The sequence below is a fragment of the Equus przewalskii genome, chromosome 14 (genome assembly GCF_037783145.1).
Source record: "Equus przewalskii isolate Varuska chromosome 14, EquPr2, whole genome shotgun sequence".
Lineage (NCBI taxonomy): Eukaryota > Metazoa > Chordata > Mammalia > Perissodactyla > Equidae > Equus > Equus przewalskii.
The window spans coordinates 77,418,043-77,490,131 of record NC_091844.1 but is presented as its reverse complement, the minus strand read 5'-3'; the positions used below and the strand labels follow the sequence as shown (position 1 = coordinate 77,490,131).

At 45.0% G+C, this 72,089-nt stretch overlaps 1 long non-coding RNA gene across 1 annotated transcript; it reads right to left on the bottom strand.

Annotated features, from left to right (window-relative positions):
• Positions 1-30,860: 30,860 nt before the first annotated feature.
• On the bottom strand, positions 30,861-39,062 carry LOC103555839 (uncharacterized). Its single transcript, XR_546057.2, has 3 exons — positions 38,881-39,062; positions 32,071-32,146; positions 30,861-31,399 (listed from the first exon to the last, which is right to left on the bottom strand). It is a non-coding gene; the product is annotated as an uncharacterized lncRNA (long non-coding RNA).
• Between the last annotated feature and the right edge of the window lie 33,027 nt (positions 39,063-72,089).

The window sequence follows — 72,089 nt, the reverse complement described above, 5'->3', positions numbered from 1 at the left end:
TTAACTTAATTATCTCTGTAAAGGCCTTATCTCTACGTAGGATTACCTTCTGAGGAACTGAAGGTCAAGACCTCAACATGTGAATCTGGGAGAATTTAATTCAGCTTGTAGCACTGTTCTAGCTACTCTTGTTGACTAACAAATTGCCACAACACTCAGCAGCTTAAAAGAACAACAATTTAATTAAGCTCATTGATTCTGAGGGTCAGGCTTAAACAGCAGACATGTATTTCTCACAATTCTAGAGGCTGGGAAGTCCAAGAGCAAGATGTGGACAGATTTGGTGCTGGTGAGAGCTGCTTCCTGGCTTATAGACAGCTGTCTCCTTGCTATATGCTCACATAGGCTTCCTTCGCAGTGTGCTCAGAGAGAGAGAGCGCTCTGGAGTCTCTTCCTCTTCTTATGAGGGCACTAATCCCATCACCAAGGCTCCACTCTCGTGACCTCATCTAAATCAGTTATCTCCCAAAGACTTCATCTCCAAATACCATCACCTTGGAGACTGAAGCTTCAGCATATGAATTTGGGGGACGGGGAATGCAAACATTCGGTCCGTAGCAATAATGAACAGTAAATAAATAAAAATGTATTTTTAGATATTGTTAAATGTTACAAAAGAAGTAAAACAGGGTAATATGAGAGTATTATAGAGAATACTTTTTACATTGAGTGATGAAGACCTGCTTATCTGAGGAGGGAATATTTGACTTGAGACCTAAAAGAGAGGTGAAAAGAGCCAAGTGAAAAGAAGTGGGGAGGGCTTTGCAGACAGAAGGACAGCAACTAAGATCACTTTGGGAGTGCTCCAGGAAGAGACAGAAGTTAGTGTGACTGAAGGATGGTGAGTATCATAGAAAGTGGTACAAAATTAGATTAAAGAGAAAAACAGAGAGAAATCCTGAGGTAAGAAATTTAGAGTTTTACTAATTCAGTTGGGAGCCATTGGAATTTTTTAAAGAACGAGGTGACATATTTGGTTTACATTTTAGAAAAACCACTCCACTTGCTCTGAAGAGCAAGAGTGGAAAGTGGGAGAACAATTGCAGGACTTTGAAATTTTCTGAGCAAGTCATCGCCATGGCTTGGGCCAGGGTGGAAGTAGTGTAAATGGAGAAGAGTGAAGATATTCAAAAAGTATTTCAAGGGTGGAACCATTAGGATTTGCTAATAGTTCAGACATGGGGACCAAGGGGAAGAGTGGAATCCAGGCGTGTGCATAGGTTTCGGCTTTGAGCCACTGGGTAGATTGTGGTGCCGTTCACTCAGATGGAAGGAGTGGTGTTTGGGAGGACAAGGATGGAATGACAGGGTGTTTTGAGGGAAGATGAGAATAACAGGACTTATGACTTACTTATTTGTTATATTGCAAGTGTTTATTAGACATTTAAGTGAAGATGTTGAATAATCAGTTGGATAAGTGAGTTCAGAGGTCAGGGCTGGTGATGTAAATCTGTGAGTCAACATTCAGATATTGGATACACAAAACCATGAGACTAAAAGAGATTAAACAGAAGGAAGATGTGGCTGGAGGAGAAAATATGGCCCAGAGAACGCACAGGCATTCTAAGGTTTAAAGGTTATAAAGAGCAGGGAGAAGAACTGGGAAAGGATACTGGGGAGGAGACGCCAAGGAAATAGGAGGAAAGTGGAAGTGTGTGGTGACACAGGAAGAGGATATTTTCAGAAGGAAGTTACATTAGCTGTGGAAGTTCTTTCTTGAAACTAGAATTAAATCTGGCTCCATGTTCTGCACATTGATTTTAGCTCTTAAGTTGGGAAAACATAGAAAAAAGGTCAAAAGGAAATTTTTAAAAGATGTTTCTTTGTGGAAATAGAATACATTTTGTAGTTACCCTGATCCTGTTTGAATCCTGGGTTCACCACTGATGAGCTGTGTGACTGTGGACAAGTGACTTGCCCTCTGTGAGCTTCATTTTCCTCATCTCTGGAATGGAGAGAGTGACATTTACCTTACAGAGTTGTGATGAAGCTTGGTAACAATGCACATCACACACCTAGCCTATAACATATGCTCAATAAATTGAAGTAATTATTAGGTTCGTCCCCTTTCCCCTATGATAGCTCTAGAAAGAGTTGATGATTACCCCTATATTCCCTTTGAACCTGAGATTTTCTAAGCTATCATTTCTCTCTCATCCTTGTGTTTTCTCTTTTCTTTGCATTCCTCTTCCTACACATGGCCAGTTTTCCAGATCTCAGAGAATTGTAGAGCAAACAAGAGAGATCACCGTGTAGCCAACACCTTTCTATGAACACAATGACTTTGGCTATTTTGTGAAGCAGGGAGCTACTTTGAGGAAGTAAAGTGCAGTGGTTCAGAACTCAGTTTCTCGAGGAATGTTATATGGAGTTAATTCCATTTCCGTCACTTAGAAGCTATGTGAACTTGGACAAGTTACTCAAATTTTCTGCATGTCACTTTCCTCATTTGTAAGATAAGAGTGGTAGTACCTATCTCATCGGGTTGTTATAAGGATTACACGAATTAAAATGGGTAAAGTACTTAGAAGAGTGCCATGTGCTCAATATTGAGTAAGCATTCAATAAATATGAGCTACTATGTATATTCAGGATTTCAAGCAGATGGCAAGATGGCCTTCCTTCCAGGATCGGTACCAAAGATTTGTGCCTAAACAAGGGAGTATGGGTTGACTTATTAGGTCCTGTCTGGCTCTGACATTTTTGGATTTGATGCCTAGTGGGACTCAGTGACTTTGGGGGAGAGCTATCTCCAGAGGTGGAGGGAAAGTGGAAGCATCGTCCTTGACTCACAGGAACCTAAGACACATTCAGGAAGAGCTAAGAATTTGGGTTAAAAAGTCAAAACCACTTAAATTTTGAATAGTGCCTTTTCTTGTCAAACGTCAAAACTTCAACTGCCATCTACTTACTAGAGTGACTGAGTGTTTCTGAGCCTCAGTTTCCCCATTTAAACAGAAATAATACTTGCTTTGCAGAGTTATGAGAATTAAGTAAAATAATGTACATAAAAGACTCAGCCAGGTGAGAATCATGCTCTCCTTCCCTACCTATCCCACTGGACTGCAAACTCTATCTCTGTTCTCATTTCCTTTCCAATTCCAAAAATATCAGTGCAGATGGCTCTTTCAGAACCTGGGGAAAGCATACCTGTATATTTGCAGTAGTCGGTCTTGTTATTGGCTGATATTTATATTAAAAAAATTGTACTGAAACCAGACTTATGATGAATTAATAAAAAAGAGTAGCTTCTGTAAGTTCTAAAAATACTACTCAGAAATAATGTTCTTTCCAGACCCCTAATGCTGAGTAAGGTAAAGCTAACCTCTCAGTTTTATAGGCTACTGATAATTCCCTTTGTGCCAATGGGAAAATTAGCTAGTGCCAAGATATTTTTAACTGGTCTGAACAAACACATCTTCATTTGCATCCAGCAAGATGTAACCTTAGCAACAGTGTGTATTTTTGGACTTCTTTTCATTTAATGCAAATGAGGCACCACCGATAGACCCGGAATCTGACGACAGAATTCAACGTGACCAATTCATGTGTCTGAGGCCATGTCTCTTGCCAGCCCAGCAAGATTCTGATTTCCTGTCATCAGCATGAATCGGTATGGCTCAAACTGAAATTATTTTAGAGCATTGATTTTTCTTGTTTACTTTTTAAAGTCATGTTTAACTGTCACTCCTATTATAAATGGTCTGTTTTAAAGAGGTTAGTTTCATATTTCCACAGAGAACTAAAAATGTGTTTATGCTTCTTCTCAACTATGATCTGAGAGCAGTTACCTGCCATCTCCAAGCCACAGTGTCTTCTATAAAGTAGAGGCAATCATTAATTGACAATTTTCCTCCCTTGTAAAGCTGTGAATGTTAAGTAACATACAATATTTGAAAATGATTTCCAAAGAGGTAAGAGGGACATCAATTTGAGGGCTTGTTTTTATAATTTGTGGTCCTCCATCACGTGTGCCTGGTGCCTGGAACATAAAATGGGTGATGCCGAGTTGCACCAATGTTTTCTCTATAGGAGTGGAAATGGAGATGGAGATTGGTCTCCCTAAAGACTGCCCGCCCACCCTCGGTAGTTACCACTTGGTTTGTGTTGCTGTGCTTGAGCGATTTGAAAATGGACATATGTGGAATTGTTTGTATATGTAGAAGAACAAGAAATTCTCATTTTTCACGGGAAGTAGAGCAACAAAAAACCTGAGTAACAGAGGGCTTTGCCAGTTCTATTTGAATAGCTGAAGCTCCCCCAGCACTGGTTTCTCAGTCTTTTGCCCGCCATTGCCTCGGCCAGCTCTTCTTCAACCTTCTTTATCGTGCTCTGGAATAGGTGATTACGTAGGTCATTACATTGTCAAATTGTCATGACAATCACCAGGTCATAGGGTCACACTTAGTTAAATCCATAGATAAACCATGGATTGAGATAGAGGGCTCAAGAGTAGAAATTTGAGTGTATGTAAGTATCTCCACGTGTATATGTGTGAGTACGGCCTTGGGTGGACCTATGTGTGCGTGTATTTGTATGTCTAGGTTCATGAAGCTGTGCCTATGACCTTATGGACTAGGGTTTGTGGGCATGTGTGGAAGTCTGTGAGTTCATAAGATGGGTCTGTATACATGTGTGTTAGTAAATTTATGCGTGCACAGTTTCTGTAAGTTTGTTGTTGTGTAGGAGGAAGGGAGAAGCTGAGGATTAGGCATCATTAATTCATTCACTCAAGAAATATTCGCTTAGTGGAAGAGCAAAGCAGATGTTGAATGTGCGAGGTCATTGGTTTAGTCAGTGGAGGAATCAAGCGAAACAGAGGTGAAGGAATGCTGGCTTTGCCTGTGCGCTTTGAGTAGCACTATGGCAAAATCCTCTGTCTGCGGATGCTCAGGTGGCAGCACTGGGGCTCAAGGAAGCCCCTTAACAATCTCTAAGGTCGTACACATTAAGCCGTAGAGGGTTCTGTATTTTTCTCTCTCCTTTCAGTAGGTCTTACTCTTCCATGGGAGAAGCAACCTGGTGTGTTCCTTCTAAACCAGGACAAGATGACATATCCCTGGCCAAGTGGTTCAGTTTCCGTTCCCTACAATGACTGCCCTAGGATGTCTACGGGGGCTTAGGAGACAGTCTAACTCATTTCACATTTTGTTTTTATAGTTATGGATCTCGGTTAAGAAAATTATTGTATCCCAATTGTTGTCAAAGTGGAGTTTCTCAGTGCTCTAAGGAAACCGAAAGCAAGCTCATTATTTCCACTGGCGTTAGTTAGAGAATTAGACAGAGATAATGCCTTCATATTTCTTTCTGGACAAGAGAAAGGAGAGCAGCACATCCCAGAAAGAAGACAAGCCCTGCCCATGGCCCTCAAGGGTGAAGTGAGATGGAAACCCAGGTCTCCCAGTTCATGACCTTTTAAAGTCCCCTATCCTCTGTGAAGCCTCCCTATGATGGTTAATTTTTTGTGTCAACTAGACTGGGCCATGGGGTGCCCAGATTAAACATTATTTCTAGGTGTGTCTGTGAGTGTGTTTCTGGGTGAGGTTAGCATTTGAATCATTGGGCTCAGTAAAGCAGACTGCCCTGCCCAGTGGGATGGGTAGCATCCAAGCCACCGAGGGCCTGAATACACCAGGCAGAGGAAAGAGGAATTCACCTCTTCTCTTCCTGCCTGCTGGAGCTGGGACATCAGTCTTCTCTTGCCCTTGCACTGGGATTTATACTGCTGGCTTTCCTGATTCTCAGGCCTTGGGATTCATACTGGAATTACACCATCAGCTTTCTTGGGTCTCTAGCTTACAGACTGCGGATCGTGGGGCTTCTCAGCATCTATAACACCATGGTCCAATTCGTCATAATAAATTTCCATATCTATGTCTATCCTATTGGCTCTTTTTCTCTGGAGAGCCCTGACGAACACACTCTCTGACCTCTCTTTTCCCAAATGACTCCAGGCTGATTGAACTCCTGATTTTCCCTGTGGGCTCCTGGGGTACTTCAAGCTGAAGTCCACAACACACTGCACAGCACTTTACAGCTCACGAAGCACTTGGACCAATGCTTACTCTTGTGCCGTCTTCACATACCCAATGCGAGATGGGCTATTGGAACTATTCTAAAGATGGAGAAATTGAGGCTCTGAGAGGAGGATAGTAAGTGGCAAAAGCAGATCTGAAGGCTGAAATCCAGGTCTTCCTGACTTGGGTATGGTTGATGTTTCACACACCTGCCTGCCCCACAGACTAGGAGTTATTCAGAGCAGGGTCTGCATCTTGCTACTTGGTGCATCCTCATCGCTGAGCTCAGGCCTGGTTCGGTGTCTAGGGTTGGGTTCCCTGGGAACTAGACTCTGAAGCTGAGATTAGTATGCAGGAAGGTCACTGAGGAGTCATCTCGGGATCAATACCTGTGAGGGAATGAAGGAAGTGGGACTGGGCAGGCCGAGATGTTGGACTACAGTATAGTTGCAAGAAAAGCCTCAGCTGATGCCATAGGCAGCTCTGGAGCTGGGATGGTCCTTGAGTTATTTTCAGTAGAAGAAAGGAGTCCAGGACTTTGTACGCTGTTATTGGCCAGGCATTGGATGTGGCTGCCTCCAGAAAGAGTGTGACCTTGGGCGAAGTGGTTCACTTTAAGGAAGTGCAATTCAGGGATTCAGCCTGAGGAACTCATCCCAGAGCCATCTGTTACCAACACTCTCAGCAGCTGGGGGAATGAGTGATTCAGTCCTTTAAGGGGATCCGAGTGACACACCACAGAACAATCAGGAAAGGGTTGTGAAATTGACTTTTCTCTGCAAAATACTTCCCTGTTCTCTCACTAGCGAGCTCTCCTGGTGTGGTTTTGGTTTTTCCTGCACTGGCTGCCCTAGATCTTTAACCACTCCTGCCTTATCTGCCCCTCTTCCTCCTGGGATCACCTTCTGAACATTGCCTCAGTGTGTGTATGTGCAAGCATGTGTGTTTGCATGCAGACATGCATGTGTGTGTGTGTGTGTGTGCACTTCTCAGCAATATCTACTAAGGTTCACTTCTGCATTGGCTTCCCAGGCAGAGAACTCAGTGGTTCCTGGCAGCCCTGAATGACACGGAAAGCTGGGATGGTAATGATGGAATCCCAGCCCTGGCTTTGCTCTGATTCTGTGGTCAGGGCGTGTCTGGGCCCCAATCTTGTGACCTTGGGAACCTGCCCTGACACAGAGCAGAGCCTCCACCCAGTGGGAACATGACTTCAGGTCGGGTGGCTTTGAGGCCTCCTATGCCCCTCTGAGACCTCTCACAGGGGAGGAGCCCAGTCAGGAGGGTGGGGTGGCTGCTTTCACAGTGAGGGATTCAGAGGACAGATGCCGAGGGGCTGAAGTCTGTTCCAGAACAGTGGCTCCATTCTCCACAGAGGGTCAGCGGTCACCCTGGGCGAGTTCACTAGGACTCTCTGAGCCCCTGAATTCAGACTCTGTGGAACTTGATTAACCAGGCCATGGGCATGACTGCCCCCTAATCATTCTATCATTGGACAGATTTCTCCCATGTCCAGAAGTCACGCTGAGGGCCTGGTGTGAAAGTCTCTCTCCTCCTCCAGGCATTCATCCTTGCCCACGGGCCCACACTTCACATTTTCCAATCAAGGGATCAGGCTCTACGACCCAGCTAGACTGCAAGTCTGGAGTTGGGCCACTCTCTGGGGCTGCCTTCTAGACTGATGGGCCTCGCTGTGTACTCGGGCAATTTCAGGGCCTCCAGAAAGTCTCTCTGGCTTTTGCCATGAGATGCATGCTGATTGCTGCCAGACTTTCCCTTTGGCAGATGAGAGGATCTTTCAAAGATAGCTCAGACATAGAGAACACCACCAAGGGTCGGGGGGCGGATAGTGTCCGATTGTCAATTTGGGGCCTGGGTCAGAGATGTGGCCCTTCCTCGGATGCTCTGGTGTTGGGGAGGAAAAGAGGGAGGAGAGGCATGGGAGCCAGAAATGGAGAAGGCTATGGAACAGGATAGAACCAGAAGCTGGGAATGGCATCAAAACCAGCACTACGGAGTTGCCAACTTGTCAACACCGTCTCACTTTGGCTGGCGTGTGACCTTGGGAAGACTGAACAGGGACACTATCCACATAATTTCACAGGCCTAAGTGGGCCCACGGGCTATGTGTTACCTTGTACTCAAGGCAAAATGTGAAGTGAATGTGCCCCCAGGTTCTTATGAGGAAGCTGGCTTGGAAATACAATTTGGATGCTCATTTGTAAAGTGGATCATCTCTCTTGGAGTCAAATGAAGCTTTCCAGAGCAGGTGACATCTGAGATGGGGCTTAGGAAATAGGTTAGGAGTTCCACAAACAGGCTTTTGTCCCAGCCTTGCTCTGTGCTGGGGAGTTCTCAGCGGGAGGTGACAGCACTCATAATTGTTAGAGGTTCTAGGGAATGAGCCATAGGTCATCATCCTCATCAGTGAGTAGATTAATAAGCAGGAGCTTCCACAAACAAGACTAGTCAGAGAAACAAACGTACTTTGAAAGTTACAAAGGAGAAGAGGGAGACTCTGGCAAAGATAGAGAATTCATACAAAACCAACTTGAAGATGTCATGTTCTTTGAAAATAAAAGAAGATTTTGTTTCATAGAGTTTTTCTCTTCCTTCCTTTCCTTCTTTCCTTCTTTCTTTCTTTCAGTTGCTGTCAGAAGTCTCATAGGAAGGGATGGAGGGAGGATGTGGCCCAAAGTGGTCATGATTCTTCGACAGAAGTACTTACTTGTCTTTCTCAAAGGAATGAAGAGGTGGCTGAAGTTTGCAGGAAGGGGCCCTGGGCTGGGGCCAGGGGCCTGTGTTTGCTTCCCAACTGCTTCGTGAGCTCAGCATGTGTCCTTGGGCAAGTGCTTTGCCCTCTCTGGGTCTCCTTTTGCAAAATAATAAACTGAAATGTGTCTTTCAATTCTACCCTCTATGGATCTATTTTTAACAAAAATCACACTCACTCCCACACTCTGAGCTTGCCATAATGACATTTGTAGCTACACAAACTTCCCAGAATCAGAAAGAAATAGCATTTGTGAAATGTCAGCTCCTCAGAAATGACTGGCAACCGGGGGGGTTCCAAGCCCATCCCCAAAACCTGCTCTGTGATGCAAACACAGGCCCGGCTGAGTTGGCGCCTTCCTGGCACTGCTGCCTTGCGGGGGCGTGTTCTTGCTGACTACGCCGCGTGTTCTCAGGAACAGAAATAGAATCCGTCTGTCACACAGCAAGTGCACTCCTGGGAGGATGGGGTGTGTGTGTATTTTTTAATTTAATTTTTGTCAGATAATTCTGTTGAAGAAAATAATTTCCGAAGTGGAGGGTGGGGGCCCTGAAAAGCTGTTGGCTCCCTGCAGACAAGTCCGTTAGCACAGCGTGTCGGCATTCCTAACCGGAGACGGTGCTGAGCATGCTCACCTTGCACCTTGCAGGGATGTCCTGAGGCTGTGGGTATGGGGCTCATAGACCCTTTGTGTGTCGAACTTCACTGCAATGCAAAGCATTGCCAGGTTATTAGGATGCACAAGCCACCTTCTCCACATCCTAGATTCAGGATTGCCATGAACTAAACTAAGCTGGTAGCTCTGAGCTCATGCAGTCCACAGATCAGAGACTGTGATGCTCTGAGATCACCGGCCCCCCCCCCAACCCCACCAACCGCTTGGAGCAGGGGTTTCCTCCTCGGCATCCCTGAAAAGGCACATGCAGCTGCCTTGTTTACCATCTGAAGTCTACGTAGCGGCCCATGGGCTTTCTTGTGTCCTAATCTGATCTTGCTGTTGAAACTATCAGGGACTTGAAAAGCCCTTGATAGGAGCTGGAATAAGAAGTTCAAGTCTGAACTCCTTCACATGTAAGCTGCACAAATCTGGTGAGCTTTTTAGACCTCTCTGTGTATCTGTGTCATCCGTAAATTGGAGATCATGAAAACACATGTGGGTTATTGTAAACATCACATACAACATTGGACACCAAACTGCTGTAAGCATGATCCGGGCTGAGCAAAGGCCTGTGGATGCTCTGTTCACGCACAGTGCAAGCCCCTCGCAGCTGAGAAGGAGGGATAGGAATAGTTCCCAAATGACAACTACTGGGAAGAAAGCTAGAATCCAGAGCACCGGACGTCAGAAACGTGAGCCAGCAGAGGAGGCAAAGTGATCTGTCAGTGTTTCTTGAAGGAGATCCATATCTAGGCAGCCCCGTTTCAGCCCAGAACATCCTGGGATCACTGGTTTTCTCACATATGTGAGTCCTGTCCCCCAGCCATGTGACAAGTCCCTGATGGAGGTCAGAGGTGCCTGTTTCCATGTTCTCTCCTCAGAACCGTCCTACTGAGCCCCAGCCTGGCTCCTCGCAAGAGCTCAGGATCCCTTTCAGAGCTGCTCCTCAGCTGCTCACCGCCCTGGCACCTGTGTTGCTCTTCTGAGATGCCTTGTTGAGCCAGGGCCTGGCACACAGATGGCTCCCTCTTCTGCCTTCCTCTCCCAATGACCCCTGATGGGGCTACAGACTCAGCTTGCTGCCAGCCTGCTTCACACACTTACTCAGGCCCTTCGTTCCCTTTTGATTCAATGGGAATCAACTGCAGGGAATTCAGGGATGAACAGGCTTGGTCCCCACTCACATGGATCTTGGAAAGCTCCTAGTGAAGGAACCCTACCAGGCCTGAGGAATCCTGACTGGCTCATTGCTGAGCTGAGGACGAGGAGAGCCACGCTTCAATTAGGGCCATGCCAAGAAGGAGCATCAGGAACAACGAGCCACTTCCTTTCATCCACACGATGGCCTCTGTGAGGATTTTCATACCCATTTTCCCAATGAGGAAACTAAAGCTCAGAGAAGGGTAGTAAGTGGCAGAGCCGGGCTTACAAATAAAGTCTTCTAACTCCACTTAATGCACATTCCTAATAAACCAAGATGTTTCAAATCGTGTGCTCGGTGAGAAGCCCAAGATAAATTTTGGGATGAGGATAGTGGAAAGAGTACTAAAATTGGTCTGTTCTGCCTGGATAAGAAGTTATTCAATAAATGAACATGAGTCAGTGGGGAGGTGGCATTTTCTCCTTGGAAAACATGGGTGTAATTCTGCAATTAGAGGTTCCAGTAAAAGTGGGTGGGCAGCTCCTTGGAAACATAAATCTCTTCCAATAGGCAAAGATGAGCAGCTGCAGCTACACAGGCTGGGGGCCAGGAAAGGGCAGGAACTTTGTGTTTTACGTCATGACCACTTGGAGCCCACCCCACCTTTGGCCACAAATCCTTAACTGGGATTCCTTCTTCACTTTTGCTTCTACAATCCCTCCTTCTCCCAGCCATCTCAGCAATATTTATTTTAAAAATATGAATACATAGATTTGTGTGTATATATATATATACACACACACATATATATACACATACATACACAAATATGTGTGTATAACCATGTGACTTTCCCAATAAAACACTTCCCTGGTTTCCTAGCTCCACAAGGTGGACTCTGAACTCTTAAGTGCGGCAGTGTGGCTTCTGAGTTTGTCTTAGCTTAAGTTGACCCCAAAGCAGACCCTGAGACAAGGACTTGGTTTCACCCATTGACTACTCAGAGGCAAGAGAGCAGAGGCATCTACCCATCCATGCTAGCTCCTCACTGGCTAAGGCTTGCTTCTGGGAATATTAACTTCCCAACGTGTCTGTCTGCTCCTTGCATGGCCAGCTCACTCCCGGGAGGACAGTGAGCCCTCAGATGGAGAGTGGGCCCACAAATGCTTGAGATAGAAGTTGTTGGCATGTAAAGAACTGCCCACCGAAGCTGCCGACACCCACCCAGAGAGAGCCAAAGGGATGCAGGTCAGTCAGTGGGGCATCTGTTGCAAGGACTCTGCATGAATTTCCCTCTCAAGTTGCATCTTCTGCTAGTGGAATCCCAGATTTCACAGAAGTGTTACTCAATGAGTGAAAAAACCCACGTGGGTCACACATGGTTATGGTGCATTTAAGAGTGTGTTTATTTGAAGAAGCAGGCAATTAATCTTTCTGTAGTACTGTAGTAGATTGATCAGGTTATGAATTTTGGACTCGTTTCTTTTTAATATCAAATCCCGTACCCTCAACTAATAGGCATGAGAAGGAAGCCAATGACAATGAAAAACTAACTCATAGTAATCAGAAAGCTCCCTGCGTGGTTGGCAGGAGGAAAGGCTCTGATCAGCTCACTTCCTGGACATGGACAGAAACACCTTATGAAGTCTTGGAGTCTTGTAGGATTCTGTATTACAAAGGAACGATTTAAGTGCATCCTTTAAACTTTTCTTAGTAAGGCAAAACATAGCACCTGAGCAGGTATATGGGAATTTAACTTGAGTTTTTGATTAGATAAAGTTTGAAAGCTACTCCCAAACATTCAGTCTCTCCTCAGACTCTCATCTTTTGCACATGGTGGTCCCTCTACTGAGATTATCCTTCCCATGTTTGTCTATTGCCATCTCTGTGAAATCTTCTCTGACTAGCACATCTAGACTTAAGCGTTCCCACCCTTGTCTCTTCTTCATATCTTGTAAATACTTCATTATAACCCTTGAAATCATTAACCCCTTTCTGAACTTTATTTTATTTATCTGTAATATAAAGTGTGCACAATAATGAGTTTTGAGGCCTAAAGTATTTGAATCTATTACAATCTCTAATTATTGTTTTAATAGCAAGATCACCTAATTTGCAGAATAATATGCTTTTCTCTTTTTTTATTTTTAAATCTATTTCAGATTGGTTGTCATAAAAATTCCTTCATTCAAGGCATTTGCTAAATGTTTTTTATGTGCCAAGCCTAGTGGGACACACCTAAAATTTATTATTCCCATCCTTGAGAAATTTATTTTCCTGCTAGCAAGCAGACATATAAGCTCAGGAAAAAAACTAAGAAATAATTCCAGTCACTTGGCGAATCAGTAGGAATACATGCCAGGGGGAAGATCACCATGAGTTGGAGCAACACTTCAAGGACATGACGCTGTAGCTAAGCCTTGGGGGAATAATAAGATACAGTATTTCTGATTATAGGAGGACATCCTAAATTAGTACAGTGTCGGTTACACGGAACCACAATGAGAATAAACAAGGTTTGAGATTGAAGGAGAGGAGAACCGTGACCAATCTCCCTGGAACAGCTCTTTTGTGCTGGAGTGGAGTTGGAGATATGGTTGGAAGGGTGCAGATTTGGGAGAACTTAAATGCCAGCCAATGGAATTTGACATCAGACAACATGAAACCAATAACCGTTTTTTGTCTTTTTGGTGAGAAAGATTGGCCCTGAGCTAACATCTGTTACCAATCTTCCTCTTTTTGCTTGAGAAAGATTGTCACTGAGCTAACATCTGTGCCAATATTCCTCTATTTTGTATGTGGGATGCTGCCACAGCATGGCTTGATGAGCAGTGAGTAAGTCCATGCCCAAGGTCTGAACCCGTGAACCCTGGGCCACCGAAGCAGAGCACGTGAGCTTAACCCCTATGCCATCCAGAGGGCCCCACTGGTAACTTTTTAAGAAAGAGCAGAGCCTTAAGATGTTTGTATTGAAGAAGGTCAATGTGGCAGCTGTGTGGAAGTTGGATTGGGTGAGGGTGAGAGAAGGCTGCCCACTGAGACCTTCAGGAGAACATGGCTTGAGGTGGGGAAAGGAGAAGGAGATGCTCCTATGATGGGACATTGATCTGGACAGCAAGAAAGAAGAAGGATGCAATAATGAGGACTGCAAGGTTTGGCTCTTGGCCAGGAGAATAGTGGTGGTGGTGATCGAAGGGGTTAGGAGAAATTGACTCAAAGAGGTAAGACTTGTTACAGCCATATGAATGGGGAGTGTGTGCATATAGGGGGCACAAACAGTTTTGCTGTGAGAGGAGGAAACCAGAGCAGGAAAGGAGATAGAGGCAGCCAGAGGTAGGATTGAAAGTCCTTGTCTTTGAACACAGCTTGGTTTCAGACATACTCACTACCTGAGCCATTCTTTGAAGCACACAGGGGCCCTGACTTCCCAGAGCATCAATAATGCAACGTGGAAATTGCAGGTCTGTCCCTGAATAAAGACCATGGGCTTAGGAAAGTAAGCCATTTGAGAAGCTCTTCCTTTATCACAGTAATGATAAATACGGTCTGTGTTAAGAACCTGGGATGGAATTTGATGCTTGACTTTTTGTCATGTGACCACACAGTTTTTATACTTTCATTTTGGCTGATGACACTACTTAGTTTTGTCTTTAGACAAAACCACAGCTATTCATAACATTTACAGAAACACGTTCACTGATGTTTTGCATGGGAATCCCTTAAGTTCAGTGGCTCTCACAATATTTTTGCCGTCCTAACACTCCTGAGGTGTACAGTACGCTCAGATCAATAACAGAGAGTCAATTTCCATGGCTCCAATTTCAGCAGGAGAATGGAAGGGCATACATCACTCAGTGCTTGAGTCAGGATCGGAGGGAAAGAGAGCAGAAAGCCCCGCAGGTGGTTCTGCTAGAGCCCCCAGGTGACAGGTCCTCCTTGGGGACTCACTGGCTTCTAGTTCAAGCACAACCTGGGCTCATCCATCTGTCTAAACAGAATTTTATGCCCTGCCTTCCACCATCCTAATTCTAAACCTAGTGTCAACCCTCACAAGGATTCAAGACCTTTTAAGACCCAGTTGTAGTTTTCCTTTATCTGAGAAATCACCCCTGCCTTGCACAGCTGAGGTAATCTCTTCAATGCACTATCCTTGCCCTTCATTCAGTATGAGACTGAGCGTCTGTCCTCCCCGCTAGACCGTGAGCTCCTTGAGAGTGGGTGCCATGTTTTATTCACATCTGAATCCCAGCATTGCATCTAGCATAGTGCTTGGCACAGGGTAGAACCATAGTGAAAGCTTACAGGTGGAATGAATGGATGGATGTCTCGAAAAATATACTTCTGCAACCTTCAGTCTCTCTGCTGTTTCTTACTTCCTTTCCAAAGCTCTGAGGGGGCCTTGGCCTCAGCCCCTTGCTCTGGAGTCTCCTTCTCTTCTGGTGCTGCTGCTGCCTCCTCCATCCCGGGCTTGCGTTCCTCCGGAGTGGTTAGAGAAGACAGTCTTTCCAGCTCTATGGGTTTGGATTCTGTGACATGTGAGTTGTTGCACGCTATGATAGTTTTTCAAAAGCTCACATGTGCAGAGCATTTCAAAATCCCCCAGCCATCATGTCCTTTATCTTATCCTCACGTTACTGCCATCCTGGGAGATTGACAGGGAAGGTATCATTATTCAGCTGTTATACACAAGAAAACTGAGGTACTTGAGAGTACAGTGACATGACTGAGGGTGCACAGTAGCAGGTGGAGGAGTTAGGACTGGGACCAGTTTCTCTGTCTCAAAATTGTTTTTTTTTCCACTTCATCACATTTGATGTTTTTCAATCAGTTTCTATTTTCTTTCTGCCTTTGAGGATTTGTCCAGTATTCCTCTGTTAGAGCCGAGTGGGGGACACCATGACGAATGTCTGACCCTTGCCTCTTCTGATTTTTTTGGAAGGACTCCACTTTCCCTGACTGGAAAATCCAACAGAAACTGTTATTTCTGAGATGTCCAATATCTGACCTCTCACACTTCACATTTCTCATTTCTCTTCCAGAAGTCATGCTGGCCCAGAGGACTTCGGAGCCTCCTTCGGAGGCTTGGAGCAAGACTGATCGGAAAGTGCTATTTGGTATCCATCCTCTTAAAAGAGAATACTAGAATATACATTGTTCTATTTTTTACAATTTTTTCTCTACCTTCCTGTCCCCCTCCTTCTTGTTCCGCTCCTCTTCCTCCTCCTCCATCTTGCCTGTCTCTTCCTTGAAGCATTTTAAATATCCCCTTAGATATGGCAATTAAATTTATTCACTAAGTCATCCTTCGCTTTATTATAATGAAAACTAATGCATAGTTTTCTTTCTGCAATGGTTTGCTAACATTCCCGGCTAGAATACAAGAAACCTGTATTCTAGTCATCTTATCTTAGTCGCTGGTTTTGTGACTTCAGAGAAGTCACATAAACTTTCAGTTCTCTGGTTGCTCGTGTTGCATTCTCAATTATTTAATTACATGATTGCCTCTCTTATTAGACTGTGGACAATCAGCTCCATCTTGTTCAAATTTGTATTCTCAACGTTTAGTACACTTTCCAGTAAATATAGGTTGAAGCTCTGAGATGCCAGAGAGAGGATGGGAAGTAATTAACTGCAGAAAAAGCACACCAAGTATCCCTATTCATCTATCCAATGCTTCCCTTGTTGTTTGAGAAGGAAAACAGCAACATCAAAGGGGGTAGAAGGTGTGATATGTGTGTGCGTGTCTGCACACTCAAGTGCACAGATGGCGTTTGTTCTGAATGGAGGACATAGAGTTGTTGGCAGCAAGAGAGGGGAGGGAGCCATGAGTGACAAAGACGCAGACCAAAGAGTGGATCATTTAATATCAGGATCTGGCATGACCAGAAAACATTGACTTAAAATTCTCTAGCCAAATACTCAACAGATGCCTAGTCAAATGCCCATGGTCTTAGCACCACTGTGTGGCAACAGCTGGGAGTCAAGTGTTCTTTTAACTCACTGGGTGACCTAAGGAACGTTATCGCTAATTCAGGGTGACCTTTAAATTTCCAAGTGGACAGAGGACAATGAATGTTGTTAGCTGGACTTTGGAGGATGTAAAAATGCACACAGATTGTTGAGACTATCAGGCCATTTTCTGGGGAAATAGAGTCCTATTGGGATTTGCTTGTTTTGGTATTGCTTCCTCTCAACATTGCCAAGGGAAAGGCTACAAACTGCCAGAAAATCAAAATATTAGTAAAAGGATTATTGAACTGGGGACAAGGGACACCCGGAAGATAGAAATTTCTTTCCAAGAGAAAGACTGTGAAATATATATGAAGCTAGGCAATGGAATAGAGAAACCACATGCGGTTAGTATAATTGGGACCCTGACATTATGGAGAAGGCAATGCTACTCAATAATTTAAAAGCACAAGAGATACGACAAATGAATCCTGGGAAAGCACTCGGTTCAGGAGCTTGGCAAGGGAACTAGGAAGATAGGAAAGCATTTTTACCAATGGGGAGAAGAGAATAGAGCATATTTTGTAAGAATGAGGATGCTTTGCATATCATATTTTGGGGGAATAATTTCAACATTAAACTGATTTTCAAAATAATACAAATAATTAAATTTATACGAGAAAATATTTAGTGTGAAAAGGCCCAGATTCTCAGCTATTTTTGAAGTCCTTATGTACTTTGAGGCTGCCCCCATCACAGTTTTCTTGGGATTAAGCTGCTCGCCAACTCTCAGCTGATTTCCCATTACAATGGTCAGTGTGAGACTCAGATGCACACCTCCACCCTTCTCCTGCGATTTGGGGGGCACTCCAACAACTCAGCTAACTGTGCTTCATCTTCTGAAAGTCATTCTGCTCTATTTTGGTCATTTTCCCATATGGAATAGGGAAAATAAAACAACAAAAACAAAAGCACACAATTCCTGTGAGCTTCACACATTGTGTGTATGTAAGAAGAGGGCAAATGCTTTCTCTGAGCATCCAGATAACTTTTCCACAAAACCTCAGATTTTGTTTGTTTTCCTTAAACTTCAGAAGCAGGCTGTTTCCCGCCATGATCTTGAGATGTTAGAGGTAGTGGAGGGGTCTGTTTCCTGTGTGTTTACTTATTGTGGAGCATCTGTTTCTACACACAGAGCTCCGCTCGTTGTCTGGCATTCATTTCATCCTTTTGACTGGATCTCACCAGGATTTTACTCTGAGTGGACCCTCTGCTTTAAGAGCCATTGTTTGACTCTGTTACACCTGAGGATCTGTTGCAGAATGATGCAACAATACACACTGTTCTAAAACATCGCAAGGGGTGTCTGTTTTGCACACATGATCACCTTTCTCATAACGTAAGTGAACTATAAATATCAAAGCCAGAATAGATGTGAGACCATCTATGGTCCAAAGAGGGGCGGGAGATTTGGCTAAAGGACATCCCTAATTTGGACAAAAGGGAATGTAATTCCTGGACAGAATGTCTATCAGAAAATTAAATGGGCGTTGTATTTGCATTTGCCTATAGAGTGAGGGAGCCCTCGACACTGAAATTCACTCACTCATTACTAAGCCATCAGATGAGAGCTGGCCATGGGTTGGCAAAACTGGTAAACTGGAGGAGTTTGTTTTCGTAGGCACTGACCTCCATATTCCCTGCACAGAGATCTCAGGCTCTATGTAAGGCAGTTGGTGCCCTAACACTTCAGAGATTGGCGTTCAGTCATTTTTCACTTAGAAATCCTTTTCACCATGGCATACCCTTTCCCAATCCTCCCTTCTCGTTGGACCCCTTTCTCCTTCCTCCTCTGAGGTCATCATGTAAGGTGGATGTGACATCTGACAATCACCAGTGACCACAGAGTGGAAGCTCTGCCTTTCTCTGCCTGAGAGCTCAGTGTTGAGGAGGTTGCCCTAATGTTCACACTCAACATTTTCTGATTTTAGATTTCTAGGTTTGTAAACTCTTCTTCGAACTTCTAGGAGTCCTGGGTTCCAATTGTTCCCCTGGCACTCACTCACTGTGAGTGATCCTGGGCATCTTCCTTCTCTCTTGGCCAAGGATTTCTCCATCTGAATTTTAAGCCATCTTATTTGGTGCTGTACTTGAAAGCAGAAAGCAAAGCTCAAGTGAAAGGATTTAATATTATCGTGACAATTTGCCAACCACAGGGAAAAGGTTTCAGATGTTTGTTTGTGCTGAAATGTTGACAGCCTGTGTCTATCGAAACATTCATCTCTTTTCTACCCAAGAGACCCTTCCTGTCCCCTCTGAGTTGAGGTTCATATCCTATCCTCCAGCAAGAAATTGCTGCAAGGCTATGTAGAATAAAGATTTATTTGTGCTTAGCTTAAAATGAATTTCATCCCTGTCACCCGAATGAAATATTGCATCTCGGGCCATCACCAAGAGGAAATTCCAAGTCTGCTAAATGCCTTCCTGCTCGTGACACAGGAGCATGAGCAAAGCTCCAAACAAGCTCAGGCGCCTGCCTCATTTTCCAGCCTCGTCTCCCCCAGCTCCCGCCACAGGCTCCCCATGCTTCAAACACACAATGACGTGTAGTTTTCCATTGTCCGTGTTCTTTTTATTTTTTTTTTAACATTTTTATAGGACTTCGACTTTATTTATTTAAGTATTTTTATTGAGGTAACATTGGTTTACAACATTATATAAATTTCAGGTGCACATCATTTCATTTCAGTTTCTTTGTAGACTACGTCGTGTTCATCACCCAAAGTCTAATTACCATCCATCACCGTACACATGTGCCCTGTCATCCCTTTCTCTTCCTCCCTCCCTCCTCCGGTAACGACCAATCTAGTCTCTGTATCTATGTGTTTGTTGTTGTTCTTGTTTTTATCTTCCACTTATGAGTAAAATCATATGGTACTTGACTTTCTCCATCTGACATATTTTGCTGAGCATAACACCCTTACGTTACATCCATGTTGTCACAAAAGGAAGATTTCATCTTTTTTTATGGCTGGCTATCATTCCATTTTGTGTGTATATACCACATCTTCTTTATCCATTTATCCATTGACGGGCACTTAGGTTGTTTCCAAGTCTTGGCTATTGTGAATAATGCTGCAGTGAACATAAGGGTGCAAATATCTTTTTAACTTAGTGTTTCCTGCTCTTTGGATAAATACCCAGAAGTTGAATAGCTGGATTATATGGTAGTTCTATTCTTAGTTTTCTGAGGAATATGCATAGTGTTTTCCACAGTAGCTGCACCAGTTTACATTCCCACCAGCAGTGTATGAGGCTTCCCTTTTCTCCACATACTCTTCAACACTTGTTATTTCTTGTCTTGTTAATTATAACCATTCTGACAGGCGTGAGGTGATATCTCATTGTGGCTTTGATTTGCATTTCCCTAATAATTAATGATGTTGAACATCTTGTCGTGTGCCTGTTGGCCGTCTGTGTATCTTCTTTGGAAAAATGTCTGTTCAGATCCTCTGTTCAGGTTTTTAACTGGATTGCTTGTTTTGTTGTTGTTGAGTTGTATGAGTTCTTTATATATTTTGAATGTTAACCCCTTATTGGATATATGATTTGTAAGTACCTTCTCCCAATTTTTAGGTTGTCTTTTTGTTTTGTTGATGGTTTCCTTTATTGTGCAGAAGGCACTTAGTTTGATGTAGTCCCATTTGTTTATTTTTTCTTTTCTCTTGCCCGGTGAGACATGCTATTCAAAATCATGCTGCTAAGACCAGTTTCAAAGAGTGTATTGCCTGTGTTTTCTTCTAGAAGTTTTATGGTTTCAAGTGTTACGTTCAAGTCTTTAATACATTTTGAGTTAATTACTATGTATGGTGTAAGACAATGTTCTATTTTCATTCTTTTGCACGTGGTTGTCCAATTTTCTCAACACCATTTATTGAAGAGACTTTCCTTTCTCCATTGTATGTTCTTGACTCCCTTGTCAAAAATTAGCTGTCTGTAGATGCATGAGGTTATTTCTGGGCTCTTGATTCTGTGCCATTGATCTGTGTGTCTGTTTTTCTGCCAGAAGCATGCTGTTTCAGTTACTACAGCTTTGTAGTATATTTTGAAATCAGGGAGTGTGATACCTCCAGCTTTGATGTTTTTATCAAGATTGCTTTTGTTATTCAGGGCCTTTTGTTGTTCCATACAAATTTTAGGATTCTTTGTTCCATTTCTGTGAAAAATGTCATTGGGACTTTGATAAGGATTGCATTGAATCTGTAGATTGCTTTAGGAAGTATGGACATTTTAACTATGTTAATTCTGCCAATCCAAGGGCACGGAATATCTTTCCATTTCTGTGTGATTTCAAGAGATCACCACTGCCTTGAATTTTTAAATTGTCTTTTTATTTTTATAGCATTTGACCATATTTGTAAGCACAATATGTTGCATAGTTTTGCCTATATTTGAACGCTATATGCATTGAATCAAATAATTTATATTCTTCTGACTTGCTTTTTTCACTCAACATTACATTTTTGAGATTCATCCATGTTAATGCATGAGGCTAAAGTCCATTAGTTATTTCTAGTGCTGTAGAGTATTCCATTGTATAAATCATCACAATATATGTATCCATTCTCCTGATGATATTTTTTTTGTTCCTATAAGAAATGCTCATAGACATTTTTGAGCATTTGTCTTGATGCATTTTACAAACATCTTTAAAATACAAACTTAGAAATGGCAGTGTTGCATCAAAGAATATGCACATTTCAATTCATTTGGCAATGCAAAATTGTTTTTAAAAGTGATTATACCAATTTATCCTTTCTTCAGTACTGTTTGCAGTATATAGGTTTTTTGGCTTTTTTTTTTTTTTAACTTTCTCCCCCTTTTTGGTTTGATTTCTAGCCCTCCTCCATACTTCAATTTTCTTCAACTAGTATGGAAGTTATATATAGGTATACATATTCATATAATATACATATTTAATTTAAATTCTAAACTTATTTAATATCTTTCACTTCTTCCAAATAATACCAGAATTTGATAGCATTAACTCTGATCATCCCAGTTCTGAATAGTGTGCTATTGTTGTCCTGAATTTTAGCTCTACCCTGTTTCTTTATACAAATTATACATATGACAATAGTTTAATGCAGTATATGTTTTTATATTTACCCATGTGTTTAACATTTTCTTTGTTTACTATTCCATCTTCATTGTCCAACTTTCCTTCTGGAATTATTGTACTACTTCCTGAAGAGCTGGACATAGAATTCTAGCCTGACAGTTATTTTTTGTTCCCAGAACTTTGGAGATATTGTTCAATTTTCATTATTAATATTGAAAAGTCAGATTTAATCTAATTGAGTTCTTATATAAGTATTCTGGCTTTTCTTTATACCTCCTAAGATTTTCTCTTTGTCTTGCTGTTTTGTAATTTGACTGAACAATATCTGGATATGGAATTCTTCTCATTTATCCTGCTTGGGATTTATCAGTTTTCTTGAATCTGAGAATTGTTGCTTTCAAACAGTTATGGAAAATTTTCATTCATTTTCTTTAAATATTGCTTTTATCTTGGCCTTTCTCCTTTCTCTTGAGGACTCTAGTTAGACATATGTTTTACTCTCTCACTCTACTGCTCGTATCTTTTAGCTTTTTAGCTTTCTTGTGTTTCTCTTGGTATTTGTCTCTTTGGGGAATGTTCTGGATAATTTCTTCAGATAAATCTTACAGTTCACAAATTTTACCTTCAATTCCATCTGCAGTTAGATTTGGCCACTTTTATTTTTTTAATTTTTATTTTAAATTTTTTTTTTTTTGAGGAAGATTAGCCCTGAGCTAACTGCTGCCAATCCTCCTCTTTTTGCTGAGAAAGACTGGCCTTGAGCTAACATCCATGCCGATCTTCCTCTAATTTATATGTGCGACACCTACCACAGCGTGGCTTGCCAAGTTGTGCCATGTCCGCACCCGGGATCCGAACCAGCAAACCCCTGGCCGCTGAAGCAGAACGTGTGAACTTAACCGCTGCGCCACTGGGCCAGCCTCATTGGCCAGTTTTATTTTAACACAGGCACATTTTTATTTTCTTTTAGCTCTAGATGTTGTATTTGTTCCTTTTTTCCATTTTGCATCTGTCTGATCAATTTTGATAATATATTATTTTTTATCATTCCTTTAATTACTCTTTTTAACATTATTAAAGATATTTGTTTTATATTCTGTTCCTTATAATGAAATACAGTCTGTGCTGCTCTGATCCTGTATTATTTATGCCAACTCTAACGGTGGTGTTCCTCCTTGTCTGTTTAGTGAACTTTTATTGAGAAAGGATGTTCTTTGGATCTATACCTGCGGGAATTTTCTGAGGTCTTGAAAGATTTGCTTCTTCAGATCAGTAACAATTTTGGACGACTAAAGGATAAAGCCTAGGGGACTTTTTTATTTCTACAGAGATAAATTTAATTTTGATCACAAACCCACAAGAGGGCAGGTTCAAGTTTAGGTAGTATAAGAGATGTCTTTCTTTAATTTTGCTCTTTCCTTTTCTCTCTCTCTCTCTTTCTTTCTCATTCTATTAGAACATGGGTCCACTGTATACATTTGTAGGGTATAGATTTTATCTCCTTGTTCTCTCACTCAAAGTGTTGCTCCTCAAGGGGGTCTGGCTGTTGGGGCATCTCCCATTTAGTCACCTCTGATAAAGGCCCAGATTTGTATCCTATATCATTTATTACTCATTAAAACCCAAATCCCTGGTACCCTGAAATCAACAGGCATCCCCAAAACTTTCTGGCTCCTGGACTGGTTTAGTCTGTGGATTCATGCCTATGCTTCCTTGTCATTTCAGGCTTCTGGGAAATTCCTTTTTCCTCCACCTCAGTCATGCATCAAAATAAGTTTTTAATATTTTAACTGCATTTAAACTGTGCTTTACTGGAGATTTTCCTATAAATATCTAGTCTATCATATTGTCTCATATAGAATCCCCACCCTGAAAATTCTTCAGCCTTCACACTTATTACAACAGCTGTCGTGGTCAGTTTATTGGTCCGACACTCCCCGAGAGCTTCTTAAAGGCAAAGGACTGTGATCTCCTCATCTTTTAATTTCAGTGTTTGACACAGAGGTGAGACTCAATCAAAGTTGGTTGCATGAATGAAATAATACATTTTTAAAACAATAAGACAATAGCCAGAGACTTCCCCTACACCAAACAGAATCAATTTATTAAACTTGGTTACTCTGATATTCCAGGTTGATAGACTACAAATTGGACATTTAAAGTAATGATAGTCTTCACCTCAGAAATTCTGAAACCTCTAGCAGATTCATGGGGTTTGAAACCTTGCTGAGAGTTAATTAGCTTGAATATAGAATGCTCTGAGGGACTATGGCTGCAAGGGTGGGAAGAGATGAGCCCAAGAGGTAGCAAGATGGAGAAGCAGGGGGCATCTGCCAAGCAGGTGCTTTCAGCCTGCTGGAGCGGTACTAACAGGGGTGGGAGCCCCCGTGAGACAGCGCTGAGGGTAAGCTAGAGCAAGGAGGGGAGCTCTTGCTGGATCCTGCTCATGCTGTGGGTGCTGTCCTAGGTGGGAATGTAACTGCTTCCGCTGCTAGTGTCCTCCTCTTCTACGCAGGCCCGTCTGAGGACTCCAAGCTGGCAGACAGTACCGATTTGTCCATTGTAGAGTGTGGCGAAGACTCTTCTGGCAGCAGTAATCCAAGAACTGCTGAATGAAAAGGATCCTAATGTAACAAAGAGCAAGCCCTCTTCATCTGATTTCACAACTGCCATAATTGGAAACAGCGCTCTAGACTCCAACAGCTCCCCCTTGCCCTCAACCAAAGAATCTTAAATAGCTTAAGAGTTTAAAGGAAAATGAGGATTTGCATGGTCCCTTCTTTTATTCTCGTTGTAGGGTGTGTGTAGCTTGGCTAGATCATTAGGGATTGTAGCCATGTGTTCCCTCTCAGCCCTGACACTGCTGGGTACATGGTGGGAAAACTTGGGTCAGTCATTCCCTGACTGGGGACCTCAGTTTCCTCATCTATACCACAGGGGAGGTCATTGATTGCTCTCTAAGGAGTTTCATAGCTTACCAGGTCTAGGATTCTGTAACTGAGAACTGCACTTCCTGATTCTATTAGAGGCCATGATTTATCTACTGCTTTGGAAGCTGACAAAGTTTTTCCAGTAAGGCGTTGAGACTCCCCGACCCCTCACTAAAAATGATGGAGGTTCATCTTTTGAGTCCGTTATTATGCATTTTGCCTAGAGACACGAGGACAACTTTCATTCCTGGTGACTTTTATTCCTGGAGCCGTACACTTGAAAAATCACATCAAAATAAAGATATTTCATCCGTTACTCCTTCTTCCTGTGGATTCATCCAATTTGCCTCGTTCTTTTGGTCTTGAGGGCTGCCTCAGGAATCTTGCATTTTCATGTGATTACTTTTGGAGGCCCAGCCAGCACTAATTCTTCCATATCATCATAATATAGAGTCATTTCATCAATTCTGAGACCCAGGAACAGGTTGGGCCTGGGTGCCTGTTGTATTTAGATTTCCCCCAATATTTCAGATCTTCCTCAGTTCCTCTCTCTCAGTTCTTAAAGAGTTTTAGGGTCACACGGACTGATTTCCTAGGACTGTGCCCCAGTTCTCTCTCAGACACCCTGACAGCAGCTTTCCCTTCTCCCTCCTGCCCCAGATGGCCCAGTTTCCCCAACACACCTTTAATGAGCAGGCTCCCAGGTGCTGAGGCTACGAGGACAGGGTCTCCAGGACTCATGGCATGGTGGGGAGGGGGAGGCAGGGCTGCTTTATGACTCCCAAGGCCCTAGGCACTTTCGCCTTCATGGACCCCTTCCTCTGTTAAATTTTTTTTTTTAATGTTAGATTATATTTTATGACAGCATTGGTATAAGGATGAATACAATCTGTGTTGGATTCATTACTGCATGTTCATTATTACTATCTTCAGATTTTCTTCTGATTTTAGAAGAAATTAAGACATTTTCACCTGTCCCTAAAGATATCATGGGTCCCAGGCACCATGCCTAACAGGCAAGTCAGCCCTGGGCGAGGGGAGAGGCATTGTATAAACAAAGATGCAGGTGAGCAGGCCACGGCAGCCCCCTAGGAGCCCAGCATTCTCTGGGACCTCAGAGTAGGGTCTCCTAATTCAACACACGTGGGCCCTGCCAAGGAAGGACAGTCAAACATGAAGCTTGAGCCAAGGGTTGAGGCTGAGTAAGAAGTGGTGAGGCAAAGAGAGATAGGAAGGTATTTTGAGAAGCAAGAAATAGGAGCTTGTGTACAGGGAACCAGAAGCTGTTTGATGTTGGAGCAGAAAGTACCAAATGCAGGTGGTCAGAGACGGGGCTGGAGAGTCAGAGGGGTCCAGTTGGTGACAAATTTCATAGGTCAGTTTAGTAGCACGAACTTTGTCCAGATGAACCAGGCAGAGTTATAGAGAGACTTCAAAATGAGAATAGCGTGACAAGATTTCAGACCGGAAAGACTGGTTAACACGTGTATAAATGGAACTAGGCAAGAAGTGAGGTGTGTGTGTGCATGCACTCATTCCAGGAGAAGCTAGAGGGCATATTCTGCTCCCCTGGGGCCTCTTTGAAGGCCAGTAGACTTTCTCCCATGGACATTCCATTGGTCTGAAAGCACAGCCTCTGACAAAGTCAGTTTTAGGAGCAGAGGCCGCACAGTACAGTCTCTCAAAACTCTTGTGAAAAAAATACAAAGTTAAAAAATTTTTGTCCTGTGATATCATATGTGACAATGTTCAGTACTGTTCCCAATAGACAGAATCTCATATAGAAGCCACCATCTTTCCTCCCTACTAAATATTGCACGGTTCCTTGAACTGGCGCTGCTCCCCTGGGCCCTCATGTGCCTTCTCACATGCTGTTCCCTCACCCAGCAGACCTTTCCCTCCTTGGCTTGCTTGCTGAATACCTGCAGTCTTTAAGATGCAGCTCAAGTGCCTCCTATGAAGGTCCTTCAGCTTCTTGCCGCCACCCCTCCCACCCCGTTAACTCCTTCCTTCCTTTGGGCGATGGCAAGGTGTGGTTCTCCCCAATCAGAGCACCTCACTGGGTACCCCCACGTGGGAACATGGCTGGGGGCTCTACCAGAAGGGCAGGTCCTTAAGGGCAGGGATTCTGTTTAAGTGTATCTTTAGGATCCGGGTCACTGTCCTGCATACAAGAGCTGGCCCAACCTTGACTCAACAGACCTGTCAATCATGAACCTTTGAAGCCAACTTCTTTTGATTTTAAGCAAAGCTCGCTAAATATGAAAAACATCAACGAAGCAGGAATTTTGAACTTTAAACTACTAAAATTTCTTTTACAGAACTGTCTATGCTTTAATCCCTCATTTTTACAGCATTATCTCACTTCTTCAGAGGTTGTAAATCTCATAGTACAGGAGCCAGAGTCACCAGTAGGGGAATTTCTTTTATTTTTTGTATAAAATAGTTTCAGGCTCACAGTCATGTCAATGCATTCTACTATAGAGGCCTTTCTAATAGAACAAAATGGAATCCTGCATGTGCTTAATTAGAGTTCAGTTTTCTGGCTTTAGTTTTCTGCTTGACACAGAGGAAGGCATTTAGGAAGGAGCTGAATGCGTGTGATTCACATGGTGAGTCTGGGTGATGATGTGTCCAGGGCCCTCAGAGGAAATAGAGATGATGGAGTCCACTCTGGGCCCCCTCAAGATCAAGGCTCTTCTGTTTGCTAAGGATGGAGGAAGAGAGCAAAGGGCTTGAAAATTCTTAAATATGTGCCTGAGTCTGCATGCAGCCTGGTGCCCCAGATGCTCAGGCCTCTCCTCCAGCTAGCTGCGTCCTCTGGACCCAGAGCAGAAAGACCCAGGCTGAGGTCAGAGTGGGGACAGGCTGGAAGGGGGCATTGCTCCCATTGATGGAGTGTGCACTGTGTGCCAGCCACTGTGTGAGGGTCCTGCAGACCCTGTCTCATTCAATCCTCACAGATCATGTGTGAGGGTCCTGCAGACCCCCTCTCGTTCAATCCTCACTGTTCATTCATTCAAGGAATGTTTAACAAAAGCAGCTCCTGGCATCATAATGGAGATACAGGGATTATTAAATTGTTAAAACAACAAAGTCCCAGTTGCCCACTGAGTCTGCGGTGAGAGAGCTGACTGAAGTGCAATGGGGGAATAATGGTTTAGGGGAGGGAACAGCAAGTGTGAAAGCCTTGAGGCAGGACCACGTGTAGCATGCTTGAAAAATAACAACCACCCTGCTGAATAATTACTAGTATTCCCATTTTACAGATAAGAAATCCAAGGCATTGTAAGGCAAAGCAACTACTCCAAGGTCACAGACCTGGTGAGTGGTAGAGCTGTAATTTTAACCTGAGTCTCTCTGACACCAAAGCCTTTGTTCCCTCCATCACACTGCTACGTTTAAAGTCAGGTCTTGGCAGTTGAAAAAGAGAATGGGGCGACCCCTGAGCTTACCATCCGGCCTCACCCTCCCAGGGAAGTTTCCTGGATCCTTCCTCCATCCATACATCAAGCAATGTATATTGACTCTGCACCTCCTATGTGCCCACCTGTGCCAGGCAGCAAGGGAAGCCCAGTGTTTGACCCGTCGCAACCTTACTCAAAAGACCTCTGACAGAGCGTCCAAAGTCAAGCCTGGGGGTGGTCCGAGAAGCAGAGATTCCTTTCCATCTGGGTAGCCCAGGCAGGCTGGCTGGAGGAGTTAGAATATGGGCTGGGCTTGGAGAGTGAGAAGGGTAGGTACGCTTCTGGGCTCGTGCCTGCTCAGCTTTCGCATCATCCTCGCCTACAGTAGGTAATATTATTTGTTGACCATTTTTCTTTTCCTTCCCTCTCTTGCCAAGGCTTCCTAGTGGGAAGAATGTTGTCTGTTCCGCTCACCTTAACTTTGGCCACATGACTTGCACTGGTTAATGGATGTGGGTAGAAGTGATAGGCGTCTGCTTTGATTTGCATCTTTAAGAGTCATGGCAAGGCTGCATTTATCCCTCCACTTCTCCAGGAAAAGGAAACACCCAGGCAGCTGCTGGTCCCAGAATGAGTAGGCATGTGGAGCAGACCTAAATCCACCCATTGTTTAGGACAAGCTCAGCCCAACCCAGCTGACTGGGGCCAAGCCGGGCAGATGCCATCAAGGTCACAGCAGACCTATCCACCCGTGAAAGTGACATAACTATGTGTTTTAATAAGCCAGTGAGATTAAATTGTGTGTTACTTGGCACTATTACAGCAGGATTTGAATAATTCACTTGTGCCCTCAGTCTTAGGCAAACTCAGGTAAGCCCCTTAGCTACTCTGAGAGGACAGGGCACATGATGGAAACCAGCCTGAGTATACATCAATTGCTCAAGGTCAAACACTCCACAGTTCAGAATCCGGTCTCTGACTTTATAGACATCCCAAAGATTGTGTGCCTACAGATTGCACACAGCACAGTGAATGAGAAATAAAAAAAATAAAGTTGGGTCATGTGTCCCAATAACTCTGTTCCTTACAATGGTTGCTACTAACTGTGTTCCTCCGAATCCAGGAGCACTGGAAGGGTTGCTGGGGGACCAGCCATGGTAAGAGGAGGACAAGGGGACCATGGATTCTAGTCCCTCATCCTGCCTGCAACTCAGGAACCTCTACTTTTTTTGGTTGTATACAATCAGATTCCAGAGGATTTTGTTTGAAGTTGAAATCCACTACTGAAAAATGTTTAGGATGGCTAGTGTACATGAAGAGCCCAAACTCTACACCCTGATACTTAAGGGCCTCATAACCCCTCCCTACTCTTTTGTCTGATGGTAAATCCCATTTCTCCCTTCGCTCCAGGCCCTGCTCCCAACAGTCCGTGACCCCCGTTTACTATTCCCAAGCTTGAGCAGGTTTCCCTGCCTCCTTTGCCCCTCTTCTCTCTGTCTGCAACACTCCCTCCCTACTATCTGCTGGGCCTCAGAGCCCTCATCAGTAACGGAGAAAGGCCCTCTGGGAGCATCTAGTCCAACCTCTCTGATCCATAATGTCTCAGTGCTTCTTTGTAAATTCCAGCATCTGCTGAGTATTTACTGAAGACAGGCACTGCTCAGCATTTTACATGAATTAGCTCAGTGAGTCCCTCAATATTTTGAGCTGCAAACTATTATTCTTTTCATTTTATAGGTGAGGAAACTGAAACCAAGCCAGGTTAAGTAACTTACTCAAGGTCAGACAGCTAGTTATTAGATCAACAGTGTCTGAATTTACACAGGCTCCAGAATCTGCACTTCAAACTTCCAAAAGATTGCCTCCCTCATTTTATATATGAAGAAACTCTAGCCTTGAGTGGAAAGGGATTTGTTTAAGGCCATACAGCTGGTCTGTGGCCACACAGGCCAGCACTCAGGTCTCCCAAGGCTAGCCCCATTGGCTGACCGCACAGCTGTGCCTCTGGGCTCCACTCAACCCTGGCTGTGCCCATATTGGAGGTGCGGGGCTGGTGGCAGAGCCAGGAGGCATCTCTGCAACTGAGCCTCCTGCCAGCTGGCCTCACCTGTGCGTGGTCCACCATGGGCATTTCTTCTTGCTCATAAGTTCCATATCATTTCATCATCGAGTTCATTGCTGGAAGGCGTCTTGGAACACCTCTGGGCCCGTGGCTTTAAACAGACCACTCATTGGTGTCATCTGGGAAAGTTTTTAAAACACTCACAGGGATTCTGATTTAATGCTCCAGGGGTTGGGCCAGGACACTGATATTTTTGACATACTCCCAGGTGGTTCTAAAGCGCAGCCAGAGCTGAGATGCTCTGCTCTAATCCAGCCTCCTGCTGCTCCACCCTTTTCATAGAAAGAGAAATGACCACGCGGGTCCCCAAAGAGCAGCAAAGCCTCGCCTGGAAGCCAAGCCCTTCTGATTCTAAAGCTCATTCTCTTTTCCATCAGTCAGAAGTCTTCCCTAACCACTGCGGGCAACAGCGTTCTCCCTCCTCCTACGGAGCGTGAGCCTGGAGCACAGCAAATGAAAATCCCACCTGGCTGGGAAAAAATAAAGACAGCTGGGCACAGAAACTGAGATGGCATTGAGGCTATCCTGGAGGGCCCAATCCAATCACTGGGGTCAGAAACTGTAGGCATCGTCAGCTTTTCCTACTGTCCTTTGTCTTAGATTTAGTAACTCACTCCCCCCACTCCCTCCTCCCTGCCCCCACCTGGACCTTGAACTTTTCATGGGGTGCAGGCTGAGGTGGGCTGAGCTCTGGCCACCACCCTCCCACCACCCCTACCCCTCACCCCAGCATTTCAGATGTAGCATACCACGAATATTGCATTTTTTAATATAGTGGTAAGGAATTACCAAACATATCATATTTTATCTTTTGTTCTGGATCAAAGGCCTTTAAAATCTGAAATGCCACTTCAAAATCCAAAATCTTGTCAGTATGGGCATGCCAGTTTAACTGGGGGTTGAAAAATCATCCTCACTTTTACTGCCTCTTGCTCTGTAGTTGTCCCTGGTTACTGTTCTGCCTCTGTCTCCACAGAGACCACTCTGGGCCCAGTAACCATGGTGATAGGAGAAGACGTGAGCAGATGGGAGCTCTACTTCCAGAATTTAAACATCCTCATGTTGGGGGAGGTGTGTGGGGAATGAGGGAAGGGAGGAAAAAGAGCTAACTGGGGAGGGAGAAGTTACACTATTCTTAACCCAGGAATGGATCGCAATGCTGGGACAAACCATAAGGCATGATTTTTTTGTTGCTGAGCCAAGCTCTTCTCCTTGACCTCAATAATGATTTATTCCTCTCTCTTCCTCTTGCAATCAGACTCTTCTAGACAATGACATTCCTAGGGAGACGGAGACAAAAGCTTTCTGTAACACGCAGAGTTGGAAGCATTTTTTAAACATATTTGAGCGCATTGCATTAATATATTTTTAAAGATGTATCACTCACTTTGGAAAACAAGGTTCTGAAACTGTATTGATTTAGGTCCAATATAATTGTGGTGTATTGGGAAGACTACAGCCCAGAAACTATGACAGCGGGGCTGGAAGCGTGGTTCAGTTACTCGCTCCCCCGGCAGCCTTGGGCCAGTCCGTTTCCCAGAGACTTGGTTTATATCTCTAAGATGCTCTTAAGATACCTGTTGGCTTTGAAATTATGTGAAAAAAACCTTATTGGATGTTGAACTGAGACTTTCTATATCAGTTTATGCTGAGACCCCAAAGGTTGACATCAGTAAAATAGGTGACAGACGACTACACAGGGCATGTGAAAAAATGGCAAAATCAGTTTTTCAGTCCTTTGTCTAAAGGAAGGTTGAAGAGGACAGGGAAGATTTCTTCAGAGAGAGTTTCAGTTTGCTGAGTATCATTCCCAGCTCACGGGAGAGAAGAGTGGGTCACTCTGCCCACTGACTACCCAAAACCCAGGGAGAGGGGTACCAATAAACCCACAAAAGCTTGGGAGAGCTTGACCCATGAAATTCTGGAATTTGGGGAAACATAGGAACTGTACCTGACTCAGGACGGTGGTCACGGCTGAATGCTGAGGCCTGGGGGCAGGATGAGAAAGATGGTGGGTTCGAGAAATTCTGGGAAGAGAAAGAAAGTAGAGAGAAAGAGAGAAGCTTTAGGTTGGACAAAGAGTTTGGGAGTTTTTATTTCAGACTGAAATAGGCTTTTCATTTGGTTTATTTACTGAGGGCAACTGGAAAAGCTGAGACCAGCCTGAGACTTCCTCCACGGGTGAGGGTGGGAGGGGATGTCCATAGGGAGCATTTAATGAGGAATGAAGAGAAAAAACAAAGTGGCTTTCTGTTTGTACCCTATTGTGCCAGCTGGTTCAATAAACTGGTTATGGGCTGAATTGTGTCCCCCCCAAGATTCATCTGTGGAAGGCCTAACCCCAGAACCTCAGAATGTGACTGTATTTGGAGAAAGGGCCTTTAAAGAGGTAATCAGGGTAAAATAAGGCCATTTGGGTGGGCCCTGATCCAATATGACTGGATTCCTTATAGCAAAAGATTAGGACGCAGACACACACAGAGAAGAGGCCGTGTGAAGACACAGGAGGATGGTAGGCATCTACAAGCCAAGGAGAGAGGCCTCGGGAGAAACCAACCCTGCTGACACCTTGATCTCGGATTCCAGAATGGTGAGAAAACTTCTGTTTATGCAGCCCAGTCTGTGACACTTTGTTCTGGCAGCCCTAGGGCACTAAGATACTGGCTGTGATTATTTCGTCACTTCAACCGCCTGTATCATTGGCCTGAAGGGAGAATAGGCGCCCCCGCAAGGATCTCTGCAAAGATATTACTTCTCAAGTCTGAAAAGGGACCTGAGGTTTTGCTGCTTTTCTGTATCCTCCCAACTCACTCTTGAATTAGTGTTGGATACCTTCTCTCGTTTCTCTGCATCACAGGTCTGGGATATTGGCTGTCCCACTACCTTGGGTTCAGGTACACAGAAGCTCATGGCATTTCTCCTGGATCTCAGAACTGGAAGTGAATGCCAAGGCAGGTCTGCTTGTAGATGAGGTAGGAGACTGCCCATGCTGTGATCATTCAAGGCAAGCAGATAAGTCTTCCGGCTCCAAGCCCGACAAAACCCCAAACCGAATGGAACCTACACCCAAAGCCCTTCCCTACTTTGCTCACCAATTCTGAAAATGCTTTTTCTGAGGTTCTCTTCCTGCCTCTCCACAAGGTCCAGAGCCGGAAGGAGCCACAGAGCTGGCTCTGGCCATCACCATGACATTTAGTACAGGATTCCCACTTATTCATCTTCTCACCTACTAGCCTTGAATAAACCAATAAAAGGAAGCAAGATATGCAAATAAGTGGGATTCTATCTTTCCATGACCTCTCTCAAACTATGCCCTCTTTGTTCCAAGGACTGTTTCTAAAGGGCAAGAAGCTTCGAGGAAAACTAATCTGCATTCCCAAGTGGCTGATGATGAGACGTGGTCTGGGTGATTGCAGTGGTGTCTCCCAAGCCTGTTCTGCTTGGAGACTAGGCTGACCTGAGCCCAGAATTGGGAAGTCCCATGAGGACTTGTTGAGGCAGAAGAACAGGATTCTCCCTTCCTACTGGTTCGGCCACAGTCTGCGCTGCCTCACGCCAGGGAGCTAGTAATACACAGACATCCAGGCAGTCCTCTTAGGGTCATGAGCAGAAACTGGGCCTGAACATCTATATTGCTAGGCCCTATGCTCAGAAGTTTTCCTTATTGCCTCTAGTCTAATGCAAGAGCCCTAGAAGGTTGGAAGTAGTGTCGCCTACCATGTGGACGAGGAAAATGGTATTCAGAAGGGTCAAGGAATTTGTCCAGAGCCCTCTAGTCAGTTTCAAAAAGGACAAGCCACGCTAGAGTACTCTAGTGCCTGATGCCGAGCACAGTGCCCTTTCTTTAGCTTAATGCTTATGAAACCTGGAGCTGTTTAAAGATCAAGAAATGTGCTCACTCTCAAATCCTAGAGACAGATTCATATGCTGAGAAAAGAAAAATTATAACCAGCCTCCCAATACCTGCAGTTCACCTGCTTGTGTGCCTCTCCACGTGCCTGGCTGGGGCCCAGGAGTTTGAAGCTCACTAGATGGGTACACCCAATGGCACTTTTGTCATTTGGTGCCCTGTGAGATCCTCAGGTTGACTTCTTGCCACTTGTGATTGCTGAGACTAGAACACAAACCTTCAGCTGTCTAAATGGACCCCGGGAAGACAGGTCATGCCTGAGCTCAGCCTTAGCGGTGGGCTGGAAAGTCGGTCAGATGGAAATGGAGTGGTAGTTTCTTTTCTGTGGCCTGAGCCATCTGTGCGTCCCCTCAGAGGACTTGTCTCCATGCACAAAGATGGGTGTCGGTCCAGGTTGGAGTGTTAGGCTCCGAGTGCTTGTTAGGAAGGAGAAATCACAAACAGCAGTCTTGGAACAATCCCCTGACTTGCTGCCCTGCTCAGGAGAATGAGTGCTCCCTCAGAGCATAACCAATCCGGATGGAGCTGATATCTTTGCAGAGGCCCATTGCCTTCTCCCACCAGGCCTGGCTGGGGAGATATCAGCAGGAGAACTTGCACCTGTTAAACCAACAGGCTCTTCTATCTCTATGCTCCTTATCTAAGCTCAGAGCTTCTGGGGCACCTGTGCTCCCTCAGCTGCATCAACTACTCGGTGCTTCTTCTCCCCTTCCCTCTCTTACTGGACTTCATCCCTTTGCCCTCTGGAACTACTGATCTGTGGTAACAACTTCCCCTGCCCCTTTGGACTCTTCATCAAATATTCCATTTCCTTAAGTGTCAAAGCCTGTTTACCCCCGAGGACACAACTTCTCCAGCTGCTTCCTTTTGTGGCAGCTGCTGATTCCCCCTGAGCCCCCATATGTAGAGTTGGGAGGTGGGCTTGCATCTGTGGTGGAAGCTCCTGGTGCCTTGCCCAGACACCCTTATCCATGCTGGAGCAGCAGCATCCTAAGTGCAGTAAGTGTGGGCTTCCCACTGCTCACAGCTGCCCCTTTCTCTGCAGAATTGCTCTCGACCAAATGAGGCCACCTTGTGTCAGTGGCCAACAGCTGACTGGCACAGGGGTACAAAAGGCTGGCCACCTGTCTCAAGTTGGGGCCAATTCTGTGGTATAGTTTGTGCCCCAGAGCTCCTTTGACTGAAGCTAGTCTCCAGGAAAGACCACATCCTTGCTTAGCTTTCTTCCCCAGCTCTATCTTGCTTCCCTCCCTCAATAAATCACTTTCACAAGAGTCCCTACCTCGGGCTCTGCTTTTAGGGAACCTGACATGAGAGCCCCTGCTCTTTGGGGCTGCAGTTTGTCACACAGGATTCTGCCATCATACAGAGCTGCTGTCTCTCAGATTCTTAAACTTGAACATGCGATTCTCTGCTCAAGCTTCCTGTGCTTCTGGCTGCCCATTTCTGGCCCTATCCCTAATCCTCGTGTCCATCAAAACCGCCAGCACCCTGAACCCTGGACTCTCCTGTCAACTCCATTCTGTCCTTCCTTCCTTTCTTCTTTGACATGGGCTCTAGGGCCTGTCCCTTCAACTGTCTTTGCCAATATCCTTCAGGCTCTGCCCTGTTATTGTTGTTGCATTTTCCTCGGATATCCCTAACTCCGCACCAATGAAACCACCTGAGCCTCACGAGGACCTCTGGGGAAATTCGTACGACTGTGCAGAATGCTGCCAGAGAACATTCATGGTCTCCAACCCCGATGCTGCCAAGAAATCCTTCTGTTCCCGAGTCAACTTTGTTTCCCATAGTAGTTATTTAAAATCTTCTTGACGATTCTCGAACTTCCCACCCACCACTTCCCACTCCTTCCCCGCAGATAACCTTATCTTCTACTTCACAGAGAAAATAGGTGGCACGGCTACCATCTTCCTCTGCTTCCTGACTTCACACCTGCAGACTGCTTCCTGCCATTCTCATCCTTTTAAAACTTTCTCTACAGCCAAAAAGAAAGCCCTGTTCTTCCTGCGATAGGATAGCTCGGACCTGATTCCTTCACTCTAGCCCTGGCCCCATTGATTAGCCTCTGCTTTGATGTCTTTCCATCCTATCTCTCCCCCATCTTCTCCTGTAGCTCAAGTTTCTTCCATCTTCTGTCCTCCTCTGAACACAGCCCCCTCTCTCTCCCTTCCACAATCAAACTGGATGAAAGTGTTGTCTATGCCATCTGGAGTTTACCACAAACCCTGGTCTTGCTCACTAAAGTCTGCGAAGTGAAACCTCACAGCAGCCACTTCTCAGGACCTCCCACTGACTGCTCCTGGGCTTTTATCACCATGCCCACACCCTCCTACCTTAATCCCTCTGTTCAGTTCTGTGACTCCCCAGGCCAGTCACAAGCCATTTGGGCCATTTCTTCTCAGACTCTTAAATGAGCTCTTCATTCTCTTCCAGCTCTAACGTTTTAGATCTCTTTTACCCCAACTCTTATCTCTTTGTCTCAGTATGTGTTCCCTGGGGCATTTCCTCCACTAATCCTTTACTGAGGATTTCTGATTCCCAGCACTGATAACTCACACAGGGCTTTAGATTCATTTATCTAACCACCTACCAGATATTGTTATTCAGAAACCTCACAAACCCTTCAAGCTCAGCATATTAAAACTGGAACTTATCATAGTTTACCCAGGATATCTTTCTCCTTCTGTGTTCCAACCTTGGTGGGTGTAGAGGGTTGAATGGTACCCTCTCAAAAGATATGCCCATCTGCACCTGTGAGTGTGACCTTATTTGGAAAAAGGGTCTTAGCAGATGTAATTAAGTTAAGCATCTCAAGATGAGATCATCCTGGATTAGGGTAAACCCTAAATCCAAAGACAAGCATCCTTAGAAGAGAAGAGAAGGGGAGAAGCCTCTGAGAAGATGAAGGCAGAGATTGGAGTGATGCAACCACAAGGCAAAGAAAGCCAAGGATTGTTGGCAGCCACCAAAATCTGGGAGAGAGGCATGGAACAGATTGTCCTTCAGACTCCAGAAGGGACCAGCCCTGATATCCCCTTGATTTCGGGCTTGTGGCCTCCAGAACTTAAAAGAAGAAATTTCTGCCCTTTGAAGCCATCAATTTTGTGCTAATTTGTTACAGCAGCCCTAGGAAACTAATACAGTGGGTGGTACCACCCCTTACAAGCTACCGGGGCCAGGGGCCATGCAGTGTTCTGACTCCCCTGTCAGGGCTCCACCAATTCTCGTAGGTTCTTTTGCTTTTTCTCACCTCAGTGCTTCTACCCACCCCTGCGCTCTGGGTTCCCTGTTTGAGTACAGAGCAGTATATCTTTGCTTGAGGACCCAGACATGGGTTCCGGAGTTGGAGATCCTGGGTAGACTGTGTTACCTTTGGCAATTTATCTAACACTGTAGTGTTTAATTCCCTCATCTTTAAATTGGGGATAATAATCGTACCGACACAGGTTGTTAAGAGCTTAAAATAGCACACTTTAAATAGCGCTTTTAGCTTAGTAAGTGGTCAAAAGCATTAGCTGTTACACTACCAGCCCTCTCATACGGGTTACATCAGAAGCCAGCATCTGCTATCCCTTCCTCCTGGCTTACCACCACACCGACGCGTGGTCTGCAGTGCAGCTGGAGGAACGCGTCCAAAGAACAAGTATGTCCCAGTCTCTCTCCTGCCTACCTTTCTTCAGTCATGCACCACTGTTTGACGATACACTCCCTCCTCCTCAGTGAGGTGTGCAGATCTTCGTGATCTGATTGTTGCTTCTCTCTCCAGCGTCACTTCTCACCACTCACCGTTTGTACTCCAACCATGTGAGCCCTCAGCGGCATGCACCGAGCCCTCTCACCTTGGGACCTCATCTACACTCTTCCCCTTCACTCTCCCTCCTGGTCACGTGGGTAGCTCCTGACCTACAATTGAGACAACAAGGAGGGCTCCCCAAAGAAAGCAGAAATGAGGCTGGGACACCATGCTCCCCTGACCTCCCAGTGCTGGGCGAGGTAGTCTTCATGGGTCAGGCCATTCTGGGCTCACCCTTGCCAGAGCCCTTATCACATTGTGTGGTAATTCTGGTCACTTGCTGTGTTTCCCACAGACTGTCAGGTCCCTGAAGACAGGAGATACTTCTTGCTCATAGATCTTTTCTAACAATAAGCTTTCCTCCTGGCATAGACTTTGACACTCGGTGACTATGTGTTACAGGAATTCATTTATGGAACAATTTCTATACGTCAGGCACAGTGCTAGGTCCTCCAATCCTGGATTGATGGGGTAACCTTAACTGCTATAACACACCAATCTGAAATCTCAGTGACTTAATGTAGGAGGAGCTTTTTCCTGTTCCTATGAAGGTCATTGGTGGGGGAATGGGCATGGGGATGCCGTGGGATCATAAAATTTTCAGAGAGCCAGGCTTATGGATGTTCTGCCATCTTTAAGATCTGGCTTCCAAGGCCACTCTGGTCACCAACCTCTGGTTGGCAGGTGGGGAAAGAGAGAGGACAGAGGATCATGAGAGAGGAGAGTTTTATAGGCCCAGCTTCAGTGTGTGCGCATGGCTCCCACCCTTATTCTGAGGCTGGAACTCATACTCATGGCCCTGTTGCATTGTAAAGAGGGCTAGAAGTGGACACCTACTGGGCTCCCACTTCTCAACAGCATGCATTTTTGGGGGCACCCAGTCACCTTTGCCACACATCCATGGTTTCATTTAGTCCTCACTGTAATCCTGCAAGGAAGGTAGTATTGGCCCCTTTTTACAGAGGAGAAGACTAAGTCTGATGTGAAAGGACTCATTTAAAGTCACTCTGTACTACATGACAGCCTGCACTGAGACCCAGGTGTATATAACTCACCATGCCTTAATGTCACCATTGGGGACACAGTTTACCAATGCTGCATGGCATTTCCTTCTGCTCTTGTGTCCTGGCCCTGTCCTCTGGACCACTTGTGGCTATTGCCCCAGGTGCCTCAGCCTCTGGTCACCTTTGGCCATGGTAAGCATCAAGGAGTCTTGGCTTCTTCTAGAACTGTCTCCAGAGTTCTAGAACCCAGCCACATGACCGTTGGTCAACTCACTCCTAGTATAGGCTCAGGGCTGTCTTACCCCTCAGTTTCCCCAGAAGGGAATGGGAGTGACTGTTGAGAAAGGGCCTTGGAAGTTCACTGATGTTTTAAGTCAGTACTTAACCTGGAACTATGGCTGCCCATCTTTATACAATTGAATTTCTGAGATGAAATAAAACCTTAGCTCAGTTACTCACTAAGTTTTCTCCTGTATGCAGAGGTGCACTCTCATATGTTGGCCTTTGGGGTCACGTCCTCTGCTTGTTTCTTGGTGCTGATGCTGACCTTCTGAGCATGACATTCGGGAGCCTTCATGATCTGGACTCTGCCTAAAACTTCAGGCTCCATTTCCATCTCACCTTCCCTTCTACACTCATTGCCTGAGGGAATAATTCAGCAGTTTCCCAACACTAGACTCTTTCACATGTCCCTGTCGTTGCATACGTTGCTTCCTCTGCCTGCCCCGGCCATGTCTTACCAGGTGTCATCAGAACCCTCCTCATCCTTCGAAACAGTATGGGCGGCCTATTGCTTCAAAGGCGCCTTCCCTGATCCTCTGCGGAAAAGGCAGTCACTCTCTTTTCTGTAGTTCCTCAGTCCCCTGTTTCTGCAGTAGTACAGTGTTCTTCTCATAGCCTCATCTTTGTCTATCTGCACATTTTCCTTCTGGATTGTGAGCCCCTGAGCAAGGGCTGATTGTTTTCTGGTTTGAATCTTCTCTGCTCAGCCCAACAATCATACTGAATCAGTCAGTAAAAGTACTGTGATGGAATTAGAGACGCCTACAGCTGGAAGGAACTTAGAGACCATTAGTTAAAACCTCTCATTTGTCATTTGTGGGGAGAAAAGTGAAGCTAAGGCTCAAAGAATTTAAGTAACTTAAAATTGAAGTTCGATTTGGTTGAAGTTTGCAAAGCTGATTGGCAATACATTGGGGACCATCAGTCAACAGTCTTGACTTCTAGCCCATGTCAGGGAGAACCACTGGGTCTCAAACTAGCTCCTGAATTGGGCCTTTCAAAGACTATATTCTACTTTTCTTGTCATCTAGTGTTTTGGGGACTTTTGTCAGTAGCATGTTGCACGTGGACACTAGTGGGATCCTGCCAAGGACAGAGCCCCATGTTAGGGGCCAGGCTCGGTGCTCTGCCCCTTCCAGAGCCATGGACGCAGCCATGGATGATGGAAATACACAGAGAGGTGGGCACTGCAAACCCATTCTTTGGGATAGACACTGCCTTCCCTCCCTGGAGCACTCTGCTGCTGGAAGCCACGACCCACACAACGGTCTTGTAAAGAGTTCAGGGAGCAGATGGATCCAGCAGATGCAGAGCAGTGGGCCTTGGAAAGATCCCTTCTCAAGTGTCCAGGGGTTGGCTTGTGTTCCCAGGCCAAGCTGCCTCTGGTCAGGGCAAGTGTGGGCGGGGAGGGGGACCATCAGTGCCACTGGGGGAGTGATGCAAACAGTAAGTAAAAACAACTGTGAAGGAAACTAGTTCCACGACCTACGCTGCTTCATAATCACATTTGTTTCAAGCCGTTTGATTCTGGCTTCATCTGATCTGTTTGTTTTCGATGCTTCATTGAGACCAGCTACTCCTGAGAAATGGGAATGACACTGTGCATACAACTGAGGTTTGGACAATCCCGAGTCATATTAAACATGGAATTTTCAAACAATTTCATCAGAGAAAATCAGTGAACAAAGAAAGAGAATGACAAGATCTTCAAATATCCTCTGCTGTTAGCCAGTGAAAATGCAGGCTCTGATTTACAGATAAATTACATCTTGAGGATTTTGCTCTCGTGGCTTTATCAAAAGGATGATTTTTGACCAATCAAGAGGGCTTATTTTTCTTCGGCTGGTGTTGTTGGCAGGCAGAAATCCTCCTTCTCCTGGGGTGTGACCCCTCTCTGCCTCCTTTCTGTCCTCGTGGGCTCAGCCCTAAGTCAGGCTTCATCGTCTTGCTGTGAAGCTCTGATCTGTCAGCCTGGCTCCGGTCTTGCTTCATGCAGCCCTCCAATTAATCTCAGCACCACGCCACAGCCACAGTCATTCTTCCAAACTGTCTGACCACGTCACTCTCCTGCTTAAAGCCCTTCTATGACCATCCTTGCTCTCAAATAAAGCCGGGCTCCTCACCACTGTTTTATTTGCTGCCTACCTCTCCAGTCTCCTCCCTGCCCTGTGCTATCTGCTTCTTCACTTCAAATCGAACTCCCAGTTAGACCAAACACTTTCAGCCCCCGAACTCCAGGCGCTCTTTCAGGACCCCATGCCTTTGCCCCCACAGCTCCCTCTACCTGGAGACCTTGTCCTCCTAGTCTCCTCCTTTAATTCCCCACTCATGTGTCACGTCCTCCATGAGACTTTCCTGACCAGCCAGGTCTCCATCAGAATTAGAGTGAGGGGCAGTCCCCTCCAGAGACTGGTTGTCTCACTACCTGCAGTGCTCCATCATCTCATCTGTGGACTTGTCTGTCGCCTGTTGGTTGGGGAGTTCTGAAAGCTGGGTCAGCTCCTTCTCAGGGAGGCCGGGCACAGATTAAGGATTCAGTGGATGTTTGTTGAATTTGTCAGAGGATGAGAACGGATCTCAGATGAGATGGTCCCTTCAGTCCTCTCTCTAGCCCCTGCCTGCCGTTGCCTCGTGGAGAGACAGCTGCAGGGCCCGCAGGCCAAAGCCCTGGGGTCAGAGAAACAACTGTCTTGTGTTTTCTCCAAAAATGAAGATTGCAACATCCTCATGGCCTTGAGTTCAGGGCTGTGGGAGGAGGTCACATGGGGTAATGGTGGGGGTGGAGGGATCTGGGTGGAGACGTGGGGACCCCTGGGCCAGAGTGAGCACGGAGGCAGTGTCCCAGGAGCCCCCTGCTGCTACTGGCTGCACAAATTCTCAGAGAGGAGGCTGCTCTCCTCAGCTCCCTTCCCACGTTTCGCTTTTTCCCTGTATCCGGTTATGTGTCAATCCCTTCTCATCCCATGGGAGCCAGCACCAGTACCCAAACATATTTACCAAACATCAGCTTGGGCTATTTTTTGCACGTCATGGAGCTCCAAGGGCGTTCAAATGACCTTTTAGCTGGAAAGCACAGTGCCTTGGAGAGCGGCGCCACCTGGTGGCCATGGGAGTTAACGTCCACATTCTCTGGAGGAAGCCGACAACCAAGGCCTTCCACCAGCACACAGGCTGTGTGACAATAGGGTCTCTGTGATCCTGATAGAGGCTCAGAATAGGCCCTGCTGTCTCTGATACATCTGTTCAATGGTGGTAGGGCTGAGAGAGTGAGGTCACACTAGAAGAAGCAGCCCAACTCCTCACGTGGGCAGTGACTGGGCAATGATGCTGAAGATGGATCCTTCTGGAATCTGAGAGCTGAAGAGTGGTTTAGAGACCCATCAAGTCCCACCCACTCATTTCTCAGATGGGCAAATGAAGTCCAGAGAGGGGAGGTCTTGTGAGAAACTAGTTGAAGAGGCGGGACAAGAATCCAGGTTTCCAGGCTCCTTGTCTGAGATCCATCCATTCCAGTGCTTTAGAACAGTTCACTGTGCTGTTCGATTTTTCATTTGACTTGCTGTTTTAGAGGAAAAAGCAGGTCAATCTCCACTCAAGTATTAATCTCCTTCTTCTTTTCCAAATGTCTATCAAGCGGGTCCGACTCTAGCCCTCCTTCCGCCAGGAAGTCTTCCCTGAGCAGTTAGAAACCTCCCTTCTGAAGTCCCACAGGCAGCCAGTCATTCATCCAACATTTGCAGAGGACCTGACCTAGACACTGGGATACAGGATACACAAGACAAGCTAGTTGGGGGAGATCAGCCATGGATGGATGGATAGATGGATAGATCGATAGATCAATAGATAGATAGAAGATAGATAGATAGATAGATGGACGGATGGATAGACAGACAAGTAGATGGATAGATTATGGATAGATAATTTCAGGTACTAATAAGTGCTTTGAAGATGATAAGTAAGGCAATATGATAAAGTATGGCCGTGAATGAGGACAACTTTAGCTAGAGTGATCAGGGAAGTTTGCTCTGGAGAGGGCTCATTTGCAAAAAAGGATGAGAAGGAGGGAAGAGAATTCCTAGCAAGAGGAATGGTAAATGCAAAGGCCCCGAGTCTGGGATAAGATGGGCAGGTCCAGGGCACAGAGAAAGCCAGAGAGGGGGTAGAGTAGTAGACAAGGGAAGAGTGGAGGATGCTGAGCTCAGAGAAGTGCAGGCCGGGTCTTGGGGATTGAGTTGGGTTTGTATGCTGCTCGCAATTGGAAGTCATTAGAGTTTAAACAAGAAAGCGACACCTCTTATTTATACCTCAGGTGGATCTCTTGTGGATTAGTGCTTGAGGACTCCTGCTTTAACACCTCCTTATCACCTCCAGAACGCCTTTTCTCTTCCCCCAAGTTGAGTAGGTGTCCCTCTCTTGGCCCCAGTGTCAACATCTTCATTTGGCTATCACTGTGCCTACCGTGTTGTTTTAGAATGGACAGTTTGTGTGTCTTCCTATTTTACCAGGAAGTAAATTCCAGGTGTAGTGAGACAGTGGTGGATCTGGAATAGACGCCGTGGTGCGAAGACTTGCTCTACCCCTTAGCAGTGGTGTGGATTTAGGCTATTCACTCAATGTCTCTATGCCTCAGTTTCCTTGTCTGTGAAATGGGGATAATAGTGCACACTTCATGGAATTGTTGTAATAGTGAAATAACGTGTGTAAAATATGTCATGAGGGGCACGAAGTAACCACTCTATGAGTAGTAGATACTGTCCCTGGGTGTTTTCTCGGGCCTGCGGCTCAGAAGGTTGGTCCCACCGCCTCTTGAGGCTTCTGGCCGTGGTGTGCACTGCTCTTTGAACAGGGAGACTATGAAGGAAGGGTCCAGGCAGAGGTTCAAGGTCATGAGGTTGGAGGGCTGGGCTGGTGGAAGCATGAATGCAGAAAAAAACATGATTTGTTTTGATTATTCCTCTAGCCCACAAGGGCGAATAAGATGAAACAGCCTGTCGTCTCCCAGGCCCTCAGACTGTCCATCTGCAAAATGGTACCAGTAGCCTCTGTATTAACAATCTCAGAGAGCTGCCAAGGGGCCTAATATTACTGTAGGGGGAAAGGAGTCATAACCTGTCAGGCACCTCTGCCTGCTCATTCCTGCGGCCACACCGTGCAATGCTACACGGCCTCCTCTCCTCTCTCAGAGATGTCCTTGGCCGTTGGGTATGGTATAACCAGCTCGGATTGTAGGCCCAGGCTTATACCTCTACCACACTTGGACGTATCTAGTTCTGGCCCCTATAGAGAGGAAATAAATCTCTTTTCAAGTCGCCTGGATCCTGAGTTCTGTTCTGAAAGATTCTACCTGTGCCTTGGAGTTTAGGCTCCATGTATGTGTAGTAGATGTTAAATCCAATTGATTCATTGGCTGAATATCTAACCAATTCTTTCCTTCCTCTCTATCCCGTTGCCGCCTCTCTGATTTGGGAAACTCTCAAATCTCTCCTGGTTTCCACTTCTTCACTCTACTCCTCTATCGGCCATCCTCCATATTGCTGTCAAAAGGACCTTTCCAAAGTACAAATGTTCAGTTCTACTCACAACTCTTCTTCAGAGACTCCCCATCATTCACAGGAGACACTATATATAATCAAAGCTCTCTCTGACCTGGACTCACATCCACCTCTCTAACCCTCTCCTTTCACACCTGATACTCCAGACCCTGAGTGGCTTCCTGGTCTGTGAACACACTCTTCACTTTACACTTAAGTGGTGGGGAGAAGGTAACTAACATTTATTGAAAACCTACTGTATGCCAGGTCTCTGCATGATGTTTCACGCTTACACTCTTGAAGTCTCAAAATAAGTCTTATTATTCTAATTGTACCTCTTAGAAAGGCGTAGAGAAGTTAACTAAGGCTCTAAGAGGTTCAATAACTCAATGAAAGCCACACAGCAAGAAAGATCTGGAGCCAGCTTCAAACCCATGCACATTTCCTCCAGGCCCTTCGCCACCTTTGGATTCTGGCGAATGGGTCCTGTCTCTGACATCCAAGGCAGGAGAGGATCATGGATACCAGTCACTGGCTCAGATGTCCCCTTCGTGATCACTCTGAGCTTCCACAGCACTTCATTTATACCAACCGTTCGTGTGTCAGCCTGAATTCAGTCAGGAACAGAGAGACCCACTGCAAGTTTGATAGGAAGCAGGACTTGTATGAATGTGAGAGGAGCTGAGGAAGAGAGGTCTGAAACGCTGCAGGCAGAAGATGGGAGAAAGTCACAAATGACTTCAGGCGGAGGGACCAGCGTACACTGGGGCATCTGAGGAGACACCATGTCTAGCGACCAAAGTGAGAGCCCATGGAAAGGCTTCTCAAGCTATCATGCCTCATCTTCACAGCGTCCCCAGATGGCGGAAACACTTCACATCCAGGTTCCAGATCTGGCGGGAGTTCTGCTCATGGCAAATTCTGACGTGGAACTGCAGGGAAGGGGATTCTGGGATACATAGTTCCCAGCCTTCGAAGAAGAGATGATGGAGTGGAGCTGACAATAAACTTCCATGCGTACTTCTCAACGAGCTGAGGAGGGAGGGATGGTTGTCCCCATTTTATAGGGAGGCTGACAGGGTAATTGGCTGGGTGATCCAGGGAGCAAGTGTTGAATTCAGGATTCACATACAAGTCGGCTTGACTCTAAAATCCAGGGTTGTTCTTTCTCATTTCCTGTGTTTGTTTTGTTTTGATTTTAACCCCATGACACCATGCATGGGTAGTAGATGGGCTCATTTGTAAGCAAATTTATTGCCCTAGATGATCATGCTGGTGTCTGAAATCCTCCCATCAAGCCTATCTCCCTAGTTCGTGTGAGGTCCAGCTTCCTCTTGTGGGACGAGTCTCCTGGGTGCACAGGCATACAGCAACCCTGTAAAGATGGAATTAGGATGGCTTCTTTGGGCCCTGACCCCCAAATGGAGATAATGTTCAGAAACACATTGAAAACTGAAATTCACATCATAGTTTTGTCTATCGAGTTCTCTCTTATCATGTTCAAATTAATGCATGTTTATATTTTTTGCATTTATAGTTTGCCCCCTTTCAAAATTACGAGTCTGCAAACACAAGACAGGGTTGTGTTGGGAGGGATCAGGCAGGATGTGGTGGTGGACAGCTTTGATCCCTAGTTCTCCATGAGATGACGCTGGCCTTACACAAGTTAACTCTCTGTGCCCGATTTCCTCATCTTCAGATGAGGATGGTTGTGGAACCCGGCTCCTGGGTTCCTGGGACTGCTTAGAAGGGACCTGGTCCACAATTATGTTAGTGGTGGTTGTTATTGTTCTTATTATTACTCCAAAGAGATATTTGAAACCTTCTTGAGAAAGAGAAGAACATTATACCAGGGGACGAGGAACAAGGGACTTGTCGAAATGGAGTGTCACATTTCATTTATAAGTGAAAAGAAAACCAACACAAAAAAATAGGCAAAGCAAAGGGAAAGCACAGTATTTTACAAGGTTCTTACTGTAAAGCTATAGCCACTATATTTAGCTAGTTTGTTAGAAGACTTGATTGTTATCTTGACAATAAACCGGGAGTAAAACCCCTTATCTTCAGCAGCACATGCCCATGTAGTTCTCAATTTTAAATTACATGGGCTCGTATCTCTACCTTCAAGCTACAACACTGGGCTGCCACTTCTCACTGCCTCCAAGGCTGTCCCTCTGGTGGATCCACCGTGTCGTCTTCCACCTGGACCTTTACATCAGCTTCCTAGCGGGTCTCCCTGCCTCCACTCTTGCCTCTGCAGTGTCGCCTCCACCCAGGATCTGAGTCAAAGCCCAGGTCCTCACAGCAGCCTATATCGGACTTTCATGATTTGACTCAAAGTATTTCTCTGATTTCTTGCTCCTTTCCTCCCCCCTCACTCCATTCCTGCTATTCTCTGCCCGAAACAAGGGCTAGAAACCTCTTTGAGAATGTGGGTGCCGGGCTTTCCTGTGAGCAGACAGAATTTCCTCCTGCCTTTCCTTTTTCTAACTCTTCCCTTTCCTTTTCCTCCTCTTCTCTCGCTGTTATTTTTATTTCTTAGCTTCTAAATAACTGACTGTGTTTCTCAAACAAAATAGAGGTTGGTTCCATTGGTACAAAAAATAAGCATACCCATTCTGCTCCAAGTTCAAAGAAAATTGCATAAAGGATTTAGAGGGAGGCTAATGAAAAGGTTAAAGCTTGTTAAAAGTAGTTTCTAAACACTGCAATTATGAGTTTTTATATTTTTATTTCGAGGAACTTGCTGAAGGGCAGAGGTCTCGAACAGCACTAATCAATGGTTCCACTTTGGTGGGAAGTTTTATTGGAAAATCTAAATGGTCAGAAAATATTAAACTAGATTTAAGTAAAAAAAGTCCTAGTTAAAAATCATTAGAGTCTTAGTCCTATTGAAGTTTACCAGAAAATTACCTAAACATTTTACCCAGAATTCTAATTTCTTTTCAGAATGAGGTTGTAAATGCCTTCATATAAAAACATTTCTTCTCAGATCAGATTTAGTATAATTTTTCCTGCTCAGGGCTTTGGAGGGAACAGCTCAAAGCAAATTTGGCCAAAATTCTGCTCTCCATCTTGTGACAAAGGTCCCCGGACTGCAAGAGTCAACACTGAATCTGAATGAGACGTTAATTTGTTGGTGATTTGTACATAGGGCAGTCACATGTGACCCAAGGGTGTTCACTCAGATGCTCCACAGGAAGTACACCAACGCTCTGTCACGCCAGAGGGGGGCAGCCATCTGCCATCAGGCCCAGCGGGAGAGGCCACCATCTTGTCATGCATAATCATTTCAGAATGAAGTCCGTCTTGGGTGACTGACTCTGCCCTAAACATTCGGATGAGTCCCTTGGGTGGTAGTAGCCTGAGACCTCTCTCAGGGCATGGATATCTTTTAACCTAGATATTCTGGTTATAAGAAAATTTTATTGAATAGCATTTAGAAAGTTTTAATAATCATAAAAGTGAGAAAATAAACTATCTTCATTACTCCACAAAATGAAATTATTTTCTTGTCACTTTAAAATATTAAGTTAAAAAAATTCATGATTTGAGATAGAATATCATAGATCCTTTCTTTCTAGTGTCTTATACCATTGTTTTTACATAGTAAATACGGGTTTATCTGTATTTAAATTTTTTTTCCATTAAACTTTACAAAAATTTACTGTTTTAATTGAGCTAAAAATTTTTAAAAGTTACACTTACATCCAAAGTGTTTTCTCCTGTAAAGGAAAGCTTATTCTTCATAAAGCTTATTTTTCTTTGTTTTATTGAAAGATAAATAGCTCATGGATTGTTTTTTTTAAAAAAATGCAACAGGACAAAAAGGTACACATTTTAAGGGTGTTTCACTCAGAATCTAGACCCCTAGTCTCCCTTGCAAGCTATGGCGGAAAAGGAATTAATGGTGACTAGGATGCTAAAGGAGACCTTTGTCAGTTTAGCAGCGCCCCAAGCTGAGAGTGGCACCATAGGTGCAGAGCATCTCCCCACCTAAAGGCATGTGGGACATCACCTGCCAAGGGCATGCTGAGAGACTGCAAGCCTGAAGTGGCCAGGATAGGCCAGTACTGACCTCCATCTATAAGAAGGTTGAGGTGGGCGTGTGGAGAGAGTTGGAATGCCATAAACATCTCCCTCTCGCTTGTCCCAGCAGGAGGAGAAGGAGTACCTTCTCTCACCTTAGTGAGAGAGACTTCGGCTTCAAGGTCTGCTTGGGAGCTTTATTTGTGTTCCCTGACGTTTGAGGGGCAGAGAGTACTGGGGTCTGAAACATGCCTGAGAAGTTTAATAGCAAAGGTTACAATCTGTGCCTGAAGCAGTGGAAGCGAAGAAGCCAGGGCTGTCCTGGGAGCAAGCTGCTCTGCCACCGCTACTTGGGCACAGAGGAGTGCATTTTCCCAAGGACCAGTGGACCCATAGGATCTTTCGGAAGAACTATGTCCAGGAGAATGCCTGGATGTGGAGCTGGGGCCAATGTGACCCACCAGAGTGGTGGACCATACCTTGTCCAGGAAAGAAAGGTATCTCCCATTTCAAGAGAACAGCAGGCAGAGGACCTCAGTAGGGAAATCACTAAGAAACCCACAAAAACACCCCCCAAAGACAGAGGGCCATTTGCCAAGCCCAGAGGGCTTAATGACAGCTCATGACCGTACCAGTCTCGTAAGACCTTTCCTGTCTCTTTTTTCCTCTCCATGGCCTCCAACCTAGTGGGTGGACACACACACACACAGAGACACACACACACATATATACATACAAATAGACACACCAGTTACATCTGCTCCTATAGCAAACTGCCCGTGCCTCCTGACCTCCCCTGTTAGCAGGACAAAGCAGAGGTGTACCTATTATGGCCCTTCGTCACCCAATCAAGTCTTCCAAGCCTGCATCAGGCTTGTGTAGGGACACTGAGACACGTCAAACTTGGATAAGAATTTGGGTTTTCATTAATACTCTAGATGGGTCCTTTCAATTATCAAATGAGTCTGCTCTTATGTGTGAAAATGACCTGAACACACTTCCTTCTGTGAGCGTGACTAGAAGAGCTTTGTGATCTACCTGATTCTTCATCCAAGGGGCAGGGAAAGACCTAGCCCACAGGGCAGATGGAAGGAACAACGGGGAGAAAAAACAATTGCCCACTCATCATATTGAGTCCTGACTATTTCATAACACAAGCATGCTAGCTCCTTTTTTATTCTTCCAGAAATATCGATTGCAAACACTGTGTGTGGGAGCATAGAAGAGAGACAGGTCTACCCACTCTGTCCTTCTCCCTGTCCCTTCTTGCTCCATAAGCTTTGTCCTGCTAACGGGGGAGAGGTAAGGAGGCATTTGCCATCTTCTCTTGTTTGTCACGGGAGCAGATGCAACTGGCTGGCAGATGTGGAGTTGGCGTGGGGTGACGGTGGGGGCTGGACAGACAGGTTCACTTGCTTCAGGCCTGGCCTATGTAGCTCCCTTGGCATTTGGAGTAGCCTGAAGAGAAGGGTGTGAGTTATCAATCTGATCCCCACTTGGCTGCACAGGGCAAGCTTCCCTCTGAGCTGACAAGGTGTGCACCTCCCCCTTCATCGACTCCTTGTCTCTTCTTTGCAGGCAACAGAATCCCAGAACCTCCAACTGCCATATCACTTGGGAGCTGTGAAGAACTTGATGGTTCATTATTGCCAATTCCTACCTGGAAGCCCACATTCTTCTCCTGTGAGCCTTTGCCCAAGCCTGGTGGCACCAGTATGAACTAGCAGACATCGTGGCTTAGAAGAAATCCAAACACCAACAAGATGTTCCTGTGCACTTTTTGCAGACACACCCACATGTCGTGGGTGATTCTTATCTGCTCAGTTGTGTCTGGCTCCCACTGGCATAGTCTTCCTTCACTCTCCCTACTGTCAGGAATGTGGCTGGGGAGGGCGTCTGGAAAGAAAACAACGGTTTCAAGTTGCCATCACATGTAGATGCTTGCCGTCAGCCTGCATTAGGTAGATGTGTGGGAGTATTGCTACCGCACTCTTCATTTAGTTATATTATTAAAGATATATAAACTCTTTGCCCAAGCAATTCCACATTTATGGGTTTATACTCCACGTAAACTGGAATCTGTGAGCAAATGTATACAAGGACATTTGTAAAAGCAGAAGATTGGGAGCAACCAAATTATTTAATTATGTAAGTGTTGGGTTAAATAATTATGTAGTATCTATACAGTGGAATGTTATGTGGCCATTAATAAGACTGAGGTAGACCTCTATGTCCCTCTGTGTAATCATCTCTAAGATCTATGGCAAAATACAACGCTCGTTTTCAATTACTGCCTAACATCCCCAAATGTATACTTATCATAGTTGCGCTTATCTAGTGCCCTAATGGGAGTCAGTTATGTGGCTTGCTAGGTTTCATTTATCCAAACAGGATCAGAATGCAGATCTTTGCCCTTGCATTTTTGCTGTACATTTCTAATCATCTCTTTAAGATAGACCTGGCATTAAAATATTTGGTTCATAAAGCTTACATCTTTGCTATTTGGACGCATGTTGCCAAATAGCTCTGCAAAGGATTTGTGCACATTGACAATTTCATCAGCAGAGTATGAGGGGGTCCATCCCCCCAGCGCCTTTTTTGTGGTAGGCAGACTTTGAGGATGGTAGCCAATGATCCTTGTCTGCTGGTGACCACCTTTGTGTCATTCCCTCCTCTTGGGTGTAGGCTGGACCTAGTGATTTGTCTCTAAGGAACTGAATAAGGCAAAAGAGATAAATGTTTTTCCTATAACTCTATCACACATGACTATGACTTCGCCTTGCTGGGACTCTCTCTCTTGTTGGCACTTTCTCTTGCCTTCTCAGTTTGCACATTTTGAGGAAACTAGCTGCTGTACTGGAACATCCCACCTGCCGAGGAACAGAGGGCAACCTACAGCCAACAGTTATCAAGGACCTGAGCCCGACACCCACAGGAACTGACTCCTGCCAATCCCACACGCAGAAGCCTAGACGTGGATCCTCCGTGCTTGAACTTTTAGACGAGACTGCAGCCACAGCTAACACCTTGATTATAGCTCCAGGAAACACTCTGAAGCAGTGCACTCAGCTAAGCCGTGTCTGGACTCCTGGCACACAGAATCTGTGAGAGAATAAATGTGTGCTGCTTCAAGCCCCTAAATTTTGGGATAATTTGTTATGCAGCAATAAATAACTAACACAATTTTACAACTTCATTTTAGGTGAGTTATTTCCATCTTGTAGCTTCTTTAATAAGCCTAATAAGTCCTTCTTTATACACAAAATAAGACAGAAATAAAACAACCTTCCTATTTCCTCAAATGAGAAACTAAAGTGTTGACATTATGTTGTAGTCTTCCGTCACATGGTCCCTCCTGCAATCCACTTGGCTGGAGCAAAGTGTTGCTTATGGGAACCTTTGCTCCTGCTACACTTCCCACCTGGGTGTCTTCCCTTTTCCCTGCTTTCCACTCAGCGCCTTCAATCAACACTGATTTGCGTTCCTAGCATGAGCTGGAAACCATGGAGCCGTAAGTAATACAGGGGGTCAGCACACATATCTCACGCCCCTGAGAAGATCCTTGCTGCCTTCGTGTCGTCTCTCAGGTTATGCCTCGTTTTTGGAAGCCCCTTCCCTCTTCATTCTGACTTTTCAAACTGCACTCATGTTTCAAAACCCCATGTCCTCCATGAAGTCGTCTTTCCCCAGCCCACGCCTCTGGCGCCCATCCTTCTCCTCCCAGTGTCATAGACTTCAGAACTAAACACACATCAAAGTCCGATTCTGTCCATTTTCTGTGAGATAACCTCTGGCTTTGTAAGATGTCTGAGACCTAATCAGTTGTGAACAGCAAATGAGTCAAAGGAAGTTACAGTTGCTAAGAGAAGGAGGTGACCCTCAGGCAGGCCTCTTATCAAAGGCTCTAAGATGGCGTTAAAAGGTCATGCAATCATCATCTTGCCTTATTACCAACGTTTGTAAATATAGTTAATATATTTTAGCTCTTAATTATATTCAGTTTTATGATACTTAAAGTCTTCCAATGAATATTAACTTGAAACTGGACATTAAACATTCAATAGTGGACTAAGTGTAAACTGTCTGACCCTAGCCAAACACAGAATTTAACTTTTAAAAAGTGCAGAATCTAATTAGCTGTCATACATAGGCCCCAAGAGATCACCTGCGATGTGTAACTGACACTGCCAGGTGTCCTGTTGGTGGCTTGAATCAATTAATGATCTTTATTGAAGCTGAATCTAATTAATTACACAATTTTGAAATGTTCAAGCCTAATTTCACTAAAGTTACATCATGAAACTGGGGCATTCATAGGATTTCTGGCAGAAAGGAAACAAGCATGAATAATTACTCAATGTTAAAATCATGGCATATATTCATACAACAAAATCGGACCTATTTCGCTTACTATTGTCAGTGATGAAAGTGCCCTGGGGTTGCACACATATGGATCATTGAACAGGTGTTCACTGTGAAAGACACATGTGCGTGATTGATCTAAATGATAAGCCTCTTATGGGACTATGTGCGTGGATGGATATTAGCTGCTCAAAACTATAAATTAATTGTCCATTTATTAGAAGGAAACCAACATGACTCACCTCTGGTATGTGGTGGGTTTTCTGGGCTCTTAGCCACTCTAGAGGTCTGAGCATGATGGATGATTCTGGAAGGTCTGATCTGACATGTACAAAAACCAAGGACATATCAAATAATTGGGAACTGAAGCTGAGTTTTGTCTCAAGTCTCCTTCTCTAGTCTTCCTATGCTGTTAAGCTACATCTGAACAAAATACCGGAGAAATCCAATAGCATTTCTCAGCACCTGTACCAGTAACCTCTTGCCACAATAATGCTGTGTAACGTAACAAACCACCGCAAAGGTCAATGTCTTCAAATAACATCCGTTTATTGCTGCTCACAAATCTATAGATTGGTGGAGTGATTTGGTTCTGCTGATCTTGGTGAGTTCGTTTGAGCAGTTTGAACTAAGGCTCATTCACATGTCTGGTAAGCAGGCTGTTGGCTGATCCAGGACGGCCTTGTTACTGAGCAAAGGCTCGCTGATGGATGCGCGTAGAAGCCAGTACTACAGCATCTGCTTTAGAGAAAGCGAAGAGCTTTATCGTATGACTGACCAGCAAGGAGATGGGAGGCAAGTCTCAAATCTGTCTCCCTGAGCTGAAGCAAGGACAGACTTAAGGAGTCGGGAGTGAGAGTGGTTATGTAAAATGCTAACTAGGCGGAATCTGATTGGAAGGTGGGAGTGTAACACTCATATAAGTCCGAGGTACTACAAATCAAGGGACTTCTTGCTTCTTATTATGTTCCCTGTTCCACTTTCTCTTTACATTGAGTTCTGTAGTTGGGGAATTTTGGTTCCTAGGCAGCTTGAGGTCATCTGAGGACAAGGTTTCCATCTTCTGAGCATGCTTCAGCTACATGACTTGCAATTTTTTTTCATTACCTCTGCACAACAACTTTTGATACAACATTGTTATTGATGCAATAGGACAGAAGAGGGCCAATATAAATTTGCCTATGATGGTTACAGCCTTAGCTTGAACAACTGCCTCTGCTCCACCGGCATGTTCTTGTGATGATCTCAGAGGGAGAGAGAGAGAGAAAGGGAGAGAACAAACTGTAAGGCCCTTGAGGCCTCTGATCTGAAGTGGCACAGTATCACTTTTCCAACATTGTATTGACCAGAGCACGACAAAGACCAGTGCAGATTCAAGGGGGTGAGGAATGACTCTACCTCTAGAAGGAAGGTCCTGCAGTCATAAGGGGAAAATTTGGGCCATTCCCCAATCAACATATGAAAGCATCCAAACATGCATGAACACTTTCATGTTTGCATTCAGAAAATGTGCAGACAATTATTATTCGCAGTGTAGCTACGTTCTGTAAAGTCACTGCCAACACGGAACTGGTGAATGCTGAATTATTGCCCCAAGGGGGAATACAAGGTCAGATTCCTGTGAGCCTCCGGTCACAATATTTCCATCACCTCAAATGCCATTCATGTTATATGGGTTTGTCTGCCAATGTCCTTGTAAAACAAGACAATCTCATCAGCATTAAAAATGTGCTCATCCACAAAACCTTTTTTGTTCTTTTTTTTTTTCTTGTGAGGAAGATTGGCCCTGAGCTAACATCTGTCGCCAGTCCTCCTCTTTTTGCTTGAGGAAGGTGGTCCCTGAGCTAAAATCTGTGCCCAATCTTCCTCTACTTTGTATATGAGATGCTACCACAGCATGGTTTCATGAGCGGTGTGTGGGACTGTGCCCAGGATCCAAACCTGTGAATGCCTGGCCATTGACGTGGGGTATGCGAACTTAACCACTATGCCACCAGGCCGGCCCTACAAAACCCATTTCTTGTGTAAGACTTAGCAAGTATTTATAAAGTTCTGCTGCAGCCTTGCCAACTTCAGAACTCACCTTGCCTAAGTGTGTGATCTCCAATGCAGCAGGCTCTCATGGTCCCCAGGGGTGTGGAGAGAAAATATGCGAGTTTCCAATTACATATTTCTATCTCATTGGTTAATTTAAAAATAATGGTGCAGCATCACCACAACAATCCACTTGCTCTGAGCCATGCTAATTTCTCACCTGGAAAAGTATAATAGCTCTCAATTAGGCTTCACCCCTGCCCTGCAGTACTGGTCTCCTCTCAGCAGACAGAAAGATAGTTTTGAAATGTCAGTCAGGTCAAGTCACTTCTCTCAAAATCTTCCAATGAATTTCCATTTCACTGACTTACAGCAAAAGTCCTTAAGGCCCAATGCTATTTGCCTTTGGTTTCCTCTCCTCCCACTCTGATTTCCTCTCCTCCCACTCTCTGTGACTTACTCTACTCTAGCCACAAGCCTCCACAAACATGCCAGGCACACTCCTGCCTCAGGGCCTTTGCACTGGCTGTTCCTTCTGACTGAAGTGCCTGAAACCCATGCATAAACATGCCCAACTCCTTCACCTCCTTCATCATCTTCTCAACCTGCCCCCTTTACTCCCTCACCCTGAATCTCTCTTACACACTTTCTTGGTGTTTTCCCCCATAGCCCTTACTACATTCTAACATACTATATAATTTCTTTATTGATTAATTATATTGATTATTATCTGATGACATGAGGGCAATTATTTTTGTCTCTTTTGTTCATGGAAATAACCCAAATGCCCAGAACAGTGCCCGGTGCATAACAGGAATTCAGTATACTCAAAATATACTTGAAGGTTGATTGAATGAATGGCTATATTTTACATAAAGTAGATGACAAACTACTGAAGCTATAAAGTATATAACATAACAATAAATAGATATTTTGGGGTATATTCTCTTCTTTTTTTCCTCATAGAGGCGCTGGAGAAAACATTTAATGAACACTGGCTTAGGTGTATGGGATACGATGAATTTGAGGTAATCTTTAATGTATTTCTAACTGTGTCCAGGAGGTGGCGCCCGTTTCCAACAAGTCACCAACGGCAGGCACAAAGGCTGAGCGCCTCGCGTTCTTGGTGCTTTGAGAGTCCTGCGACCGACATGCGGGTAGTTGTCGATGGCCCTGGTACCATCGCGTGACATGGCCATGTTGGTAATTGGATAGTTGTCCCCTGAAATTCCTCTCTGGTGGAGAAAGACTTGAGAGTACCTCTTTGCAGACATCCGCTGCCCCATGCCAAGGGCGTGGGACGCTGACCTCTGATGCCAGAGTCTTGACAGGGCCAGGGTGTGCCTGGGGGGGCCTCTCAGAGCCCCAGTTGCTCTTCAGTCCCTTCTCTTGGAGTCCTCTTCCCAGTGTAATGCCGCACACCCTCTCAGGACTCTGCCAGCAACAGCCCATCACCCTGCCGTGGCTGCTGCTTGCTGAGGACTGGTCATGGACCAGGCATTGGGAGGGACCCTTTATGTACGTAGCTGAATCCTCTCAACAGTCCTGAAAGGAAGGGAGTTAGAACTCCATTCTATAAAGGAGGAAACTAAGGTTTCCAAAGATCCACAGCCAGTGGTGAGGAGGGGATCCTTGCCCAGGAAGGCAAATGGACCATCTCCATGCTGCTCTTTCACTGCCCATGGAAGCCTATGAACTAAGGCCTTGAGGCAGGTAAGTTCTGCCACCCTGCCCTCCAGGACTTCCCTGTCTGGTTAGAGAGACACACACAGAAACTCCACACACGCTGACACGAAGGTGGGGGGAACTTGCCAAAGGGGGCTTCGTTCATGCTCACAGGTGTCCGTGCTTTTGCTGCTAGAGGGAAACACTGGCTTCTGGCTCCTCAGGTGGGATTTTCCAGGGTAGTGCTTCTCAAACTTTAGCTGGGATCTTTTTAAGAAGGCAGACTCTGCTTCGGTAGGTCTGGAGTGGGGCCTGAGATTCCGAATTGCTACCAGCTGGCAGGAGACCGCAGTTTGAGCAGCAAGAGGCTGGAGGAGGGGTTGGCCCAAGACCTGTTTTTGTATAGCCCATGAGCTGAGAATGGTTTTTACATTTTCAAAGGGTTGTGGAAAAAAAGAAAAGGAAGAGTATATACAACAGATCACATGTGGCCCTTAAAGCCTAAGATATTTACTATCTGACCATTTACATAAAGCCTGCAGACCCCTGGGCTAAAGTAATTCTGCTGTCGTCTTTGTGAACCTCACTGGAAGAGCAAGTTCTCTCAGTGGTGAGTTTGGAAGAAAAAATGAGGCACAATCAATTCTGCCCTCCCTCTGCTCGCTGCTGGCAGGTATGTTCCAGAGCGGCATGTTGGGACTCTGCCGTGTGGGGAAGGGCCTGTGGTGGTCCAGCTGTCACAGTGATGAGGAAAATGAGAGGTGAAGTACTGGTGAGCCCGCTTTTCAACACATCTAAGCCAAACTCTCCAAACCACTTTATCAGTAATCAAGATGATATTTTGGCCTCTGCTTGATTCTTCTATCTGTATCTCAGTGGTTCCGAGGTTGAGGGTGGAGGGTTCGTTTGGAGCCCCAAAGCCAACCCTCTCCTGTTTCCTCCATGCATTTCTTCTATGTTTGTCTCCTTGCTGAACTCAGAGCAGGTGCCAAGCCGGCAGCCAGGGCTGGCATTTGGGACCTGGCTGATGGACGCACATGAGGGCTGGAGGTGACATCCTTGTGCTGCTGAATGACTCCCTGTTGGACCATGTCACTGACTGATTGTCATATCAGAATGCTCATTACAAACCACAGTCGGCCTCTGTGCCGGAAAGCTTGAGTGCGTCCTGGGCCCAGGCACAGCTCTCCATTAGCAGTTTCTGGTCCTTCGAGTGCCATCTCTGCCAGCTCCTCCGGAGAGCAGCCGTCAGCCACTTTGCAGCAATGGCCTGAATCACGGAAAAGTGAGCCTGATTTGACAAAAGCAGCAGCCATATATTTTTTGCTCTTGAGGTGTAACCATGGTAATAAGATCAGATGAAAAACTGTTCCTTAATGCAGGCGACGCTCAAATGCACATGGCAGTTTGGGGTAGTGGAGATGGGGTTTAATTTTAGAATCCGAGCTTTGCTTCGTGAAACAAAGAGCATTAGAGCAGAGCCTGTCACGGACCTTCTGCAGCTTCGGCTCCTTCCAGGATGGCGCATCCAGCTGCAGGCAGAGCGCATCCATCGGAGGAGGTGCTTGCTTTTCTTGTGACAGTCTTCTCCCTGCTGCGGCTATCGTGACAGGGGTGTGCGGTTAAAAGTCCTTGTGTTGCCGAAATGCCCAGGAGTATCAACAGAGCAGTGGAAGAACTGAACTCAAGAAGGTGCAGCTGTTCTAATCATTTTTGTATTCAAATCAGGCATTTTATTAGCTCTCAAAATCCTCACCTCAAACCTTACAGCGTAGATGCCCTGTCGCCCCCTTTTACAGATAAGCAGATTGAGGGGCAGAGGTGGTGTGACATTTGACCCAGGAGACCTGGCCGAGAGCCTGCCTTCCACCATCACAGCCGGGAGACAAGGGTTGGCGGGCTGGTCTGTGGGGAGAGGTTAGGAATATTCAAATCAGTGCCATCGTCCAAAGGCCTGTCTCTGCGCCCTGGGAAATACAAGGCTGTTGGTGACAATTTCCAAGTGCAGATGTCTGTCCTCCCAGGGAGGCAGGGCTGGAGAGAGGGCGAGAGAAGGAAACTTTAATCCCCGACACAGGTAGGGAGTGGGGATGAAACCAGTCTCACTCTTCTCACAGCAATCTTTCAACACGCGTAGAGAGCCTTCAAATGTTTGTATGTATTAATCCACTAATTCAGTTTCTGTGACTCAGGCTAAATGTCCGACACCATACTGCACATTTCCTCCAGTATGTTGCACATACTGGAATAAGGGAATAATCAAAGTTCAAGATTTTTTTCTAACAATATGCACGTCACGGCTTTATTTATAATAGGATATTTTCAAAAGAGCTTACACAGTCAAGAATTGGGGATTAATTTAGTAAACAATCTATGAAATAGAATAATGTATAGCTAAAAATCTTATTTTTGAGAAATTTTTAGTGATGTGGGGAAATATATATGATATAATGCTGTGTGGGAAAATGAGGAAACAATGTTATATACAGAATAAACCCATAAATTTGTGTATAGATATTTTATATATAGAATCAAAGTAATGAACAGAATATTTCAGAGAGATGAAATTAGGGGAAATTTTAATTTTCTGCTCTATATTTTTATACTTTTTATAATAAGCAAAAACTCTAGTAAATAACAATAGTTTTTTTTTTTCTTTTCTTTTGGTGAGGAAGATTGGCCCTGGGCTAACATCTGTACCAATCTTCCTCTATTTTCTATGTGGGACATTGCCACAGGATGGCTTGATGAGTGGTGTGTAGGTCTGCGCCTCAGATCCGAATTGGTGAACCCTGGGCCACTGAAGCAGAGCAAACTTAACCACGATACCACTGAGCCAGCCCCATAACAATATTCTGTTAACAGAATAAATAATAATAATGTAATAATAATAAAACAACTGCTTCTGTTTGCTAAGCGCTTACAGTGTGCTCAGCAACATAAGAAAGTGATTTACCTGTATTTAAAGTACTTTGCCTTACAAAATCTGGCAAGATTGGTTTCATTAAAAAGGGAAATGGAACTGAGAAATCAATTGACTTGCCTAGGATTTACTAAATCAACCAATCGTTAAAGGTAACAAGTGACAGGCACTTGTGGCATGCTCAAGATGAGAGGAGCAGTCTATTTAAAAGCAAGATAGAGCTGAGGGAATCATGGGAGATGAGGAACCAGAGGAGGGTGGGGCCAGATCCTGGGAAGTCTTGCATTCCATACTAAGGAGAGAGACTCTATCCCACAGGGAATGTGGAACCAGTTGCTTAAATTGAAAAGAAAGAGAGAGAGAGAGAAAGAGAAAGAGGGGAGGTGGGGAGGGAGGGAGAGAAGAAGGAAGAAAGAAAATAACAGGTGTGTGTTTGTGTGTGTGTGTATGTTGGAGTCCTAAAAAGCAGTGCTCAGAAAGATTTCCTAACGTTGCACATCAATTCTAGTGTTCATTAGGCATTGCATCTGCATCCACTCCCTCCAACATGCACATTATTGAATTTTCGAGCGTGTTCTCAGTTTCCCTGCATGGGAAAAGTCAGAGATAATCCAGGCCTCCAAGGCAGCTAGAAGAAGATGAACACAGTGAGCATGGAATTATCTTTAAAATCCTCTTGGGGCTGGCCCTGTGGTGTGGTGGTTAAGTCAGTCATGATCCACTTTGGTGGCCCAGGGTTCACAGGTTCAGATCCTTGGCACAGACCTATACCACTCATCAGCCGTGCTGTGGCAGCAATTCACATACAAAGTAGAGGAAGATTGGCACAGATGTTAGCTCAGGGCTGATCTTCCTCAAGCAAAAAAAGAGGAAGATTGCCAACAGATGTTAGCTCAGAGTGAATCTTCCTCACCAAAAAAATAAAAAAATAAAAATCCTCTTTCTTTGCTCCCTTCTTTGGTAGCATCGTTAAGCTATGGTGCCTCTTGTACCACAGGGTCTCCAACACCCTGTGTGACTAGTTTCATCCCCACTTTGGACTCTAGGGTTTGGTGCATGCTGCAAACCTAGGTGCCTTGGCCTGTGCTTTCAGCCTGCGGGCTGCCAGTTCTCGAGCCTGCACACTCCAGGGTGTTAGCTCGTTTGCACCACGCAGATCTCTCCCCGTGTTACTGTGTCACTCATCCTGTGTGTCATGGTTCCCAGAGTCCCTGTCTGTTCAAAACTTCTGACTGAAGCATCGATTGTGTAGTCAACAATCCTGGTAATTTTTTACCAAATCTGTTCATTAGGTCACACATTTCAATCATTTTCTTTCCATTTGAGTATGTGCATCTATCAATATGTGTATTTCTAGATACTTTCATAACACCTACTCTGGTCAGGCACAGATCTCAGGACTTAACTTATATTAACACCAGTAATCCTGGGGATCACTCTTCTAGGTAGGAGCTATCCTCATTTTACACCCAAGAAACTGAAGAGGGCTTCAGGAACTTGCCTAAGATCTTGCCGTGAATTAGGTGTGGCTAGAATTTGAATCCCAGTTTTGGTTTCAAAGTCAGTGTTCTTAGTCATCGCGTCATGCTGCCACTCACATTCAGGACAGAGCATATTCTGAAAATAGTGACATAAGGAATTGTTATTACAATGCCGTCACAGTTAATCTCCAGTTCTCCACCCATGGTGCCTCAATCTTCAAGCTTTTGATGTAAAGTTCTGACCGATTATAGGCAGATGTGTGAATGGTGACACCATTAACTACTAGATTAGTGGGTTTTTTTCTCCACCTTTCCTTCTCCTCTGCTACTTAGAAGATCCCATATTTCCCCTGTCTGTTTTTTGGTAAATTCTTTGCTGATGATCTCTCTTGGACCCATGGTTTCATTACCCATCCCCTTGTGGATGATTTCCATTTCTAGACTCCAACTTTCTCTCATGGTCCATGATCTAAATGTCTGACACCATACTGCACATTTCCTCCAGTATGTTGCACAAAGACCTCAGACTCAACAAATCCCAAACCAGGCTCAGTGCCTCACTTTCCTGTCTTGTAAATGGCACCACCATCGTGCTAGTACCAACTTGGAAATCTCAGAGGCAGCTGTGGCTCTTGCTTCTCCCACCTCCAGCATCTCTCTTTTCATTTTTTATTTATTTAATTTATTTTTTTGAGGAAGATTAGCCCTGAGCTAACTGCTGCCAATCCTCCTCTTTTCGCTGAGGAAGACTGGCCCCAAGCTAACATCCATGCCCATCTTCCTCTACTTTATATGTGGGACGCTTACCACAGCATGGCGTGCCAAGTGATGCCATGCCCGCACCCGGGATCCGAACCGGCGAACCCTGGGCCACCAAAGCAGAACGTGCGCACTTAACCGCTGCGCCACCGGGCTGGCCCCCCACCTCCAGCATCTCTTAAGCATCCCCTTTCTGTTGATTTTTACCTCTTCCTTTTTGGAAGCAACACTTTCCTGGCTCCCGCATCTTGCTCTGGTGTATCCTTCTCCAGAGCTGATCTCCCTGGGTCTGGGATATACTCAGGAACACAGGGATCAGGGCCTTCCTTAAAACGCTGTACTCCTCCTACTGCCCCCATTCCTAACAAGTCATTCCCTGGAAAGCTCTGCCTACGGCAAGATAATGGAGCTGGAAAGTAGAACAGGAGGATAAGCAATTTCTATAAAGGAAAGGGCTCCATAAAACTGCAGAGTGTCACATGGGGCAATGAAAGTGTGGAAAGCCATTGAGTTTCAGGGCAAGTAAGAGCTCAGTCCTCACTTGGGAGCCAAGCTGCCGGTCAGCAGCATACTAGTGCCTCCTCTTAGATAGGTGGGTGTGTGCAACTCCAAGCCCTCTTTCAAGGGCCACATTAAATGGACCTTCTTCATGAAGCTTTTCCTGCTGTAACTTCTCGGCTTTCTTGAATACCAGAGTAATTTATTTCTCCTCTTCACATGTTTCTTAACACTACTTTTGTCAGCATTTGTATGTACTTATCTTTCCCACTAGATTGGAAACTGTAGATCAAAGTCTGTTTCATCTTTCTCTTCAGGCTAGGAGAAGCCTTGCTACAGAGGCTTTCATTGAAGTTGGTTGAGTAAATGAATAAGTGAAAGGAGTCTGCCAAAAACAGTGTGTTAGATTGAACGAAACAATGGCCACAGCAATTCCCTTCCATGGATCCATGCGCTTGGGTAGTTGTTCCCTCCCTGACACTGGGTTTGTCCATGTGACTTGTTTTGGCCAGTGGGATAATAGTGAGGGTGATACAAGCAGAGACTTGACAGTGCCTAGTCATGGAGGCCGCCCCTCTCTTGCTGCCCCTGCAACCCTGGGACCACCATGGGAACGGCCTAAGCCCTCCTGGTAGATGCTGAGTGGCTAAACAGAAGCCTCAGATGCTCCCACCTGCGAGCTGAGCAAGGCGCACGAGGGCACCCCGCAGAGATCAGCTGAGCTGGTGCGGACACTAAGAACCCTCAGCTGACCCTCAGAGTAATCAGGTGAAAAGAAAGTTCTCGTTTTAAACTACTTAGCTTTGGGGTGGCATTTTTATTCAGGAAAGCTAACTGGATACCCATGCATTGCTAATTTTCAAAGAATTGAGGTGCATCCAAACAACTACCACTGATGTACACACGTCGCTTTTGCTGAGGATATAATGGATACAAGCTTTCTAGTCAAATAGACACTCTAGTCAGAAAGCCCTGGACTCAAGTTGTGATTCTGTCATTTAACTAGCTTTGTGACACTGAGCAAGTTATTCCGCCTCTCAGACATAGCACCTACCTTTCAGGGTTATTGAAAGAATTATGAACAGAACTATGTTCATAAAGCAGTTAATACAGACTACCACATAGTACATAGCTGATATATGTTGGCTATTTCTCTCCGTTGTTTTATGGCTTGAAAATGCAGCTCTGACTCTCTTCCCACAGGCAAATGCCTCTCTCTCTCGCTCTTCTTCACAGTAAAGGCAATTCTTTGCTATTTAAATTTATTTATCAAATTAAGTAAGCCAGTTAGTACCAAATTCCCCCCAAATTAAGTCTCAGATTGGCTTTTGAGGAGGTAATTATTTACACAAGTGCCTAAGTCAGCTCTGGAATTTCTAAAATAATGGATGGTCCTGCTCTATTAATACTTCCTGTCCTAAGATCAGCAAATAAATAAAATAGCAACCAGATGAGGAGGACAATCTGATTGCTCTCAATGTGAGGTCCTTTCTTGCTGCATACTCCAAGTGTCCATGAAAAATCTTAGGTGAAAAGACTGTGGGCAACTATTCCTGACTCTTCCTTTCTTGTTGTCAGACAACCTGGGGCCCCAGAGCTAGAACATTCCTGGGTGTTGGCTGCAACACTTGACCAACTATTTATAATTGGTTGGCTGCTTACCCATGGTCTGTGTCCTCATAAAGCCTTTATTCTATGAAGAGACAATTGTATTATTGATTTCTGTATCAGCAGGGCTGTGGTGATGGCTATACATTGGAATATTAAGTATATAAAGTGTTCTAGCCACTAGGCTAAGCATGTAATGTGTTTTAATGACCCAAGGAATTTAAAAATCATGACCGCCTCATTTAAAATAGACCCCTTTCCCCGCCCTCCTCTGCCTCCAGCCGCCTTGGCCTCTTCCTCTGCTTTTTCTTCTTCGTATCATTTATGACTCTCCCAATTTATCTATTTGTTTACTTCTTTATCGTCATCCTCCCCCTGGGAATGTAAGTTCCATGAGGGAAGGAGCTGGTCTACCTTGTCTGTGGCTGCCCAGAACAGTACCTGGAACATAGTGGGTCTCATTTGCTGAATGGGACTTTAGAGCAGAGGGTGAGCAGTTTCCTTGTCTCTCTCACCAAATGGGATGAGAAGCCAGGATTGGTACCGTGTTGATGTAACACAAACTCCCAGCACTGTGCTAGGGACGTCATGGACCCTGCATCAATATTTGATAATGGGTGAGTCTTGAAACTCCCCTGGAAAACAATAATATCTACTTCAAATAAGTAATTTCTGATATCTGAGTTTTCGAGAATGTTGAGGAAACTCATCAATTAAGTTCACTTGAGTGGACATATTTTAAGTAGCAGATGCAAGAAGAATTAAGTAGATGTAGAATTGGTCTTTTTATTCATTTACTTACATTCCCAAAACAATTTGGGCTGGCACAACCTAGTTTTGCTAACTCAAGGTTATCACTGAAAATATAATTCTTAGGAATTATCGTATTATGCTGTATTTAATGATTGCCCTGTTCTTCTTCCCCAGGGGACTCTGAGCGCTGGGAAGGCAGATCTTGTCTGATTGATCTTTACATCTCTAGTGACAGGCTCAGTGCTTTGTTTACAGTAGATGCTCAGTAAATGTTAAGTTGAATAAATGAATAGATGGATGGACATTCCTACTGCCAGGTGTTATGACCAGTGACATCCTCAAGGACAGCTCACCCTTTTGGCTAGCTGACCCTGCATGTGTAGCTCTAGGCTGCTATCCCTTTTTAATTGCTTTGTCCCCATTTGATGATTTTCCCCTTTGCCCCCTCATAACTCCAGTTATGTCTCATTTCTGGTCAGTTTGTTTGTCTGCTGGGGTAACGACCAAAATATTTGACAGCTTTGCCTAAGACAGTAACTTTTTCCTTTCTAACTTTCTGCTTCTTATCTCTTATGGGTGGAGGACAGGAGCACAACTTTGTTAGCATTTGTGGAAGACTAAAGAAAGCTGAAAATTCTCTCACACTGCTTCCATCAAGAGGTGGGTCTGAATCCTCACCTGTTAAATCTGGATGGCCGCGGTAACTAGTTTGACTGACAGAATAGGGTGGAACTGGCTACGTCAACTTTCAGACACAGGCTTAAGAGACTGGCAGCATCTGTTCCCTGTGGCTTGGGCACTCTTTCGGAACCCTGAGCCCTCAGGTAAGAGGCCCACCTACCCCGCTGGAGGGACACCAGGAAATTCTCTGAGATTGCAGGGAGGAGGAGAGGGCCCAAGCTGAACCCAGCCCATCGTCAGGCCCACCAAGGTCCCAGGCAGGAGAATGAAGCCATCTTAGATCTGCAGAGCAGGTCAGCTGCCAGCTGAATACTGCCCAGTGAGTCCAGTGGATGTCACAGGGAGGAGAATTGGTCAGTCACACGCTGCCGGGATGCCTGGCCCATAAAAATCATGTGACATAATTAAACGATTGTTATTTTAAGTCACTAAGTATTAGGATAGTTTATTATGTAGTGATATAAAAGCAAAACAGCATCAATTATAAACTAAGATTAAATAAGTCTCAAGTGTTCACTTAAATAAGATGCCCCATGTAACATGCATGGAATTTGTGATCCACATTGTGGTTCTTCAGCAACCACGATAAGTTCTTTCCTGAAAGAGGTAGCTTGCTGGAGATGTGAGGTCCAGAGACAAGAGTGTCTATGTTTAAAAATAAACAAAAACAAGGTTGGCCCGGTGGCGTAACCATTAAGTTCTCACGCTCTGCTTCGGTTGCCTGGGGTTCGCCAGTTCGGATCCTGGGTGTGGACCTACACACCGCTTATCAAGCCATGCTCTGGCCGGCATCCCACAGAGGATAGGCACAGATGTTAGCTCTGGGCCAATCTTCCTCAGCAAAAGAGGATTGACGGTGGATGTTAGCTCAGGGCTAATCTTCCTCAAAAAACAAAAACAAAGTCCTTGGCTAGCAAAGTGTACATGAGCCAAAATGACATGATTTCACGGAATACTTACATTGTTTTGGCTGCGTTGTCTTGAAGGCTCAGAGAATAAATAAAGAAATGATAGCAGATGCATTCAATTTACTAAATACTTATGTTTCTAATATGTGCAGGTCTTATACTATTAGGTATAGGACAGCCTGGGGGTACAGAAATGAACAATATAAACACTTCCGATTGCCTTTCATTTACGGTGGGCTTGATATATCCAAATACTTTTATACTGAATATGCTATTTGGTCCTTATAAGAGCCCTGCGTGATTGTCTGGGCAGCCTGCTTATTTCAGCTTATAGACTTACAAACAAAGATCCAGAAGCATAAAGTGGTTATTGTGGGCTGAGCTGTGTCCTCTCCAGATTCCAAGAATTTGTGACCACGTTATCTCATATGGTGTAAGGGGCCTTGTGGATGTCACTACGCTAAGGATTTTGATCTGAGATCATCCCGGATTATTTGGGTGGGCCTGATAAAATCATAAGAGGTTTTACAAGAGGGAGGCAGCAGGGTCAGGATGAGAAAGATGATATGATGATGGAAGTAGTGATTAAAAAGGGGTCACTAGCCAAGGAATGCAGGTGGCCACCAAATGCTGAAAAAGGTGAGGAAACAGATTCCTCCTTAGAACCCCCAGAGGGGAATGCAGCCCTGCTGACACCCTGATTTTAGCCCATGTTCTTGGCTGAATTATGTCTCCCCAAAACGGGTACTTTGAAGTCCAACCTCAGTACCTCAGAATGTGACTCTATTTGGAGGCAGGGTCTTTAAAGAGGTAATTAGGTTACATGACGTCATTAGTGTGGGACCTATTCCAATATGACTTGTGTCCTTATAGGAAGAGGAAGAAATACCAAGGGGAAGAGTGCAGAAAAGGAAGGTCATGTGAAGACACAGGAGGAAGACGGCCATATACGAGCCAGGGAGAGTGGCCTCAGAAGACAACAACCCTGCTGACACCTTACTCTTGGACTTCCGCCTTCCAGAACTGTGAGACAACAAATTCTGTTAAGACGCCCACTCTGTGGTACTTCGTTATGGCATCCTGAGCAGACCAGTACAGTGATCTACCGCTAGTTACTTCCGGTCGTTGGTGGCAGAGCTGAGACTGGATCCCAGGAGTTCCGGCTCCTGGCTCACTTCCTGCTGCTTCAGGCCACTTTCCCTCCTGCTTGACTGTGGTGCAGTGGTTATGGATTCCCTGGATTCTAATCTCAGGCTCCATCAATCTCTAGCTATGCAATCTTGGCAAGTTACTTGTATTTACACAGGATGCTTGTAATTATAGTATCTTCCCATGCTGCAGTGCGGATCAAATGAGTTACCACGCAGGAGGTGCTCGGAGTGGAGTAATTGGTCAGTGAATCTCAGGTATTGCTTCCCAACTCTGTAGCCCAGACTGAGAGAGAACAAAGGGAGTTTTCTAGCGAAACCCCTGAGAGCCTTCTCCTGAATGTCGACAGCTTAAAAAATAAATAAAGGGAAGGGGAAAATGAGGTACAAGATCACCAATGCAAAAACTGCACACAAAGGAGAGAGTCTCTTTCCTCGTGGAAAGTGTTAAATGTTGCAGCAAAATCTCTCTGCTACATCAGCTATAGAATCTGTAATCATTTGCAAAGCAGAAACTATTATTCATCAATGTCGCTGTCATCAAATAAAATGTAAGTGCCTACAGAGACACAGTGTGGTCTAAGGAGGCTTGCAAACAACCTGTAATTGGTACCCTGCCATTCAAATCAGCAAGAAAGTGGGCTCTCGAGGCAGAAGCTTCCGGCTGCAGATTTTGTCCCTGATTCTCATGGACCTTAAAGTGTCTGACCAAGGTGGTCCTCCAGCTCACTTGTCCAGCAACTTGCTGAGGGAGTGTTGTCCTCTGACATGGACACTCAGGGCTGTGCTGTGCTGTTCTCCGCCCCCAGATAGCATGAGGGAGCATCTTACAGCCATGGCGAATCTGTGATCTTAGCTCCAGAACCCAGAGCAGTGAGCCCAGGGAGGCAGAAACCCTACAGGCGCCTCTAAGCGCAGCTTGGGAAGTTGGAGCCAGTCCTCTGCTGCCTTGATGTTTTGTCTTTTCTGAAATAAATCTCTGTGCTCACCACAGTGAGACAGCACAAGAACAAGAACACAGGCCCGCAGGCTCCACTCAGCTGCTCCTGCAAACCCATCAAAACCAGCCATGTGTGGCCCCTGCAGGCCAGAGCAGGTTAGTGCTAAAGTCTGGGACCTTCTGCAACCGAAAACACATATTTTAGAATAAAAGAGCACAAAATACTCTTTAGCTCTCTCTTCTGGTGATTTTCAATTTTTGTTTTATTTAACTACAATCGGGATTGTCAATATCAAATCTGATCTTTTTCTCATAAATTAAAAAAAATCCTCAGGATGGCTTCATGAGCGCTGCCTGCACACCTGTGGAGCGTTATTAGTCATAAAAGGCCTTGAATGCCAGGCTAAGGGTTTAGGTTTCATTTAAATCATACTGATTACTCGTGACTCATGCTAGTTGTTAACTCTTCATGCTCTCATTCATTCGTTCAATGTGTGTTCAGGATTTACTCTGAACCAGCTGCTATGCTGAGTCCTAAGGATTCAGGGATTAATAAGCTGGAGCCCCTACCTGGAAAGGGATTTATAGTATGGTGAAAAATAATAATGATTAATATGTTTGGTTAGCAGTCTATGATATGCCTTTACAAGCATTTCATTTGTGTAAAGCTTGCTCAAAAAGCCTGGGGCCGGTGGGTATGAGCCAAACAGAAGCTTCATACCTCTTCTTGGCTGTGGAGAGCTCCTTCCTCTTTGGCCCATCTCTTCCTGGGCATTGAAGGTAAGATCATGGATCAATTATGAAAGCACCTGCTAATAAGAGCCAGCAGGTAGCCTGGGTGTATATCTTTGAGGGTTCAGTCCAGAGTTCAGATACCCGCAATGGAACCAGAGCTACTCAAGGTGCAGTCCTTCCTGGGGCACCGGCTACTGCTGCAGGCTTGGTTTCCAGGGTAGGCATGGAGAGGGACAGGAAGGAGAAAGCCTGAAGAGAGGAGAGGGAGGGAGGGAAAGAGGGGAAGACAGACGAAGGGAGTGTGAGAGGATGAGGTCACCGTGAAGAGTCCTGGTGTGGCCTGGTAGGATATTCTAATGAAGTTAGAGTTGCCACACTTGTTTTACAATAGTTCCTATTACAGGCTTATAATAATCTCTGTAAGTATGTAAATATTATTTACTCATCACTTTTAAATACTGTTTTAGTTAATAGGATAATCTGGGTAGAGATACCTTCTGGGGATAGGACTTCATAATGCGATGAGCATTGCATTATGTATGAAGGATTTATGAAAGGATCTACAAGGCTTTAGCAAGAACATTGCAGAAATAAATATTCCTTCATGCTCGACATGGATTCACTTGCTCATTTAAGTAAGAAAACGTTTTTTTTTTTTTAAATGGCATGCACTGGGGAAATCAGGAGGGTAATGTATGCTCTAGGGGTTCACAGTCTAGTGGTAAGACAGACGAGCAAATGAACCATTATGCTTTGGTATGGAAACGGCCAAGGCTGGACACCCAGGGTCCTATGGGGCACACAGGGAAGGCAGGGATACCTGAGCTGAGAAATGAAGGTCCATTGGTCATAATCCAGGTAAAGACTGCAAAGGATCACCATGTGCAAAGGCCAGGAGGCAAGGTCCATTCTAGGATCTGCCAATGGAGTAGAGCATGGTTGGGATGCTTGCAAGAGATGAAATTGGAGAGAGAAGGGCCAGAGACAAGCACCTTTGCAGGCTCACCTAACTTCCGGGAGCTCCCTGGCTGAAAACCTTCTGAAAATACCCTCACACTTAGCAATCTTTCTTTTGACCGACTTTCCTTCCTACCTTCCCTCATTCCTTCCTTCCTTCCTTCCTTCCTTCCTTCCTTCCTTCCTTCCTTCCCTCCTTCCCTCCCTCCCTCCTTCCTTCCCTCTTTCCTTCCATTATTCCTTCCTTCCCTCTCTCCTTCCCTCCCTTCTTCCTTCCTTCCTTCCCCCACCCTCCTTCCTTCCTTCTTTCCTTCCTTCCCTTCCTCCCTCCTTCCTTCCTTTCTTCCTCTCTCTAGATTTTTATCCCATTTGTCCCTGGAAAACTAATCTGAAAAGTGGCCTTTGCAGGAGTTGGGATCATGGATCCTACGGTTAAAATTAAAGGGCTCTAATCCCACTCAATAGTTTTGTGATGTTAGCTGTCATTTCTCCTCTATGGGCCTCAGTTTCCCTGTATATAATTCATGGGAGGGAGGGGTTGAAACATTTGTTCTAATTGCCCTTTTAGATCTAAATAGTCTTTATTTCTCTCATCAGAGCTTAAATCTGCTGAAGAAGGATCTCAGTCTCAGAGTGTTGGGAGAGGGTTTGTTGAATAGTTATTCAACTTTGAAGAAGGTAAATTTTAGTTTTCAGAATCTTGTTAAAGATAAGTTGCTGGGGGAAGGAGAAGGTGGTCACTGTTTCCTTCCTGACCAGTGTCTTAAGGAGCCATTGTGCGGCCCAGGCTCCATATCCATGTCAGAACATTTCCAATCCACTCTGATCCTGGAAATCAGCCTCTGACGCCTGTGGAATCAGGTTTTTCCCATGCATTTTGGCTCTTTTAAGTCTAATATTCCCATACACTGTCTCCTTGTTTCCATTGGGATCATTATTAATTTTAGCCATTTATTAATTACTGACTATGTGTCATGTATTTGTTGACTGTGAACATGTTATATTGTTTATTCTATACCAAAATATATATTCTCACCCTAATTTTGTACACAAGGCAAACAAAGTTCTTCAAGGAGGGGAGGCCACAGAAGTATAAGGAAAAAACTGGGGATTTGACACCAAATCTGTGTGTTTCAGCCCCTGTTTTTCCACTTAAAAGCGTGTGGACACTAGGAGACATTAGCATCCCTGAGCAGACACTAGAATCCACGACCTCCTGTTTTGTTGGGCTGCCTCATGCTGGCCTCCAGGGATCAATAGCTCAGGAGCAGGTGGGGCATGTTTGGGTCTTTTCTGGCCTCTGCCTTTGAGAGCTGGGCTCCCAGAATCCCACCATGTTCCCAGTGGTCAAGAATGTCCATGTTTCACATGCTCCTCACACTGCCCAGAGCACACAGATGCACATGCTATGGCCAGATAGGACCTCCTTTATCCTTTGAAAGAACCAGCTCCTTGAGGAAGTGCCCGTTCCACTGCCCACACTGTGCTTTCTGCTCTATATTATATCCAGGATCACAGCTGCAGGAAAGAGCATGACATTTGTTTCTGATGGTTCCATGGGTTTTACTCTCTCACTCCCAGCTAATCTTTGACATCTTCAAAAGCAAGCACCATATCTTCTATATTGAAGCTGGAAAAACTAAACAGAGAGCTTGATGTCAGTCTCTGATTCCATTCCACCAGGAACCGTGGGGCTGAGGGGTGGCTCTGGGTGGTCTGAGTCTTCTCCTGGCTCTGGTGGCTGCCTTTGCTCTGCCCTTGTCCCACTATGGAATTTCCATGGAAGGTGAGCTTCCCTCCATTGTGCCCAGTGCTGGGCTCAGGGTGTCCTCTTCCTTGAGTCCTCTGCTTAATTTTTCTTTCCAATTGATCTTCTGTATATTCTAGATTGTGTAGAGGCATTTAGTTTTTATTTTTATGCTTTTTAAAGAAAGTTTTCAAGCAAAGTAGAAAGAATGTTATAATG